The following is a 61,339-nucleotide window of genomic DNA, read 5'->3' as shown; positions in this document are numbered from 1 at the left end:
CTTTAGTATAAAAATAGAAGCAGTAAAAAGGTGATTGTCTTTTCGATTCCTCGCTCAGTTTGTTCCAGAGGAAACCAGGAATAAATGAAATAACTTTCCCTCCAGACTGTAGAAACAGCTCAATAAAACAGTAGCAGCAGGAACTGACAGCGTCTCGTTACGGCCAGTTTAAGAGGACAAAGCAGGAGTTTATTTCTGCCAAAAACAGAGAAATATTTAGACTGAGGTCTGAAATGTTCTAGAAAAAAAAGGTGGAGATTTTTGAGTTTCAAAAGTGAAAAAAAAAACTTTTGGAAGTTTTCAGAGTTTGAAAAGAAGAAAGTTTTCATGTTTTTTCAAGAAAATTACCAAAATTTATGAATTTTTTTTTCAACTTTTTGACCTTCAGATCTCAGAAATTTTCTTATTTTCTATAAATTTTCTAAAAATTCTCAAAATTTCAGGCAGACATTTACTTCCTTTTTCTTTCCATCTAGAACGGCCGTAAAACGGCTTCGCAGGAATGACGTCTGCTTAAAAGTTTTAGTTTTTAACAGGAAACCCAAAATGCTTCCATGTTTTCCGTCCAGCCTCTGAATTTGACAGCAGCTTCGTTTCCCAGCCAGAATCAGGAGTCGAAAGGCACCGCAGCAGTTTCTGCTACCCAGAATGCAACTTTCTCCTCCAGCAAATCGGGTTTTATTCTGGAAATCAAGAAGCTGCTGCAGAAGTGAAGCCAAAAAAAAACTACTTTACAGCTTTTCCTCTGATCGTTATTAAACTCTTTTTAGGGGAATGATTTCTTCTTCAATTGTGACACGAGACGGTAAATATTTTATCAGTTTACTTATTCTTCGACACTTAAATATGCTGAAATTACATAAATAATTCTGTACAAAAGTCTCTAGTTTTTCCTCATTTCTTTCAAGGCATCCAGATTTTCTAAACTGAATAATTTAATCAATAATTCGCACAATTTCTGAAGGTGAAGTGTTTCTTTGGACTCTTTTTTCCAGATTAACGGACAGAAAATGGTTCTAGCAGCAAAAACATGATTATTTTATTCACCCTGACAGCAGCTGAGGTCAAAGTGCGAATAAAAACTGAAGTCAAACTCCTTGCAGCTCAGTTCCACAGCAGTTATGGTTCACAAGCAAAGCAAAGTCATTCAAATTTTGTGGACGTATCAAACAAGATTTTAAGTCATCTGCAGAAACCTGGAAAAAAGCCACAACTGCAAAAATAAGATTTGTGATTTTCAGCAATAAAATTAAAACAGCGGTTATTCTTTGTAACATAGGTAAAGTCACTCCATGCTAAACTGTAACCAAAACAATAGTTTCATCGCTTTGTTTGGTTTCCAGGACTCAATTGGACCAGTTCTGTTTCAGTTTTTAGAATCTGGGTTCAATTATTTCATGTTTATTGCTGAAAAAAACAAAAAAGATTCATTTGGTGAGTAATAATAATTAGTTTAAGGATCAATAACAATTGGTTGTTTTGTTTTTTTCTGTTTGGATATTTAGATAGAAATAAAACTTTCTTATTGGTGGAACATGGTTTTTAAATCTCTCACCTTGCAGGACCAGGTAGCAGCTCTGGTGAAAATTGACTGGAAGGAAAACATTCCAGGAACTTTTCTGGTTCCTGCAGCTTTTAAAGACCTTCAGAAACTCTGGATGAATATTAACCAAACCAGCAGAAAATCTGCTGCTTGGAGGAAAAAAAAAGAATTAAAGTTAGGACTTCTGCTTGATATTTGTGATGGATCGGATTCAGAAACTCTGGACTCGCCAGTGAAACACCGGAGGCTGTTAAACCCAAACCAAACATTTCGTCTCTGGAAATCAGGACCAACATTTCTTCCTCTGTGGCGGTTAACGGCGCCGCCGCCAGCTTGAAGAGAGTCTGGACTCAGAGCCAAGATGTGAGAAAGAAGAAGTTCAGAGAGCGACAGAAGCTGGTGAACGACCTCACTTCCTGTTCGGAGCCTCACAGCTCGGTGTCCTTGTACTTCTGAGGGTTGTAGTATCCCCTCCGGGTCTGCTCCGCCAGCTGGCGGCGGTACTCCGCCTCGGTGTCCTCGTTTCCTCTCGTCTCCGAGTACGTGGGCCGGGACATCGTCTGCGGCTCGGCGTTCGAGCTGAAAACACAGAAACAAGTCGGATCGGGAGGAAAAGGGAAACTGATACGATTTCAGCAGCACATGATTAACGGCAGTGAGATTATAAAATGTGAAAAAGTCTCTGCAGCTCAAATTCACAGCAGTTATGGTTTACAAGCGAAGTAATCTGAACCTTTGTGGACGTCTCCAACTGAAACAGATTTTAAATCATCAGCAAGTAAACAGGAAAAAGTTCAACTGGTACAGCGGTTACACTTTAAACTAAAGCTCAGACTAGCTAGAAAGCTAACGTCTTTCCTCTGCCTACATTTCCCAGAATGCTGAGCGGTTCTGGATCAGAACTCAGTGAGTATTCTATAAGATGTATCATCTATTGGTATTGATCTATCGATTTATTGATTTATTGTCCAGCCCTCGTTGGAGATGTTTTATAAAGGAGATTCTGCTGCTTTGATTTTGATTCATGGAAACAAAGAGACGGTTTAATCAGTTTGTGCTTCTTGTATTCTTGCTATTGACAGGAATTTAAATTGTTTCCATTTGTGTGGAAAACGAGAGAGAAAAGGCTCTGACCCGATTGGCTGGGGCCGGTTCTGGTTGGTCTTTGGCAGCTTCACTGGGACGGCGTAGATGTCTGGATGCTTCTGGGCGATTTCCAACTGGAACAGACCCAGAAACGTCAGAGTGAATCGCAGCAAAACTACAGAGGAGCCTTTCAGGAAGCTATTGTTCTGAAGGCCGGACCCGGACCCAACGGGTCCGAACGCAGACTAAACGAGCGGCGGGTTTTCACTGACTCGAGCTTTTTCCGCCTCCTGCAGCTCCAGAAGACGCTGCGCTCGGGCCAGATGGTCCATCTTCTCAAAAGCTTTGATCTGGAAGAAAACGAGCCTCAATTAGTGGAAGGAAAACAGGAAGAAGGAAAGATGGCCGACATGATGAGGCTGGTTGGGACTGATGGACACGGAGTTCCTACACATCTATGATTTATTTATTCATTCTGGTATTCGCTCGGCTCATTTCATTCATTTAATTACCAATACATTCATCTCATTTTGATTATTTTATTTTCTGTCTAACTTTGCCAACATGAAATTAATCAAAACCCTCAAAAGCAAATAAAAAGTAAAAATGTGATTTTCTATAAAGCTAATTAAACCTCTTCACCAATATTTAGGGGAAAAAACGACATTAAAATGAAAATAAAACCTTAAAATCCACTCAGAATTCAGTTCTTTCTAAAGATATTTCAGCAGTTTAAACCATTTTGTAAATTAAATTATCAAAGTATTCAAAATTAAATCAAAAACATTAAATTCTCCCCATAAAACATTGTGCAAGTTCGTTTTGTGTAAAATAAACTAATTCACATTCATTTGTTTACAGGCAGCATAAATGCCACATTATTTTCTCAAATATTTACTTAAAGGTTTATATTTAATGTTGAATTTACAGTTTTTTAATCACAGCTGCATCATTTACAAAAGAAGCTTAAAGTGTGTTGAGCTCAGATCTGGTGAAGTTCAGAAAACGGTCAAGTTTTGTGCAGGAACCCTGAAACAGGAAGTGGACATGTGCAGTTACCTGATTGGCCATTCTCTATTTCATAACAGGAAGAGAGAAAAAGCAAAGGAGGAAGAAAAGGAGACAAGTTTATTAAGCGAAGCGTGAAGGAAGAAAGAAGAGAGACTTTAAGGAGTCTTGAGGCAATCGGGTTGGTTTTTGTTCCCACCTTTCCCAGGAAGGACTTGTTGGCGGGGTCTTCCTCCTCCTGCTGGTTCGCCGGCGCCTGCTCCTCTGAGGTTTGGTGGAGGCGGGCGACGTTGGGCTTCGAGGCCACGGCGGGGGGGAGCCGGCCTGCTGGCGGCCGCCGCGTCGATGCTGCTGATGGTGCTGCTGGACTGGGACTCGTAGCTGCGCACCGAGTCGGTCCGGGCCTGAGCGCGGACCTGCTGCGGACCGGCAGAGCAACGCCGGGTTAGAGGAGGAGGACGGGAATTCATTCACCAAGATGGGACCTTCTCCTGATCCAACAAAACTTGTGCAGCTAAAATGTCATTTTACAGATATTTATAAATGTTTCCAGAGGTCATGAGACGAAAAATAAACATTTTGCAGCGATTCTGCTGCGACGCCACCTTGGACATTTTTATCCAAAATAGGACAAAACAATATTCTAACCCCCAGGAGTCACAGCCAGGCGTTTGAGATCTTCCTGCTCACCTTGGGTGGTTCTGGAACAAACGAAGGCGGCGGGCTGGGGTCCCGGTTCAGAACCTCGCGGCTCCCGTGCCTCTTGGCGCGGCGCGGCTCCTCCGGCAGGACGGGCTCCGACGACCTGCTGATGGCGGAGACGGGCGTCGGGTCGTCCAGCGTCTCGTCCAGCTCGTTGTCGGTGTAAGCCCCGCCCTCGTCCGCCGTGTCGTCGTAGTCGCTGGTGAGGCGGCTGTCCATGCTCAGGTAGTCGGCGCTCATGGCCGACAGGTAGGACATGCGGTCGTCCTGCAGGTCCAGGTCCTCCTCCGACCCGTCCATCTGCAGGGACGGAAAACAGAATCAGAAACTTATTTATTCCAAAATCCTGGTGGAATTTAACTTTAATCATTTCATTAATTTACAATATTTTCACCTCATTTCAGAAACTGCTACTTTAATGTTGTTGAAGTGTTTTGCTTCCTAAAATATTTAACTTTTTCTAGTTTAAAACTGAAATAAAATCCTAGTTTTCATTACAGCTGAACTACTTCAGCACCTTAAACCATTTAATCACAGATATTTTCAGCTCATGTTAATTTTCTATACTTTAGTCTCATTTTATACATGGTTGTTGGATAAAAACAGATGATGTTGAACCAGTAAAATGTCATTTTCACTGTTAATTTCAACAGAAATTTAGAGTTTTTAAACATTTTTGTTAATTTATTTACCAATATATTCATCTAATTTTAGATAACTAATCTGAATTTTGTTGTTGTGTTTTAATTTCCAATATATTTAACTTTTTCTCTTAAATCAAAAAGATCAAAATCCAACAAAAAGTTTATTTTTTTCTTCTTCAGCTATTGAAACAATTTATAGACCAATAATTAAAGCAATTTTATACTTTGCTGGTTTGTAATTTCTGCAGTTAACTTTTTCCTTCCACTAAACCTTCTTGGATTCAGTGTTAGCTGTACTATATGTTTTTGTGCACATGGATCATTTTATCTTTTATTCTGATTCGGTCAGACTCACCTTCCCCTCCGACACCCACACCGCTTTCTGCTGCTGCTCCCGGATCGACTCTTTCACGCTGCCGTACCAGGCGTCATTCGACGAGTTCAGGTCGATGGTGGCTGGATTCCCAACACACAGGAAGATCCAATCGGTGAGCGGATGGGACTAAAAGCTTTACGGGACTCGCCGTGAGGCGCCACTGACCGGTGAAGAGGTGGGAGCAGGTCTTCTTCAGCCGGACCGCCTGTTCGTAGAGTTTCCGCGCGCTGCGGTTGGATCCGGGGATCAGGCGGCTCCTCATGGTTTTCACGCCCTGCTTGCTGTCCGGGTTCAGGAACACCACGATGGGATACCACTGGGTGTAGTTCAGCGTGTCCACGGCTTTGGGAGTGACGTCCAGCAGTGCGTGCAGGTCCTACGTGACGCCGCGTTTTTAGGATTTTATTCCCACCAGAAAAAGACTTTCAGGTAAAAGTAACAAAAAATAAACCAGCTACCTGCTCGATGATTTGTCTGATGGTGTTCAGTCTCACCACTCCAGACGATTTCTCACTTCCAGCATCTTTGGGCTCGGTTTCTGAAACACAGACGTTTTTAAGTTTGTTTTAAACTTTGGGACAAACCAAAGAGTTAATTTTAATTCTATAAAAATAGAGTTTTTACAGTGTAAATTTCAGCAGTTGATTCAAAGCAAGAGAGAAAAATGTCCAGCTGATAACAGGAAGGCTCAACAGAAAACAGCAAAATAAAGTTTTAATTTCCTTTCAGTTTTAATTCATAGTTAAATCTTTTTACTTTTTTTTAACGATTTAAAAAAAACATTTTAGTCCCAATTCAAATTCTTGTAGCAAAGTTGAAAATTTCTGTTTAAAAACTATGATACAAACATGTGAATTAAATTTTTTTTAAAGTAACTAAAAAAATAAGTTTGAAACAAAAAAAAAAAAAAAAAGAATTGATTTTTTTTCAGGTTAAAATTGTTCAGATTTTAGTTATTTTTTTATTTTATGGCCCCAATTTAGCTCCATATTTTAGCATCTTTCCAAAGCAGAAACTGTAATCAGCCTGAATCAGTAGCAGTAAGTGAAATATTATAGAGATATATTAATAAGACGTCGAAGGTCTTTGAGGATTCCTGACTAAACCGAAGTTGCTGCTGGAGATAATAAATAATAAATGCTAAAATGTGCTTCATTCATTTTGATGAATCCAAAATGTATTTCTATTTGAACAAATGTATTTCATTTGAACAAAATGTATTTCTATTTGAACAAAATGTATTTCTATTTGAACAAAATGTATTTCTATTTGAACAAAGTATTTCTATTTGAACAAGTAAACCAGTTGTTACTCTAAACAGTTTCCAGCACAAGCAGAAAAAGTTTAGACGATACTTACTGGCAATAATAAACTCGTTGGGAAGGTCGTTGGCCAGTTTCTCGTTCACGACGTCGGAAATCGGGCCGAATATCACCACCGGCCTCCTGAAACCAGCTGGAAACACAAACCGGACGTCAGGATTCACCGTCATCAGCAGACAAGACGGGAGGAAAGGTTTCCGCTACCTTCTCGCAGCACCACTCTCTCGTAGGCGGGGAACTTGGTGGCGACTGGCGGTGCTCAGGTCCTCTGGCTCTTCCGCAGGTCTTTCTTCTTCCCCGCCCTTTGACCTCTGAGCCTCCAGAAGTCTCCTCTGTCGTTGCCTGACGCCGCTCTGGCAGCGTTCTGCACGTTGGCCATTTGATCAGCTCTGAGACACAAAACAAGCCCACCTCAGAGGTTTCAGCACTGGAAGGTTCACGTCTCGGACGCGTTTCTCTGACCGCCCACCTGCTCTTGTTGGGGATGATTCCCTTTTTCACTTCGGGCGCCTGGCTGTCCTGGTCCATGCGGATGGCCAGCCAGTGGCCCAGCTTGCCGTCGTACAGCGTGTCGATGACCTTGAAGATCTCCCCCCTGCCGAACGGGAGGCTCTGCGGCGCCTCCTTCTCGTACTCAAAGTGGGTTCTGATGTAGAACGAGTCGCCGCGTCCGGATGCCAGAACATCTTCATACACTGAAACCAGGAAATCATGTCGGATCCAGGTTCACAGATACTTTATATTGTACTTCTCAGTGTTCTTGTGTTGGTACCTTCGGGTTTGCTTTGAGCCAGGATGGTCACGTCTTCTCCTTTTGGAACGTCCAGCAGGTAGAGCACGGCGTCTTCGCGCACCATCCCTCTGAAGTCAACGTTGTTCACCTGAAACAGAGACCAGAAAGTCACTGGAAGGGTTTTCGTTTAGATGCCATGCTAACGAACGTTGGAGTACGAGGACCTAAAGGCGGCACCTTAACGATCTGATCTCCGGTCCGAAGACCCTCCTGCTCAGCCGGACTGTCCTCCTGAACGCCGGCGATGAAGATGCCGACGTCGTTCCCTCCGGCTAGCCGCAGCCCGACGCTGTCGCCCTTCTTGAAGCGCACCATGATGGTGTTCGGGCTTTTGTTACGAAAACAGACAAATTCTCCTTTAATTACTCATATAGACCAATTTGGCTGGAGGACGAAAAGCTGCTGGCTGAAGAACACTACCATTGGCTTTAGCTGTTAGCATAACGTGCTAAATCTAAAATGTACGCTTGCTTGTTATATAAAAGAAAAGGAGACAAAGTGCTTTTCTGCTGATTTTTAACACTACAACAAGATTACAAGGTCAGGAAAAAGTTTTAAGTAAGAGAAAAAATAGCAAGGAAGACAGAAGCAGGTCAGATGCTAGCCTGACTAGGACAACCTGACATGTAGATGTGCTGTGGAATTTGCCGTTTTAGTTCAGTTACAATATAAATTGCAACAATTCTGCCTGTAACACAGCCGACATGAGAGCGAGAAAAAATGATCTTAGTTGTTCAACTTTTTCTGCATTAATTTAGTGAACGAAGTTGTTCTACTATGTTAAAGAATCGTCTGTTTACCCTCCAGCGCTGTAAACAATAACATGCATGTGGCAGATTAACCTACTGACCCGTAGACTTCCTGGTCCTCCAAGCTCGGCTTCAGTGGGACTTTTGGAGGAACCCGAACTCTTGGGGCGACTGCTGCTGCTGCTGCAAATGAAAACGGTAAAACAATCAGCTCAGCCATAATCAGCTTGTTTTTCTTCAGAGGCAGAAAGACGTTTACCAGGCGGCGACGCAGATCGAGTTTCGTCCCTCTCTGGCGGCAAAGGGGAGGAATCTTCACGCCTCTCCAGACTTTTGAGAGGCGTCGGCATCGCACCCATTTTTGTCATCCTGCTAGAAGGATCGTCTCTGAAAGTAAAAATAAAAGTTAGCAGGAAATGCTACAAATAAGTACAAGTCATGTTATGAGAATAAAATCTTAAGTGTTGTAACAATGGGAATAAACTTGAAATACCAAAAATAATGTCATAAAATGAGAAAAATATTTTAGAACTCGAATATCTTTAGGAGTACCACAAGGTTGTGTTCTCGGACCCACGAGAACACTAAGTGATTTAATTCATGGGAGCAAAAAATAAAATCTGAAACAAGAAAATCAAAGTGGAAAATGAGAATTAAAAGGTGTTTTAATGTAACTTAAAACCAGAAGTTTTTTTTACGCTGCCACTTTAGCTGTTGCCACCAACATTGAGTAATTAATTTTGCTAATGCTGACTGACCTGAAATAGATAAAGTTTTACTGGCAAACAGAGAGAATACAGGACCTTTTTACAGCTGTACACAGTAGCTTATTCTTTGCTTTGAATACCTGAATCAAAGCTCAACTGTGTTATTTTAAGATGCTGAAAATAGATCAAAGCGAGCCGCGTTGGGCTGCATGAAAGCGTACCTGGGTTTGTCTCGAAGCCTCTCATTGGACGAGTGTGAGGAAAGGTCGGAGGGATGACCTCGCTCCTGTGGAGAGTAAGAGCGGTACGACTCGATCTCTGAGATATCTGCAAAAAAAAGCACGACAGACGAAGTGAAAATTGTCTCTTTCCTGCAACGAGAAACCGAAACAGACGCAGAACAGATTCACCTGTTTTGAAATCGAACGTCTCCGACTAAATTACGAGAATAAGCAGATCTGTGGATCTTAAACTGAAAAGCATCAGAAAATGACAGCAGCACACTGCATAAACACAGTTTTACAAAGTATTTTTAGTCTAGTTTCTATTGTAAATATATTAATGCACTTGAAATAAGAGAAACCAGCTAACAAGTCATTGTTCAATGATATAGGAGTTTAAGTGAATAATTCCTTAAAAGTGACAAAAATTTACTAGTTACATTGGCATTTTATTTCACCCAGAGGAAAAAAAAAATTTGACCGTTACCTAGCAACCCCAGCAGAGTTCCGCCCGTTACCCAGCAACCTCAGTGGAATTCCACGGTCACCTAGCAACAAAAACCTGGTCTACACAAATATGGTCATTGCATTTTTATTTTTTGCACAAAATCATCTGTGGATAATAAGATTTTACTCTGGTTGTTTCAGTTATAACATGGGAAAAATTTTAAATAAAATAATCAATGAAACACATTTAAGGAATTATTCACTTTAAACGAGCTGCTATAACTTAAGTTAAACTTTTAAGTTAGATTAGCCTTATTTCAAGTGTATTAAAGTATCTACACAAGAAACTAAGCAAAAAATACTTTTGTGTTTTTGCAGTGCAGGGAACAAAATGAAGTGGATGGACGATGTTTGGGAGCTAAAAAACCCCCAAAACAATCCTTGTATTGTGAAAATCCAACAGCAGGATTATAATCTGGGATGAGATCACCCTGCTGGAGGGGAATGAACACTTTCACACATGAAAACACAAACCAGACAAAGTGGGTCACGCTGGACCAATCAGAGTCCTCCGACTGAGTCATGTGACCCTAAAAAACCAGGTATAAAAGAGGAGCTGCTGCTGCATGGAGTGAATATTTAAATATTTAAATACGACTAAAAGCGGATGAGAGTAAAGGTAAAAGCTTTTATTTAATGAGCGTAAAACAAGTTACAGCAACATTATTGGCAACAATTTTCTTCACAAATGGAAGTTCACATGCGGTAGGTTATTTTTTTCTCTTTTAAACGTTTAAAAAGTATGTTTATGACGATGGCGGTGATGATGATGGCGGCGGCGGCGGAGACGAGCATTCACACTGGGTAGGTCCTGCTGGTTTTCAGTTTGGAGGGTCTCTCACCATCGAGCTCCGAGTCGCTGTCCACCATCGGCGGGATGCGGATCAGGATCTGGCGGCGGTCGCGCTGAACCACCAGCTGCAGCCGGCCGCGAGACTTCTCTATCAGCTTCCCGGCGTCGCTGAGGGAGAGGTTCTCCGTCACCGTGCCGTTGATCTGAGGCAGCAGAGGGAGGTCAGAGGTCAGAGAGAAGGAGGGACCGGTTGTGTTGACAGATGGAAAAATAAATACGAGTTAGAAAGAGAAATCGATGGAAAGAAAGAGGAAGATCGGAACGAAGGGATGAGAGAGAGCGGGATTCAGAGGGAGAAACAAGAAGGAGGGAAGAAAACCCAGATAAAGAATGAAGAGTAATCTCTCTCTCTCTCTGTGTTTATTCTAAGTGATTCTGTTTTCAGCTGTATAAACTCTGACTGAGTGAATTTGGCTCCCACCTTCAGGATGATGTCTCCCTCCTGCAGGTTCCCGTCTCTGCCGGCCAGGCCGCTGCTCGTCATCTCCTTGATGAAGAGCTGGCTGCCCAGGCGCAGGCCGTACTCTGCAGGAGAAGATCACAGACATTTCAGATTCACCGTCAAACCTGGACAAGGCTAAACAAATATGTCACATTTTAAAGACAAATCTAGTTTGAATCTGAAAGAAAAACAACAATTTTTTGGAAAAGTTTTGTTCACCCTGAAAATTCATCCTTTGATTTGAACATATTTAATGAGGAAGGAAAATAATCGTAATTTTTAGAGCAGTAAATGTTGAATATTTTCAGCCTCTATAGAAAGATGTAAAGCTTCTCATATTTTTGGCCTGTTTGTCCAAGATTAATAATTTGATTAATAATTATGATACATCAAATTTAATAAATCAGAGTTAATTTCACACTTCAAATGAGAAGATTTACATTTTTTTAAGATTTAAAAGTTGAGGAAGTCACATTTAAACTCAGTAAAGTGTTCATAAATGACGATTTCTGCATAAATCCCTCCTGGTTTAAGCTAGAAAAACTTATATTTTCCTTTATTACTTCAGTAAACTCATTACTTGCATAAGAAAAATCACCACTGGATTCTGGTGAAACTGTTAATATGTTGCAAAAACTACATTAAACCTAATCCTTAGTTATACTGTAATAATCTCGTTTTATGAGCTTAGCTTTAATCAAACATCTGAGCTGCTGCTCTGCTAATCTGTCAGCAACTAAATCAGACTCAAAGAAGAGATGAAGGCCATTAATTAACCTCTCAGGTTTCATGTTAACGAGCAAATTCATCTCCATCCTGCTGTTTAAGATCTGAATTAAAATTATAAAGTCAAATCTGATCAACGTATTTTATCACCAAACTGTGCTGCACATAAATTGAACCACGCTTTAAGGACTACTACGATTTCTAATCGATTAATCACAAATCATCCAATTAGTCACAATTAATTGATTAAAAATAATTAACGTTAATTTGAATAATTGTAATTTCAGCAATTGATTAATCATTTCAGCAAATTAGCCACACATTGAGGACTACTGTTACTATATCAATAATCAATGAATCAATTATTTAAATACATTATTTGGATTGTGATTTCAATAACTGATTTATTATGACTAATTCAATTAATTATGGTTAATCAAGCATTTTGATCATTAAAAATAGATTAATCACAATCAATTATTAAAATCTTGATTAATTGTGACTAAGTAATTAAACATGTTACAGACAATCACTGATTATTAATCTGCTGAATTCAGTAACTGATCAACTGTGATTAATCTAATTAGTAGCGATGAATCGTTTAGTCCTGAAGCGGTCCAAAGCTGAGTCCAATAGAACCGCAGACAGAACAACAGTTTGGGCCGCTCACCTTCGTTGGGATGGTTCTTGAGCAGCAGCACGTTGACGGGTTTCTCCAGCGGCTCCTGGTCGCGGCCCGGTCGGGGCAGCGGGATGGGAACAGCAGGGGGCGACGGCGACCGGTCCAGGCGGTCTCTGCTCGCCGTCCGCCGGACCGGCTCGTTGTACCTCTGGTCTCGGTCGCGTTCGTAGCTCGGGTCGCGCCTGTGGCCTCTGGCGGGGCTGTAGCTGTCCCGGCCGTAGCGCGGCTCCGGGCTCGGGACGCGATCGCTGCGGTAGCGCCGATCGGGGCTGTAGTCCCGGTCGAGGGCGCGATCGCTGCGGTAGCGGCGGTCTGGGCGGTCCGGGCTGTACTCCCGGTCAAGGGCGCGATCGCTGCGGTAGCGGCGGTCCGGCCGATCGGGGCTGTACTCCCGGTCCAGCGTGCGGCCCCTGCTGCCGTCGCGCCGGTAGCCGCGGTCGGGGCTCAGGTCGCGCTCGGCGCTCCTACCGCGGGTCTGGTAGCCAGAGTCGCCGTAGCCGCGGCGCTCCAGGCTGTTGTCGCGGCCGCTGATCATGCTGTGGCGGTCGGCGTCGTAGTTGTAGTCGCTGTAGTTGTCATTGCTGAAGACTTCGGGCGAGACGGCGCCGGGCATCACACTGACCGGGACCTTCTTGGGGCGCTTGACCGTCTGCAGAAGACGGAGAGAAGAAATGGTGAGAGAAACCTCGCAGTCTGGGTTCCTTTAAGTCACGGGTCCAACAGAACTTCCCAGGTTTCTTTGAGAGCAGGACTAGAAAAACACAACAAGCCGTCCAAACAGAGATCTACGCGACGCAGTTCTGTTTTTCCTCATGTAACAAAACCAACTGTCGATGTTAACATGGCAGTAACACAATGATAGTATCATGAAATACTTCATTTAGTGGCCAGGAGGAGAAATATACATTTTAACAACAAAGGAAAGAAACAAGAGCAAAGGACAGAGCAAGGAAAGAAGGAAACAAGGACAAAGAAAGGAAGGAAATAAGCATAGTATGAAAGGAAACATGAAGAAGGCAGGAAGGACACAAGAGCAAGGTAAGGAAACAATAGCAAAGGAAAGAAGAAAATAAAAGCAAAGGAGGAAAAGAAAGAAGGACAAGAACAAGTAAGTAAATAAGGAAACATGAAGGAAAGAAGGAAACGAGGACAGATGGATGAATCCAGTGTAACTGAGTTTTGATGTCAATCTTACGATTTTGGCCATTTTGCCACATTTTCTGAGGGTCTGAACGGCGAAGGAGTGCAGCGCTCCCTCCATGGGCGTGTTGTTCACCAGAACCACGCGGTCCTTCTCACTGAAACACACACACACACACACACACACACACACACACACACACACACATGGGTCAGCGCTCTGACACACACACAGGTCCGTCCCCGACCCGCTGAGATGAAACTCACAACAGCATCCCATCTGCCGGGCCGCCCTGCAGGACGTCCGACACCACGATGGACGTCTCGCCCGTTTCCTCGTTCGGGTTGTCCCGTCCTCCTGAAACCGCGATCCCAAAACCCATTTTGGGATCCTGGAAAAAACAAAAAACAACTTTAAACATTTAAAATCATTTCTAGGAGAAGAGTGTTTTTCCACTAACGACCCGATTTAATCTGGTTTTTATTCCACCTGGTGATGAACCGGTTTTCCCACCAGATGAGATTAAGTTGGAGATTTGATGACCTCGGCTCTTTATCCCTCCCTTCAATCTGAACCATTTATAAAAACAATTCACCGTTTTGCTAGCAGATGGCCGATCGAGCAGAGGGAGGGAGAGAGAGCGCAGAGACAGAAGACGAGCCGCCATTTTGGTTTTGAACTATGTAATAATAAATTATTTTCCAATAAGAAAAACTTGCTTAGTCATGTCTTGCATCTTGACAGAATCCAAACTGTTTATAGATTTATTTATATCTGGAGAGAATAAATATTTTATCTATAAAAATATCAGCCATTCTCTCATCTTCAATTTAAGCCATATTTTACAGAAATCAGGGTGAGAAATAATCTGGTTTTGTGGATGTGACTCAATGACTCTCAGTAATGGCCGCCTGCAGGAGCGTCGCTAGCTTTAGCGGCTAACAGGCGATGTCCAAACCAATCATTTATATCAATGGAGAAATCCTATAATCGTTCAAATCTAATGCTACTCCATTTCTGTTTACATTTGGTGAAGCAGGAAGTTGATCCCTGTGTCTGAGATTTTGTGTTGTTTCCTTCAGTGGTTCTTGGTGCAGCGCCACCCGCAGGCCAGGAGGGGAACAGGTTTTTCAATTAGTTTGGATTGTTTTACTCGGTGCAAAGTGAAAGAACGGCAGCAGCTGAAGAATTGTACAAACGTAGCGTTTTGGTCCCCAATCAAACCGAATCAACCGAACCATCAGGAAAACAACCAAATTGTGTTTAATGTGTTGAATCTGAAATAGTTTGAGAGAAAGTATTTCAGATCCGGTGAAGCTGCCCGCCTCACCTGATGACTCTAATCCAACAAATATCACGCAGCGTTGAGGCATTAGCAGCAGCATCAGATAATGAACGGCAGCAGAGCGACAGCTGGCTGCCGGAGGGGCGGGGGCAGAAAGAAAACCTCTTCCTGCATTAAATCAGCTTCGTTTGCCCTGCACTGCACGTGTTCACAGTCCAACACCATCAAAACACGCAGAGACCTGATACAATTATCAATAATCAAATGACAAACTAAAACGAGCTCAATAATTTCCATTTTCATGATTTATCGTCTTTTTTTTCTCTAAAACTGGATGATAAAAGTCTTCAGTTTGGTGCCAACTAGGCCTTTTTTTTAAAGGATAATTTTGTTTACAGAAACTTCTAATTCACTTTATTTTTATTTGTTTATTTATTTACTTTGGATATTTATAATGGACACAACAGTTCAGATTTAGAGAAGCAAGATACTTTAAAAATGCACAAAATGGTTCAGATTTGGAGCTTTATATACTTTTAAAATTAATTTAGAGCGTTGAAGATTCTCCAAAATGTCCTTCAGGTCCAGTGTTTAATGTTTATTAAAATTTAAATTAAATGTTAAAGTTTGTTGATCTTTGAGATTAATTTCATCCACTATTATTTTTTTATTTCCATTATATTAGTTGAAAATGGTCTCAAAACAATCTCATCGTTTATCACGGTGACTAATGGGACCATTTATGGTCCAGTAAACTTTGTTGTGTTTGTTGGCCTGAACATGCATCAGTTTCTGCTTTTACAAGAAAAGTGAGAGTGTGTCCATCTTTAGCCGTTACTCAGCAATAATTCATCAGCACTCGGAGCAAAGCGCTCCCGGCGTCGTCGTCTTTGTGGTGAATAATGTAAAGATGGTGGCGCCTGAGACTCACCCTCTGCAGGGTCACGGTGTACTGCTCCCACACCGTCTGCTCCATGACCGGGTTCTGGGGAACAACACAAACATTTCCATTTCAGACTCAGATTAATAATGCATTCTGTGATGTAACCAACAAAGCCGCTCCACTGGGCCCGTCGTTACACAAGCAGAGGAACGGCGGCAGCGACGGCCGGCCGCTTCCAGCTGGAGACGCACCGATCGACCGGCCAGAGACCGGAACCAGACGATTTTTCACTCCGGCATATGAGCCGATATGTCATGCAACACTCGGCTGGAAACTCAAAGGACTTTTAAGAAGAGAAATATTGGTTCAGATCAGCGAGAAAAAATCTGATTGGTGCGTCTGAATGAAGTTGCTAACAGTAAATCAACTTTAGTAACATTTTAAAACTATTAAAATACTTTACAAAGGTGCAGAAATCTGAACAACTAAAGCTTCTTTCTTTACAGGACAAAATAAAAATTAATTACGCATTCTTATGTAAAGTGAAGAAAATGTTTAAATATTTTCATTTTGTGTCAATTTAAGCAAAAGATTTTAAACATTAGCATAAAAACCAGGCTTGGTGTGAATCAGCCTTTTGTAGCAACAAAAGAAAAACTTCTGTCTGAATAAATCAAGTTCTCAAAGGGAAATGATGTCACATTTTTAAAAGTAGAATAAATGGGAAAAAAACTGAATTGAAAAAAAAATAATTTGAAGGAAGACATAAAATAAAAATTGGATTTTTGCCCCAAGCAAAAATAAAAATAAGAGTTTTTCTCTTTAACAAAATACAGAAACTGATTAAAAATTTTTTAAAAGTATTAATGAATAAAAATACAGAATTTGTCTAAGTTCTTTTCCCCCATTTAAAATAAAATTAAAAAGGGTTTCCCTTAAAAAAATTGCAGCTATGTGTTAAAAAAATAAAAGAAACAAAACAATATGTTTTTCTTCGTAAAAGAAAATTAAATTCCACTTATTGCCCTCCAAAATATATATATATATAGTCTGACTCAAAACAAGCAGCAGACCAAACACCTGAGGAGCAGGAAGAAAACCTGTGAAAACAGAACTAGAAACTAGAAACTCAAGTTTTCAAGATTCTCCCTAAATGTGTGAAAGACACCAGGCAGTGAAATCACCACAGAGACAAATCTGTAGTTTGGCTTTAAGTTTCTGACTTAAAACCTCCAGAAACCAGAACAGAACATAGAAACCCCGACCAGTTAATCTGTATGAAAGATTTTTTAAAAACCTGCAGATTAAGATTAAACTTGTTCAGGATACAGAGAGAAATTAGAGGCAAAATTCATGTCAGGATTAAATTAAATCAAAACTTTCAATGCAGAAACCTTAAAAACACTAAATCTAAATCCCTTCATTCTCCATCAAATCCATCACACAGCCTCCATGACGAGCCGGGTCCAGCGGCGCGACTCGGACCCAAACCGGGTCGCCGCCGCGGCGGAGCGGCACTCACGAGTCCCTGCAGGATGCGGATGGTCTTGACGGCGTGCGCCCATTTCCTGTGCAGGCTGAGGACGGTCTTCATGGTGGCTTCCTATCCGCGCGTTTCCTGGTTCAGCGGCGGATCGATGTGCGCCACAGCCTCCATGACCACATCTGCACACATCTGCAGCTGCAGCAGCAGCAGCAGCTCTCTCCCTGCCTAACCGCCTTTGACGTAAGCGGGATTCTGCTGGCCTACATTCAGCACAAATCCCACCGTCTGCAGGAAGAGGAAGCAGAGACGCTCCGACTTCTGGGCTGCGTTGAAACGCTCCGCCAGGAAAACTCCAGCACTTCCCCACCGCTTCAGAGGGAAGTTTGGAAACTTTCGCAGCACCGCAATTCAGAGATAAAAATAAATAAACGTGATGTTATTTATTAATGGTGTTACTAAGGTATTGTTACGATGTTCTGCACTCCACTGCAGCTAAAATATAAACGCAGTTAGTGTTAAGAAATGTTTGATTGCTCCAAAAACACAAATTTAACAAAAATTAATTAAAAAATACTATTTTTATTTTGTTAAATACACCAGATTTTTTTTCTTTAAAATAGTTTTTTTTAAATTGACAGATTTTATTGTCTTTTCAAAGAAAATACATTATTTATGTATAACTTAATATTTCTAAAGGAATAACTGTTTTTAAAAATACAGTGAGAAAATGCCCAAATGTTTATGATTCCATTTACTTAAATAAATAAATCATGATTCATTCTTGTTGTTTTCTTGTAATATTTCTTTAAATTACAGAAATTCATTCTGTTACCAACCGATGGGGTCGGGGACCACTTAAAATCCATCTAGGGGCCTCAAATGGCCCGCGGACCACACTTTGGACACCCTGATATAAACCAACCTTTAATCTGATTTAACTTCAGACACTGAGAAAAGAATAGTTTGTTTTATCTGGTTTCAACTGTAAATAATTTCCAAATTTAGGCTTTTAGATTATATTCCAAAACTGTTGAGTTTAGATGCGTGTGAAGACAGATGAAAAATGCAGAGAACAGAAGATGAATAATTGAGAATAAATCAGCGAAAGCTTTTTCTCTGAATGTCGGGATCATGTGATAAACGTTTCCTCTGATGAGGATCAGAATCACAGGATGTGACTTGAACTAATTATTTACAGCAAGAAGAAGAAGAAGGAAAAAAAAATCTACTCTGGGTTTATTCTTAGTCGCCACATAAAGACGTGGATAAAAACCTCTAGATTAGAAACAGGATAAACTATTTGGGTAATTAATCGCATGACGGATTAAAATGAGATCCATAACAGAGACATTATAATAGAGTTTATTTATGGTTTTTATTTATGTTTTATTGTTGGTTTTATTTGATATCTAAAATATCTTCCATTTCTAGTGCTAAACAAATATATAAAAAAATTTCATTGTGTTTTTGATAGGATTCACTTTCATTATTATGTCTTTGATATATTACTTAAAAATAATCTTAAGACAAGAATCGCAACAATAACTGGTACAATTATCATCCAGGAAAATGTGTTATTGTAACAGATCTATGAATAAATGTGCTGAGTTACATTTAAATGATTTCTTTAGAGCCAGAGGTTAAAAGGTTAACATCTGGTTGTTTTTGCGAAGCTTAGCACTGATTTCCAGGCTAAAATCCTTTTGCAGGGTTTCCTCCAGTGTATTATAAGCCTGGCGGGCCACCAGGCTTTACTTGTGCCCCACCAGGCTAAGCATTGCTTACATTTTAAAGACTTTGCATTTTTTAGGACTTTATAGTTGATGTTCAGGTATTAATCTTCCAATATTTAAAGAAATAATTTCTTTAAATATTTCATGTCAACTTTAAACATATTTAACTCAAAAAGACGACGCGTCGCTGGATGAATGACTGCCGAGCGCCCCAACCACCGGGTCAGCAGGTTTTCTGGGGGAAACTTTGCTAGTAGGTCAGAAGACTTGTGCCCCTAGTTGGGTCTGACCCGCCAAGGAGAACGGCAGCGTCATTTCAAGAAACTTTCCTCTGAAGCAAACAGACAGAAAATGCTAACGATCTCCAATGCTAGCTGCGCTAATGCTACAAACTACAACACGGATGTCTAAAAGAAACTTAAATGGGTAAATAAAGCACAAAAATTATTAAAAAGATCACAATTGATAGAAAAAATTTGATGTAAGCCTTAAAAGTAAGACTTAACTACAGCTTAGATTCTACCTGCATAAAAATGGTATTTTCAGAGATAAGAGTAAAAAAAAAAAATCTAAATTAAAACAGGGAATTTAAGACTCAGTTAAGAAAAGCGAGTGGCTACTGTACAGAATCAGAAACCCCCAGTTATGATCCCAGGCTTTTCCACTTATTTAACAATGAAAACAATTTTCACAAAAAGGAGGAACATTTCATATTACATGATACAACAGTAATCAGTCAGATTCAGCTAAAATAAGGAGCCATGTCTTCCTGCAGGAGGCGCTAAAAGCACTAAAACCAAACAGTGGATGCTTCAGAGCGCTGACTCACTGTTACAGGAAATTATGAAACAAAAGTCAAATTTTATCCACAAAACAGATAAAACTTTAACAAGTCAGCAGCCTAAACTCAGCATAAAAAGAAAGAAAAACATTTCTGTGTCACAAAGAAATCAGATCCATTTTGTTCAAACTGTAACCAACAAGAGTAGTTTTTGTAACAAACTCAGGGTCAAAGGTCAGATTAGACGATTCGACTAGACAATACAATCTGCAAGGAATGTGAAAAACTAAATTAGTCTTTTTTAAAATACTTTGACTTCTTTCCAGAAAAATCTCAAACTCAAATCTAAAGAGGATGCTGGGGAAACGTTGTACAGTGGCGCCCTCTGCTGGGAACAAAGCGGCATTACACCATCAATTTTAAAATGAACAAACAAAATAATGGACAAAAAACTAAATTTAATTACAGAAAAAACTCTTCTTACCAAAAACAGATGGAATTTACAAAGGTAAAGAATTGAAAGAAAAAAAATATTTTTTTGACCATAAGAAAAAAAAGCTACAGCATAAATTAGATACCAACAATATTCATCTTTTAGTGAGAAAAAAAAAAGATTTCACAACTTTTAATATCAGATGACTCTGACATTAGCATCTAACATGAGATATTTCACTGCTTTTAAAGAAACAGCAACTATAGCCATCAATTTTTTGACTCATAGGAAAAATAAATAGAAATTTTAATGCTTTAATTGCCATTTTATGATGATATTTTACATGGTATCTCTTATGCATGCATTTACCCAGATAAATTCTACTCTTCCTAGGAAATCCTTAAAAGTCTCTTATGAGGTTTAAAACATTTAATCTATTTGTAAAAACTGGAAAAAGACAATTTGGATTGAAATATCCTACACCAATCAAAATTTTTTATTATTTAATCCACCATTTCAAACCCAATAAAGAAATTCCAGTTGCTGCTACTATGGTCAATTTTTAGTTTTTATTGATAGAAATGTGATTTTAGCAGAAAATGTGCCAGTTTTTCATTTTAAAGCACAGTTTTGCACATGTTGCTGCAGACAGTCAGCCAGCTGGCTGAAAAACCTCCATGTTTTTTTCTCATACTGACAAGAAAAGACTAATTTGTCGCTTTTGAAATGCATCTAGTCACACAAAACAATCAATTTGAAATATTTGCATGTAAATACAACAATATTTTAACAGCCTGGTAAATGTATACTCTAATTTTTGCAGGGATTATCAAACTTTCTTCCCACGGATGATTAAAAGTCATATTTGTGACAAAGTTATGTGGTTTCTAATAACAGAAAGGTGCAGTTTTATTCATTTAAAATGGGTCTTAATTTCAAAATGCCAGCCTAGATGAGGTCAAGTTGTAAAAAAGTGGAATCAATCTAACTTGATTATTAGTTGATTGATACACAGTTTGTCATAAACGCCAACATGATGTTCATAATAAGTTTTTATTTTATAGGTTTGAGTGAAAAAGTTCCAGAGGATCACCGACTGTGTTTTAATGAATGTTAAATTTTCAGTAACTGGGTTCAGGTTCTGGTTCTGGCCTGGAGCTGCTTAATTATCCATTTAAAAACTGTGGAATAGCCCTTTACAGGAGCATCCAAACGGACGCCAACTTCGGCGCCGTCCTATCAGCAGGTGCGGCAGGATGCAACAGGCTTCAGTTGGATCCTTAGGGGGAAAAAAACCCAAACATTCCCGGTTTTCCCCCTAAAAACGGCCACACGAACCTCTATGAGCGCCCCAGTGTCACTTCTACTCCCGGTGGAGGTTTATAAGTCCGGTTTGTTTGAAAAACGGAAGATACTCACGGTTAAATTGCGGGGCGGATATCTTCTCAGAGGGAGCAGGGCCCCTCTGTTCTGGCATCACGCACTTTGTACCGTCCCGGACTGGTACCACTGTTTCCAACCGAACTCCCAGACTGGACGAACGTTTCCGGGTGGCACGTCGGCCGAAGCGACGGATAAAAGTTGGAAAATACACAAGTTTAAAGATTTAGAGCCACTTCGGCTTGACTTTAAATCACGAACTTCGCTCCCTAAAAAAAAACATTAAAAAAAACTAGCGCCGAGGGCTGTGAGCTCGAGCCGGACTGAACCAACGCAGGCAGCGGCGGGGGGGAGACGCCTTCACAAATAGTCAGGATAAATCCACTCCGATGTGAAAACCTCCTTATCACCACACTACTAAACCACTTCTCTCAAATTTAAACGTTTCATAGCCATTAAAATCAAACCGGAAGAATAAAGATACATTTACACAAAAGATGTCAGGTTTTTAACCCTTGTCGGATGGACTAGTCCGAATTTCCCATTGATTTTTAAAGCTATGAAGCTCCCAGGCGGACAGAACAAAATATGACACAGGAAAACGAGATCTGAGCGTTATTTATCTATTTTTAAACGGGCTAAAAATAAATCTGCATCACAGACAACGCAATGACTTATTACACTCCCACATAAAAACAAATTTTAAAAAATCCCTAACTGCAACATCTAGCATTCAAAGCATTCACAGCTTTAAAACTTTTTCCACATTTTGTTCCATTACAACCGAACCTTTAGTTTATTTTATTAGGATTTTATGTAGCAAACAAAAGGAAAAGTTTTTATATGTTAATGAATAAAAATCTGAAGAATGTGGTATGCACACATGTTCTTTAGCCAATCTGAGTTGGAGCTATTTTGCAAAGAGTACTGGCATAAATGCTGGACTTTGTGTTGGTTTATCACATAAAAACTAAACAAAATGCATCCAAATTAGTGGTTTTGAAAGTTAAAAGTTAAGTTTAAGATATATTAATATTTTATGAAACTATGCTATAAATAATTTCTCCCTAAACAATCCATTTAGAATACTTTAAAAATAAAATGTAGTTACTAAACTATGAATTGTCTCTAACAGGTTAAAACAAATTTAATTTTATGTATGTTGCATTCTAAATATAGTTGCTTTTATGACTACTTTTGTCAATAATTGTACAAAATTGTTGGTATTATCCAGGTGGAGAAGTCAGTTAATTTGATCTTTTGGGTGTTTTGTTGTCCTAAATAAATATTACCTCGTCATAATCTTCTAATAAGACCAAACCAAATTGTTTCCATACTCTGCCGAACTATAAAAGGAGACTATAAGTCGAATTATCCAGGCAGATAAAGCAGGGATTATCCCAATTATAAAATCAAGGATTAGTCCATGAAAAGAGGTTCCCAATTAAAACAAAAAATGAATCCAAAGTCTAGCAGATGAATCATGGCTGCAATTATTTCAATTTGAAAATGAAGGATATTTCTGACTCATAACAAGCAGATTGTTTTCATTGATTTTTAAACCTTTATCCCATATAAATGTGATTTTTGTCATTTCATTTCTTACTCATTGTAGCTGTATTTCTCATACAAATTGTTTTTATATATGTTTAATTTTTTTCTATTATTGTGCCTCCTTTTTACTCCTTTATGAAAATTTTTACCATTTATTTTATATCATATTTTCACTTTCGTTGTATAGTTAATTTTGCTCCTCTTTATTTGAATTTTTATTGTATATTTTACTTGAATTGAATGCAGTATTTTGTTTTCTTTTAGCAGTTAGCTCCTAATATTCACCCGGTTATCGATCCCAGCCGGCCAAAAATAGCTAAAACCCTTAAAAACTCCTTCAAAACGTTTATAGCTGTTTATTTTAATCGCACAAACCTCAAATATAATAAATATACATTAATTCACAGAGTGGAGATCATTAGCTAGCTAGCGCTGCCGCAGAAGCTAACAAGTCTTCCTTTGGCGTATTAGCCAATCAGCGCAGAGCAAAATAAAGGCGCTCCTGGATTGGCTCTTATAAAAACGGCAGCCAATAGCGTGTCACGTAGCATTGTACCTAAGCTTTCTAGCTTCCAGTCACATAAAAATCTGAATACAAAACCGCAAATAAGCGCATATTCACTGTTTGAGTAATAATACTGATAAATTATTTTATTTTTAGCCTGTTTTGGAAACATCAATCAAGTTAAAGAAGTTTTTAATCTCAGCAGTTTAACTTCCTGGATGAGTAAACATCTGTTTCAGGTTATAGCTACAGTGAAACACAAATAAGTTAATTTCAAAACAAATGCAGCTCCTCTGCACTGTGGACACACCTCTGACTTTTTTCTGGAAGAGGAGTCAGTGTAGTAGAAATAAACACATTCCAGGGCTGCTGAAAAATGTCAGGCACAGCTCAAAATAGGCCAACCTTATGCAAAGCAGCCTCCCTGACCTGAATTATTTGTAAGACTGAGCCATTAAAAACAATGAAGCTTTCTGCATTCTGACATGTCTCCCTGGTTAATCATCATCCTGGGTGGGGGAGAGCAGCAGGGGGGATCTCTGCAGGAGAGGAGTGTTCAAAAACCATGATAAAAAGGAAAGAAGCAGCAGACTGGGAAACACTGAGTCACTGATTCTTTTAATCCATGTCAGCACACTGACTCTGCTTTCTGAATCATCCGTTACAGGATTACAAAGCGGCTTCATTAGAAGGTAAAAAACTGCGATTTCCATTTGGACAGAAGCTCAAAAATGAAACCAAAGACAGAAAGACTGACGCTAATCTTCCAGAAGAGAATTAGCAACATCCATAAGATATGATCAGACCTAAACTAAACAAACAGAGGGAAGTTTACTGGATTTCAACGGCTTGCATCCATTTTAAACCAGATTTCTATCTAACATTTCCCTAAAGGAAGCTTCAACAACAACAATCTATGAAGTTAAACTCAAATACATAAGGATGAAAGTAAACACTGCATTTTAGTCGAACCCATTACATACAAACTAATGGCACACAAAGTGATTCCAGGCACTATTTCTTGTTAGTTTTTCCAGGTAAGGCCTTTAATAATACAAAAGTTTAGTGGAAGGAAAATCTCTCCAACCTGATATGTAAACGACATTATTCACAAGGACAACAAGCCACACTAGGTTATTGCTAACAATGCTGGTTTCAATACAGCACTGTATGCAAATGGAAAGTTTAGTGGAAGGATAAAGTATAGTAGAAAAACCTGATAGTTGTTATCCAGAGCATAAATGACATCGTTCACAAGATAGATAAGCCACAAATGTCCTTCCCAACAATCACAGAACGCTCTACCACTATATAAATGGAAAGTTTAGTGGAAGAAAAAATGACAGTTGAAAATAAATAAATAAATAAAGACTCCAGAATGTAAAGGACATTCTTCATGAGGAGAATTACACAAAAAGCCATTGTAAATAATATTTTCTGATCACAAAATGCTTTGTTTACAGAGAGAAAGTTTAGTGGAAGGAAGAAGTGTTGTAGAAGAAACCTCTCACCTTCCAGAGAATAAATTATTTATCCTCCATTGCAAGAAGAATAAATCAGAAAACATTTCCAACAATGCTGAATGTTCACAGAGTGCTGTATCTTATTGTGAAAGTTTGGTGGAAGGTAAAAGTGTGTCAGAAAAAAAAAAGCTGTGATATGACCTGAAATGACATTCTTCACACAAAGCATAAGCCATCAAACACCATTATGAAATGCTTTATCTGTTACTAATAACTTTACAGAAATTAGGATTGAGCATTTCAAAAATGTAAAAAAATATATTTTTAAAAACAGAGGAAAAAAAGAAAAAATATACAAGACAAAAATGGAAAAAGAGGAAAAAACCAACCCATTCAGATCTACAAACTGAATTTGACAAACATCTCAACTGCAACCATAACCGCTGTTCATTTGGTGACATTTTAAACTCTGGGTAATAAATAAAATCCCTTTCACAGCAGCTGCAGCGTCATAGCAAAGCTTCCTGACCCCAAGCGCTGACCCCATGTTAACCCCTAAACATGGCGGACGCTCCGTCTCCCACTGTCAGCTTGTGCAACGTACCATGGTGATGGCGGAGAAGCTCCTCGACGACAGGCGGCGAAGATACAAGTACTGGGCTTCTCTGGACCAGCAGAACTTACGGCTGGACTTGAGCAGGTCAGTACTGGTCTGGTCAGAGCAACTCTGGTCCCTGAGCAGAAGAAAAACTCAGATCAGGGGCGTGTCAGAGGGTAAAGGATTTATGAAGTTATAAAAACTGATCCCAACATGACCAGCTGGGTAAAACTAATCAATTATCTGGATCATGACAAATTTATTATCTCATTAAACTGAATATAATGAATGAAAAGCTTGGAAATCAATAGAAGTGTGCTAAAAAGGGTTGTACGGAATCATATTCCTGCCAAAAGTGCTGAGGAGCATGTTAAGCAAATTAAAACTGCAGATTTAAAACTGATCGCAGGCATTTTTATTTATTCATTCTGATCATTTTTGTTGGAAAACTTGTGCTCTTAATGTTTACTGAATATTTGTCAGACAGGGGAGAATAAGGTTCTCATTCTCATTTTCAGCACAAGTACAGTGACAGCCAACATTAACGCCAATACAAGAGGAGGATGATGACAAAGAAGATACGAAGGTAAAGAACAGGAATAGTTGTAATTTTTTTTCCACTTAATTGTACCGTGAAGATTTTTAGCATCAATGTGACGCCGTATAAAAGGACCCAAATTTATCCCGTCACCATTGAAAATTATGCAGATCCCAAATGAGACTAAATAAATTTAGAAAACTGCTGCGAAGACATAAATGATGGTTATTTAATAAATTACTTCCTGTACACTTAATTATTGCAGCACAGAGGTTCTCAAAATGGGGTCGGGGACCTCTGAAGGGTCGCAAGACACCAAGAAAATGCATTTTTCCAGATTTAATTTAAAAGTTGGTTTATTAAAACTTTTGCTTCTAAAGTAAGAGATTAAGCTATAGCAATAAATTTCATCATCTTTGTGCCAATAAAAACCACAAACACCATTTTCAGTTTTTTAGCTTAAAATGTAATAAAAATCAGAGAAAACCCAACATTGCACAGTCATTGTCAGCAATACTAAAAACAGAATCTGATTGTATTTCTGGAAGCTGATGAGCCGTTGAGACGCTGTGGCCCCAAGGTTTAAATTTTTAACGAGGCTTCTGAAATATTTAGAGGGAAAGTCTCAGCGGCCGAACTGTCAAACTGTCAACTCTTCAGTCTGAATCACCAAACCCTTCAGACTCTCAGGATCCGCCTTTAGCAAGCCCAAAACGCACTCCGACCTCTAAAACCTGCAACCAGACCAACGTTTGGGTCAGAACATCATTATCCATCCTTTTATTTCACCAATAATAAAACTCATCTAGTGAACATCAGCTGTGATTGGATGACGGACGAAGCTACAGACGATGAAAACAAAGATGTTTCTCGCTCTTTCTCAGCCTGACTAACCGTCAGCGACATGATCAGGCCTCTGCCAACATGGCTCTCGCTTCCCTCGCCACGGTTCCCATGGTAACCGGTCCCCGAACAATGGCTGATGCTGCCAGCGACGCGCCCGCAGCGACGCGCCCGCAGCGACGCGCCCGCAGCGACCACAGCGACGCGCCCGCAGCGACGCGCCCGCAGCGACGCGCCCGCAGCGACGCGCCCGCAGCGACGCGCCCGCAGCGGGGAGGATGTGGGAGACGGTGGGAGGGTTTCTGATGGCGACGTTTCAGGAAATCAGCTGCTGAGACGATCCAGGGAAACATTTTCCTCCATCTTTGTCGCACCGACTAGCTTCTTAAAGTTTTTATCATAAAGTCACGAATTTATCCCCGTAACCAACATCACAACTGTGTGCTGGTAATATTTTATTGAGGTACGTCTTTTTTGTACAACTTTATCCGACTTCAGTTTTACAACTTTATTCTGAAAAATATTAAAACTTTTCATAATATTATGACTGTTGTACAACTATTCTCTACTAAATATTACGTTTAATTTGTAATACGTCTATTGTCATTTAATATAACAACTGTCATTAAACTACTGTTGTATTTTTATAATATTCTTGAACGAGTTAATTGGTAACATGCATCCTCATGTAATCTTACTATTATCTTTAATGTCTTGCTCCTGTTTCTACGACTTTATTCTCATTGTGTATATTTGCGACTTTGCAACGTTTTATTCCACTTTATACTTCAGCCGACTGTTTTCTGAAGTGCATTCACACCTAAAGGACCAATAGGGGAAACGAACCAAAGGTCTCAGGTGTGAATATGGGAAACCAGACCACTGTTCTCCGGGAACGGCTGACGGAAAGTCAGGAGTTTGTTGTGTTTTCTGGATGCAGAAAACGCTTTAATCAGACATTCTTAAGGAGCATCTTGTCCTCTAATACCAAAAGTGAGCGCCGTCTCAACCAGATATTTTCTCAGTAATTCCTCTTGCAGTTGAAGTTTCTTATTAAATTCCTTTCATGTGTGTCGGTGCACAAAAAGGCCGATTCAGACAAAGATTTTCCCTCCGAGAATAAAACAGAAAACAAAAGGTCAGTCGTCCTGACATTTCGTCTCTGTTTGCTCCACTCAAAAAACCTGAAGCAAAAGTATATTAGATTAAAAACAAAGATCAAATCAAGCCAAAGGACTGGAAGAAAACTGAACGTCCTCTCATGACTCAACAGCTGCAACATTTAAAGCAACCCTCATTTCTAAAGCAACAACATTTCCATTCTGGTTCTGCTCAGTCGGGAAACTGGACAAAAAGACCTTGAAAGTTTAAAGAGCTGATCTATGAATGCAACAACGTCTCCTTTTGTTTCTGTTTCAATATATTCTGTCGTGACGCAGGGAGGTCAAAACCACCAGATATTCAGCTCTTCCTCCTCCTCCTCTTCCTCCTGCTGCTGCTTTCAGTTCACTGGAGCAACAAAGTCTGGACTCTCATCCAAAATATCAACAAAAGGCTCCAGTTTTCACCAAAAATAAAACACCCTTTAAAACAGATTTCAGAGTTTTTTGGGGTATTTTCCAAGTTATTAATCAAGGGTGTTCAAAATAGGGTCCGTGGGCCGTTTGTGGCCCTTCAGTACATTTTCTGCGGCCGACCCAATCAAAATTAAAAAACAAATTAAATTAGGAGAAAAACAACAATTTGGAGTTGGAATTTGTTAGATGAGACACAAAGTGATCAGCTTTTCCAAGTTTCTTGCTTTCCTTACATTGTCATGATAACCGATACACAATCCACACGACGACTTGTAATCCAAGTCACAGATCAATGTATCCAAATCGGTTCTGAATTCCTGTATTGAAACTACAGGAAGGGAATTAAAATAAATTAGATCCTGTTTTTATTTATGAGAAAAGACAAAATTTTGAAAATTGAGCCCAAAATACATGCAATTTTAATTAAATATTAAATTAAAATAGTCCTTTTTAGTTTATTGTTTTAAAAAAAACTGGATCTGTTTTAACCATGAACTATCTCATTTTTGTTGTTGGTTTTTGTTTTAGTTAAATTATTTCAACCCATAAATACTTTTGAGCTGTTGATGTTGGCTCTTGTGAAAGTATTTTTAATTTAAAGCATTTTTTCCTTTCATTTTTTGACAATATGGCTGCAGAATTGCTTAAAATGACTGAATTACTCTAAAATCAAAGAGCCAGATTTAGGCTGGATCCCATCCATACAATCAGCATAAATATGATTGCAGTGAACAAATTATTACAAAAATAGAGAATAATGGTGATAAATATTTTTTGTTCTAGATTTTTGGTGCTGATGTTATTTTTAAAAGCTGAAATCTTAAAGGTACAGAATCCACCTGTTCCTTCCCTGATTCAGACACTGTTGTTTCCTGTATTTGTGGGAATTGGACGGAGACGTCCATCTCACCCCGGGGGTCTCCACAGCTTCCTGCCGGGCGGCATCAGCTCCCGTTTGTTGAGGGGAACGACCCCGATGGCCGCCTGCATGATGGTGATGAACTTCTTAAACTTCATCTTTTCTCTTTTTTTTTTAAATCTCTAACATCCATCAGACCGCCGCTGCCGCGTCCGTCTCGCGTCCTCTCGTCTCGTCTCGTCTGACTCATCAGATGCTCCGTCTCCGCTCCTCACAGCATCCGCTTCTCCATGGCAACGAGGCTGGGATCCAGAGCGGAGGTCGGCGACATCACCGCCGCCGCCGCCGCCGCCGCTGCTGACGGACCGACGTCCCTTTGGCTTCTCAGAGCGGGAGGCGAGCCGCCACGCCGTCGCTGGGAGCTGGGATGGCGTCACGCATACATAATAACAGCGAGCGTCTCTGGGCATTACACTAATGAAAACGCTGCTTCTGCCTCCGCCACCATCATCATCATCATCATCATCATCATCATCATCGTCGCTGCTGCTGTCAGAGCCGCTGGGATAATTGTGTTACTAAGCTCTGACAGATCATGGAGGCTCCCCGCCCCCATAATCCCCCCATGGAGGCTTAGTCTTCTCGCCACTTAAACAGCGACCCGTCTACTTCAGCCGACACACCCCCCCTCCATCAGCACAGCTACGGAACACCAGAAATGTCCAAACTACTCAGACACATCTTCACATTGGTCTCATTTACTCGTTACTTTTCTGAGAGAAATTTACTTTTTACTAATTTTATTATGAAGTATTTCTGCTCTTTAGTAAATTTCTGGATTTTCTACTCACTGAAGGAAAAACAAACACGTTTCAGCCAGAAATTCAAACACAGTCAACACCTGCAATTTTTGTTAAAGTTTCATAAGTTTTTATATTGAAAGAAACTGATTTGGAAACATTTTGCCTGAGTTGAGTTTACATTACAAATGTGACCAAATTAGTTTATAATATTGTGCGTTTTATTTCACAATTAAATTAAAAACAGTTAAAAATAATGTGTTAATGTTTTGATAATTAAAAATCATGCCGTGGTTTTTCTTTCTTAAAACTAGATATGGAAACCTTTTGTCAACTACTTTAATTTCTTGATTAGCGAACAGTTTGGATCTTTTAATCCAAACTGTAATAAAAGATCAACAGAGCTAAAATGTGCAAAGTTGTTTCGTCAAAACCAGCTCAAATATATAAAGATCAGTTAAAATAAGATAATCGGCTTAAGTTAAGGTTATCTAAGCCAAAGTAAACCGAGATAAGCTAAATATGAAAATAATGCTAAAATATGCAATAATAAAGTATATTATGATCAAATAAAGTAAATTAAATTGTTTCCATGCTGGTTATTTGCATTTTGTCATGAATTATGACTTTGCTTCATGCCAGGATTTTACTTGCTCAGTATTCAGAAGCAGCCTGAAGTCAAACTGGAGCCGTTTCATCAGCCAAGAATGTGCTGAGGTTTGCTACACCGTTTGGCCCCGACTTGCTCAAACGTCCACCAGGCTCAAAAAATACACATTTATGATGTTTTCCTGCATGTTTTTCCCATCTTCGTTTCTAGATTATTAAGTTTTTAAAAATAAACTTCTGTATCGTCTCCTGATGTAAAGTCAGCAGAGCCAGATTAATAATCCACCATCCAGTCTCCAGATGACAGCAGATATGCGTGTCCTGGGGGGTTCAGATAATAAATATTAATCTATGTGCCCTCCCGATGAGATGCCAGCTAATGCTCCGAATGGGATTTGTGCTCGACCAGCCTGGGCCTCTGGATTACGGCTTTGGATGGTCGAGCCACGAGAGCTGCTGCAGATTTCAGAGCAGGAAAAATAACAACAAGGAAGAAAACCACCAGGGGGAATAAACTGAGAAAGTTATCATTGTTGTGCTGACGTTTTAGTCATAAGCTTTCCCACCATATTTGGTTCAACTGCAGAGAAAAATTGCAATATTAGTTACATTTTCAGCTGCTGTTCTTTCCCACTGCACTGAGTCAAATGAACCAAACCGATGAAAAACCTGTTCCCCTCCTGGCCTGTGGGGGCGCTGCACCAAGAACCACTAAAGGAAACGACATGAAAACCTTTGAAGACAAATGTAAACCAATATGGAATCAGATCTTAGCAATTTTGTTTTCCTTTGGATAAATCCCACATACCATTTCTGCTACTAGCGCTAGGCTAATGCGATTGTTTCAGTTGCATTTTTCCCAGACTGCCCGGCGCTGTCGTCCACTTCCTGCTTTTGGAACGGTCTCAGTCCGCTTGGCGTTCACATATACAGTCGAACCGAATCAGAGTTCGATCGTAAATCCGCCTCTCCTCAAACAAATCAAACTTTCTAAGCAAATGAAATGAAGCTGAATTAAAGCGGATTAAACAGAACTAGTGTCAAAACATCCAGAAAAAAAAAACAAACGATATTAAATTGTCTGAAATTTCATGTCTTAATTACTACTCTGGATATTTTGTCTTTTAAGCAAATGGCTTTTGTTCAAGTCTAAATATATTCCAATTAATTAAATTATTAAACTAGTTGATGCTTCAATCATTGATTAATCAAAGCTAATCCGATCGTTTCTGCCCACAGGCATCAAAATGAATTGTGAAGCTAAAATCACCCCGAAATGATATTTAAATGCGTTTTGAACCGATTTCATCTCCAAAATATGTTGCAGATGACTTTAATCATGCATTAAGGACTAAAAGCGTCTGAGGTTCCCATGATTAATTATAGAAGACGGCGGAGGCGACTCAGCCCTGCAGCTAACTCCTTTGTTGCTGCACGTTTTCTGTTTCTCACCAACTTTCTATTTTTACTTCCTCAACCGGGTGAGCGAATGTGGCGGGAGTTGCTTGGTCGTCTTAATGCCTTTACATAAGCAGGTTGTTTCTCCGGTCCTTGTCACTTCCCCACGTGTGGCGTAGTGGCACGGTGGCGCCGCGTTCCCCCGGCCCGAGGCCATTACGCAACGTCCAAATGCAGTGCATGTGCGCGCCAGATGGAGGGACACATGCCAGCCGCCACTCTGTGGCGAGAGCGTGCGGAGGGAGCGAGGGAGGAAGTGGACGAGAGAGATTGACAGGCGGCGAGCACATGCTCTGCACAGGTGGAGTCGGGATCATCAGGGATGAGAGACGGGAAAAAATGTCTGATTTTTCAATCTGCAGGGACTGAAAAGTTGTTTCTCTTTCCTGCGGCGGCGGCAAGGAGATTAAATAAGCAACTTATCTGATACTGTATCTGATGTTTCCAACAAATGGAGGAGAAAAACCCTGGCGTTGTTCATATGAACGAGAAAAATCAGACTTTCTAACATCCTATTAAGATTAACGATTATTTTAATAATTGATTATTCTGGCAATTAATCAAAAACAAAAGACTTTTCATTTAAGCCTTTTTCTACCATATCATAAATATATTAAAATATATATTTACATTGCTTTTTAAATAAGAAAATAAACATTTTATTGCCTAAAATGCAGCACAGTAGCATTACTATAGTGACAATTTGTAGTAAAGGAAGAATCTGTTGGATTTAATCTGATGGTTATTCTATGGATTAATTGCTGTTTTGAGACGATTTAAGTAATTTAATGGCATAATAATAAAGAACACATTCGCAAAGACCAATAAACTTGAAATGCTATTGAACATTTAAGACATTTTAAATACCCAAAGTAAATAAAACATAAAATCAATTCTCTCTGTAAATATAAAATAAAATCCAATCTGAAGTTGGAATGTATGAGATTGTTTTCAAAGCGTGTGAAATCAGTTTATCTGATTCTTACATCAATAAATTGATTTCAGCTTGTAGACTTAATAGTCTGACCAGTTTCTCCAGTTAAAGTCTCTTTAAATTGTCTATTTTGTCAACTGGGGGACGTAAACAACTCAGACTGTATTTAAAACTGAGTAAAGTTGTTGCATAATCTCAATTTTCTTTGTGTTATTAATACCAGTAAAAGCTGGTCAGGACTGCACAGCGTTTCTTTTCAAAGCAATGCTTGGCAAACGCAGCCGGTTGAGCAGATAAAACGCCTCCCTGCTGCGCTGATCCATAACAAACACAGAGGGAGGATCAAATATTTTAACCAGCAGGCCTCACTGCCTCTTCTTAACCCGTTTAAAAAAACATTTCTCCTTCCTCGGCTCAATGGAAAACTGCAGCCAGCCCACTTCTCCCTGAAATGTTCAGTTTTAGTAACCAGGAGAAAAGAAATTTGACTCATTAAGCAGGTTCTCCAACCGGTTCCACGGATCAGCATCTATATGCCTCCATTACGTCAGAAAAGGTCATTATGTTTGACAAAAGCCCAATAAAAGCAACAAGAACTGAACGCCAACAGATCGGGAACAATGAAGAGGAAATGGAATTAAAACTGAAGAAGTTCCAGTGATTAGAAATGATTAACTGACCATAAACCTAAAAATAAACGACTAAATATCAGGAATTTAAAGACTAACGGGAAGGTTTTCCTCATATTATCACATTTTCCTGTGTTATTTAAAGGAAATACAATTATTTGAGTCAAACAGGATTATGGCTTGGAAAGTTATAAATGCTAATCACTGACCAGTTTTAAAAGATGTTTTTGTTTCTTATTTCTTCCATAGTATAAAAATCTATTTTGTAATTTTAAAAATGCAGTTAAATATTTTATAAATTCTGAAGAAAATTTCTAATTCTTCATCTTTTTAACTAACTTCTTACAAACCTAAAAACTTAAAATTCTTTTTTTAAAAAAAATCCAATTATTTAAATATTTTGCAATTAAAATAAACACTTTTTTTAACTTCAAAACTTTCAAAATCTAAACATTAAACTGGTTTTGCAAAATAAAAAAAAAATGAGGAAAAAGTTTAGTAAAAAACAGAAAGATGAAAAAATATCAGATTTCTATTATGATCATAAACTGCAAATTATTTTACTAAAAGTATTAAAAGCTAGACTACCAAAGGAAGCCTAAACAATTTATAGTTCAGGAAAGGCAAATAATTTTTGTAAATAATGTGTTTTACGCTGTTCAGACTTTTATTCCAATACAAAATAATCTACATCTGCAGCGTCTTTCAAATCTAAAAGCCATAAAATCAAATTATATATTTGTATTGATCCTATTTAAAACTATTTTACACCAAATCAGAGAATTTTGAATAACTGCCACATATTGAAACTCCATGTCTGAAACATTTTCTGTCATTTTTACCGCGAAAAGAGAAAAAGTATCAAAACTGAATTTATGCTTGAGGCCTAAAAGTTGAGAAGAAATTAAATTATTTCTGTGAAAATCCATTTTTCTCTTGAAAAGGTCATTTGAAAATGTGAAAGTGAATTAAATATGTTCCATAAACCCCATTAGAGGTTAAAGGCAGTGGAGAACTGTTTGGTCATGCATGACACACCTGAGGCTCCCTGAAGGCCACACAGACAGACACGCCGTTTGTTCCTGGATGAACGCCAACAGAACCGGCCTGGACTCGAACTGGGTCAAATTACCATAAACTAACCCTTTAATTCCACCTTAAAAGCGCACTAAAGGTGGTTATTCCACCTTAAACCGCCTCAGTAAGTCATTATTTCTCGGTCCGTGTCGCTTTCTGATCCAACATGGCTGAGAAACACGGAGAGAAAAACAACAGAGGCGACATTTGAGCGCGCAGAACAGGGCGGACTCACCTGGCGAAACCGCGACTTTCTCCCGGTTCTCCCGGTCCAACGCAGGTTTTATCCCGAGCTACCGGCCCGGGCGGGGAGGAGGTGGGCTGGAAGGGGTCTTCAGCGGGGAAAGGTATCGGTGGACGTTCGGGAGAAGTCCATATATAATCGCTCTTCCTGGTTGTGGCAGGTATGTGGGCGTGGCTTAGTGATTTCAGGTGTGCAGTTGAAACCGCGGTGGGTGCGGCTGATGGTATCGCTGCTCTGACTCATCACTGATTTACTGAGTGGATTCAGACCCAGCTGCTCTGCAGAGGGAAATACATTCAGTCACACTGAACACGGATTCATGAATTAAACAAAATAAAATCTATTTATTTAAATAACATGTTGAAACTGGTGAACTGAGTCCAGGTTCTTATTCTGAACTTTGAATAAAAACCACAGGAAGTCCGTGATGTTTCTATGTCTGTCTGATTATATGCAGCATATTAATAATTGATCCTCAATAAAGAAAAAAAACAACAAAGTTTTGTTTGACTTTGTCCTCGTAGTATTTATTTTATTATTTAACAAATTAAATAACAGATACAGCAACAAAACGGATGGATGAGTGGATGGATGGATGAGTGGATGGTTAGGGCTGTTTAATGGATGAAGTTTGTTTCCCTCTGTGACCTTTGACCCCTCCCTGCGGTGCTTCTCCAGTGGTTGGCTCAGATCTTCCTGCTGGGGTCGGACCTGGTTCCGCTGAGCATCAACCGAACCTCCCTGGTCCCTGTGGGGGTCCGGTGGAGGCGCCGCGCCTCGTTCCCTCGACCACGAGATCCAGGATCAGATACTGGACACAAACACTGGGAACTCACTGGGACAGGAAGCCGGACTGGAGCAGGAAGGAGCAGAGCCGCCTCCTTTTCCTGTCAACGGGTTCTTCAGCATCCGACGGCGTTTTGTCTTCTGCCTTTCACACACACACTTCTGTCAGCTGACAACAACAAGGCGGAAAGTCACTGGAAAAACACACTGGAAAAACAAACTGGAAAAACAAACTGGAAAAACTCAAAGTTTTACCAAGTATGTTACAGTTTCTGATCCAAACACTTTAGTTCACTTCAAATAAAACTAAACTAACTTGTAGTAACTTTTCAGTGGGGAAAAAAATCTATAATTCCTAATATTTCTTAGAAAGCAACATGTCCTCAGGCAGTTTATGTCATTCATAACGAGGAGGAAAATATCTCGTTATAGTGACATAATCTGCCCATTTCCCAGCAACCCCAGCAGAAACCCCTGTCACCTAGCAACTAAAACCTAGCTTAAAACATGTTACAATTTTTTACACAAAAATCTTCATAGATAATAAATAATGGCTATTTTTACAACATGTGACAAAATCTGCCAGGGGAAATAATAATTTATCAATATTAAGGAATTATTTCCTTCAAGTTACATTTTAGTTTTGTCTTATTTAGAGAAAACTAAGATATTTGCATGAGAGACAAAAACTTATTTAGTAGGATCTGCTGGATGTTTTTCATTTATGAAAAAAAGAAAAGAAAAAAATGTTAGAGAGCCAAATTTTTTGTGCAATTCTTGAATTGTGGTCAGGGCCACACAAAACTTATCCGAGGGCCACAGATGGGCCCCAGGCTACACTTTGGACACCCCTGGTTAGCTTTCATAGCTTGTTTTATCACTGCATTAATCAAAGAGGCTCCAAATGTCCTATGACTGAATAATCTATATAAAAATGAATAAAAACAGGGGTTATCAGTAATTTATAAACTCATTTTTAAAATAAATAACCCTTAGCATAATGCTAAGTACTCAGGATTAAAGTCAAATCAGAATAATTATGTATACATATTTATATATAAAAGATGAATTTCTCTGATTATGAGTGAACATAAAACAAAAGATCACAGATAAACTTTAGGACTGTAAATAATTTATTTCCAGAAATTTACAAATTTATTCTTAAACACCACAGAGAAACAAATTTGGTTTAAACACAATATGTGAACTAAAGCCAAACAAAGACAAAAAAAAAAGCCTTTTCACATAAAATCAGAATTTGTTTAAGGTATTTTAAACAATCACCTTTTATTGGATAATCAAAACATTTTTGACAATGTAGCTAAAACGAGACAGTGGCTGTAAGTGTTACTATGACAACACAGTTTGAAAATTGAATAGTTAAAAACAAAGTTAAAGGCTGAGATGCTCCGTCTTGACAGTTTGCATAACATGTTGCAGGAAGTTTAAAACTAATATTTCTACTACTGTATCTATCTATAGCATTTGTAGCTGAGAAATTAGCATGTCATGCTAACATGCTAATGTTCGCCTGTTTCTTCAAAGCAGTTTTCGTGCATATGGGTTGCTATGGAGACTTACTGATTAGTTCATGTCACAAAAATGTACAGCTGTGTCCAGATGCTACTAGGCTCACACAGTAACTACAAAACAGCTATGCTAATCTTTAGCATGCTAACAGACTAAGATCTTCAAATTAAGAAAGCTAATGTTTGGTATTATTTATTCATCCCTGAATTTTTATGTTTAACTTCCAAGCACTTAGACAATCTTAAATTGTCTTAAATTGTCCTGATTGTCCATCTGCTGGCCAATCAAGCAAAGTAATATTGTCACTGAAATAGATTTTGGTGTCTTTGACAGGCTTTGCAGGTTCCAAGTCCTGCTGGAAAATATCTGCATGTCCATAAGCTCTAGAAGGACCACAAATAATGTTAGACTGCTGGTCTTTAGAAAACCCAGTAGACCAAACCAGCAGTTGACATGGCGACCCAGACAGTCGCTGACTGGAAACTTAACGCTGGACTTCCACCTGGACTCTGAGACATGAGCCATGTTCAGGGATGGTCTCTCATAAGGTTCAGGAAATTAAATGTTGCATCCCAGGAAAGTACCTGATAGTTTTCAGGAATGTGGCTGGTAAGCTCTGGGAAAGGTTTCAGAAAGTCTAAGGTCAGCAACCGGTAAATTACAGGCAAAGGTGTCTGGTAGGTCCAGGGAAAGGTGCTGAGAATATTCCAGCATAGTTACAGAAAATTGCATGATAGTTTCCAGGATAGTACATGATAAGCTACAGAGAAGTATTACGCCAGTAACTAAGTTACTAGAAAGCACCACTGGATTTCAAGAAAGTGTGTTGTAAGTTCTTGGGAAGTGCCTAGTAGATTCCATGAAAATACCAGGATAGCACCTGGAAAGTTTCAGTACACTACCTGGAAGTTTCCAGGAACGTCCCTGGTAAATTCTAGGAACAGTTCCAGGAAAGCATCTGGTACGTTCTGATGATGTTCTAGGTTGGAACCTGATAAGTTCCAGCAAAGTCTCAGCCCAATAACTGGTAAGTTACAGGAAAGAACCTGACAGTTTCTAGAAATGTTTCTGTTAAGTTGTGAGAAATCTTCTACGAACGTTCCAGGACAATCCCTCACAAGTTTCAGAAAAGACTTAGAACATACCAGCTACATTTCTGAAAAATGCCAGATACTTGCCTGAAACTTACCAGTGATTAGCCTGAGAACATTCCTGGTTGGTACCTGGTCCATTCTCAAGCCAATAACTGGCAGGTTACAAGAAAAGTACCTGTAGTTTCCAGGGATGTGCCCATCAAGGTCCATGGAAGGTTCCTGGAAAGTACCGGGAACCTATTATGATTCCAGGATCAGAATAGGTTCCAGAAATATTTTAAGCCAATAACTGATAGGTTTCAGGACATGATCTGATGGGTATCTGGGAAAAGTCTCAGGAAGGCACCCAGTACAGGAAGCAGTAAGTTCAAGGAAAGTTTAATCTGTATTATTTAGTGCTATCAGATGTTTTGCATGATACTGTAAATATAGGAGAGCACAACCCTTCATTGAAATACGTTTTGTAAGTACACAGCAGTCCAAGCTGCACTGTGATGCTACAGGTAACAGAATCACCTCTGAACATCATTTCTGGGAAAGTAATCTCCGTCCTCAGGGATCCAGCCGCTGAGAAAGTTCCATATTTACATTAAAACAAAGACTAACAAGCAAAAGAGAACAAAGTGAAATTAAATATTTACTGCCAGCACAGTGAACAACAAAATGGAAGAGGGAGAAGCAGTGGCAGCTTAGTGTTTTGTTTTTGTCAGAACAGTGGATCTCAAACCACAAACATCTTCTATTAATAGAATGAAAATGGATCTACAGTGATTTGCCTCATTGATGATGACACAGAAAATGACGATGATGGAGGCGGCAACCAGCATGCTCCTGCTTGTAGTCTTAAAAGTTTGCTCATAGGTTCTTCCTCACTGGAAAAGAAAAATAAAACATAATTCCTATTTAATACCTTTCAGGAAAAACACAAATGACTATTATTCCTCCTACCTGACCCTTTGTGTCTCATAACTGAACTTTTTATATTTATTTAGCATTTATTAATGTCATTTGTTACATGTAAGTTCTTAGTTTTTGTATGTTCTGTTAAAAATTGTTGCAAAAATCCTACATTTATTATCTTTATAAAATAAAATCAGTTTTTAAAAACGTGCGTTGTCGCCCCCTGGTGGCTCATATTTGTTTCTCCACATATTTCTGCTTTTGAACGTTTTCAACTTAACTTGTCAATTCCAGGTATTTGTGTTATTTTATACTACAAGATGGCTGTTTTAAAATAAAAAGCTTCTTTATTGCATCTTAAAACTAAGCGGATTAACTGTTGCAAAGTATTTTCACTGTTTATATGCAATTTTCTATTATTTAATTTGACATTTTTAGTCAGATAAAATTTCTTATGGGTTATAAGATTGTTTATAATCCGCAGAAAGATTTATTTTGGTTCCAAATAGATTCAAAAATGGAGGAAAATAAACAAATAGGGTAAATGTTTTGCCCAAACTGGTAGAAGGACAGCATATAGAGAAGTTCATGCGAACTAAATTTCTTATTTGTGTCTGTGTTCCAGTTGTTGAATTTCTCTGTGCTCCGCCTGAGCCACTGAGATCAGATTAACTCGGACGTCTGCTCAACACAGGCTGGAAAACAGCGCCATATAAGCCCGAATGAGGATTTGATGGTTATGTAAGCAAATTCACTGAGGTTTTCCCAGGCTGGAAAGCAAAAAGGGAAAAAGTCTGAGTCACTCAGGTTGGACGATGACAGCGGGAACTTTTGACCCCTCGAAACCGCAACCATCAAGCGAGAAAGTATTTTAACGATGAGACAAATTGCATGAGCGTGACAAACAGGAAGATGAAGTCGTGTCATTAACAGTAACATCTCATGGCTGCAGGGGAGTTCACTTATCATGAGTCACTGAGTATAATCTACGGGTTTCTATTTTTGTCCCAGAACGTCTGATGAAGGGAAAACCGAAAGCCCAGAAGACCCTCAGCGTCTTTAAAGAAGAAAGAAACAAGTGAATGGAAATGTTTGTAGATGTAATTTAATGCTTACATTTTTATGGATGTTGCAACACAAACACGTGATCAGCTCCAGCTGGGTCGCCTGGGCGAGTCTGTGTGAGGCTGAAAATGTATTAAGGCCACATTTTGTAAAGAAATGTTGAATGTTATTTTTTTAAAAAGCTGGTAGCTTTAAAGGTGTATGTGATAATCTGTCAAAGAAAGGAAATATTAGAAGCTACACCGCCTACAAAAACAAAAGTATCTTAGAACTAAAATGTTGGCATCTGTTTATAAAAATATGAGTTTTTCCTCCTCTGTGTAACAATAAACTTAATATTTTAATAATATAGATAATAAGGCAGTGGTGGGCACACTTTTGCTAATATGCTAATAGTGAAGCTAACTTTTTGTTTTGCTTTTTCTTCCAAAACGTTTAGCACTTAGCTTCCAGGAAATTAATTTTTCCAGATATTTTCTCTGCTGTTTTGTAAACGAAGTTGAAAAAAGTTCGCCATCTGCGTTTAAATTTCGATTATCGACGATTAACATTTATATTCAAGCTCTTATTGTGAAGGAGGTAAATGCTGTTTCCGTTTCCTCTCCTCACGTTTTGTCCGTTTTTTCCACAATAACTTTATTTGAAATATGAAAAGTACAAGAACAAAATAAAAAACGGACACAATGAGATAAACATGCAATTATAGGGCATATTAGTTGCTACATAAAAATTAAATGGTTGCTCAAGGGTTGTAGTGTTACGAGGACAAATATAATTTAAAGATAGCGGGTTAGCATTAGCTTCTTCTAAATACTGTGTTAGCATCCCAGCACTAGCAATCAAGCATTAGCTTATGCTATTTGTTTATGATTAGAGCTTTCTGATTAGCATAGCTAACTTTTTCATCATCACTGCACATAACAAAAAAAAAATCTAGATTTTATTTATGTTTTATTGACTGCGGGGCACTTTTCATAATGTTTTCATGTGAAACATTATGAAAACCACCTGTCATTTTTTATTTTCTTCATTAATAATTAACAAGATGGATGGATTTTTATTTAAAAAAAAAAAAAAAAACCAGCCTGATGAATTATGAGTCTAAATCTTCTTTCTTCCATCAAGCACAAGTGATAATAAATTAGATTATCTCAATTTTTATTCTAGCTGGTCAGCAGTGTTGCATTTAGCAGAAAGGACCAACGCAGATCTCATAAAAATATATTGTTTATGATCAGTAACTTGTGGATAAAAACATTTCATACCAAGTAAACATCCAACTCAGAGTCTGACTGGCTCCTGCTGAGCGACGGCAGCGGATCATCCAGAGCTAAAGTGGAGCTGGAGTCCCGGCGATCTTCACTGGACAGAAGAAAAAACACATTTTAGATTTTTATGTACTGAAGGTTTTCAGAGTATTCATGTAATGTAATAAGTACATTACCTCAATTACAGCAACTTTTGTGGAAAAATTATGCACTTTTATATGTAAATTTACTTTAGGTACTTTTAGTAATTTTATTATTAAGTATTTCCAGTCTTACTTGAGTAAAATTTCTGGGTATTTTTCCCATTGAATGAAAAACAAACATGTTTTCCATGTCATTTGTTTTAATGATGCAATTTTAAAATATTAAATAATTGATAATTTGATCAGTTAGTACTTTTTACCAAATACTTTTTCACTTCTGAGTAATTTCTTGGATGAGAACTTTTTGATTCTTTTCTTAAAAACACAAATTGTTGTCACTTCAGATGCAAGACGTCTTAATGAAAATGACTCCAAAATTATTTTTACGTCAAAATCAGGTGAACCGAGTTCAGTATTTGCGGGTTTTCATATCAGGAAACAAAAGTTTTTTTTTCCTGTTATTGTTGAAAACAACAGGATGTGAGGCAAGATGGTTGCCAGGGAGACAAAGTACCTGTTTTCAGTTTCCTCGTCGTCGTTTCGGATGGATTCAGTCAGAGCAGATTTGGGGAGAAGATCCGGTTGTTTGGAGGAACTGTAAACTGTTGAAACACCAGAAAGGGAATCAGAAAGGATAAAAAGATATTTAGTTTTTAAAAAATGGGGGTAAAGTTTATGTTACAGTTTCCATCCAGGTTGTCCATGCTCTGTGCCTTCTTCTCCTCCTTCTCCTTCTGTATGGACAGAAACTCCTGAGACGCCGATTTCCCTGCATGGAGGGAACTCCTCTTCCTCTTCGAAGACGCCCCTCTTAAAGCTGACGTCACAGAAACAGAAAAGACAAACTCATCAAACACAAACCGACTAGAAATACATAAATAAATAAAGCAGAAAGTTAAACGTACGATGAAGCTTTCTGAAAACAGTCGTTCCCATGAATTTCAGAAACCTGTCTGCGTAAAAACCGGGCCTGTGGACCGATACGGTGTCCTGCAAGCAGAGAAAGGGTCAAATAAAATGTTTTTATGAATCTGTGGGTGAAATGGAAGCGCAGGTCGACAAACTGACCCCGTCGTGCACGAGAGCCTTCCAGGAGTGCTCAACTTTCTTAATGAACCTGGAAAAAAACAATAAAATGAGCAAAGATACAGCAAATGTCAACAGAAAACAATGGAAAGTGCCACAAGACCCATAAAAAAAAAATTACATTTCAGGTTATTGTCAAATTCTTTTTTTTCAAAGAAAGCAAAGAGAAATTTCTAAGTTTCTTTCTTGAAAATTTCAGAGATTAATCTAAAAAAAACCTCAAATGTTTGGCAGAAATTCACTCCTGTCTCTCCATCCACCAAGGCCTTAAAATGCTACCTGTGTTTTTTGTTACCTGTACGACTGAAGAATATCAATGATTCCTAAAAAGATGAGCAGGTTTTCATCTTTGTGTTTTGCAGGAATCCCACCCAACCTGTAGAGAAAGTGATGATTGTTTTGATACATTTAAACATATTTAGTGTGATTGGAGAATAATCCGGGTTTGTTTGTAACAAAACTCACGTGTCGTCGTCTGCGACCGGTTCTGGGTCCTTCACCGTCCCCTGGATGGACTCCAGGGCGGTGGAGTAGAGGACTTTCTGTCCTCTCCTGCTGTCGCAGCGGTTCCCTCGGCTCAGCGGCTTCCTGTCCAGCACATGGATGCCCAGCAGCAAACTGTAGTCCATGATCTTGAAGCTTTCCAGGACCTGAAGAGCCAGAAGTCAGGAGGAGCGTCGAATACCAGCTAGAAGACTGTTTGGAGCATCAATGAGGAATTCTCATGAGCTACGCTAGCTAATGCTAACAGTCATCCTACATCGACCAAAATATGCAAGATTTAAAGCTTTTATTTCAGTTTCTATATGATTTCTCTGTTTCAATGAGTATTTTCTATTTTCTCAAATGTTTGCTATGCTAATTCTGAATTTAAAAAGTTTAAAATGTTCAATTTTTTCAACTCAGGCAATTGAAAATTTGACTTTTCAAATTCAGAAATTTCTCAGATTAATAAAAAAATTTTTTCCAAAGTAAATTTTTGACTTTTCAAACTGAAATTTCTTTTTTTTTCACTGACCAACAATTAGCCATTAGCTTGACACTAAAGTTTTGATTAGTGCTTTTTAGCTTAACAGCAAATAGTTGTTAGTTTGACTCTGATTAGCCCTTAGCTTGACTCTGATTAGCACTTAGCTTGATTTCTGATTAGCCCTTAGCTTGACTCTGATTAGCCCTTAGCTTGATTCTGATTAGCCCTTAGCTTGACTCTTATTAGCCGTTAGCTTGGTCAGAATCTAGTTTATTAGCCAAGTTTGTAGCTATTAGCTTCTGCATTAGTGCTAAGATAGTTTCCATTGCATATATCGGTGCATGTTAAGTTAATATTTGGTGTTTGAATTTAAAAATAGGCAATTATAACATTATTTAGAGCGAATTTGCAGAATTCAGCTATTACTAGGTGGTTGTGAAGATCCACTGTAGGAGTATGCATTGAACATTACATCATATAGTTTGGAAAAAAAAATCTGAACAGGGATAAAGAGTGAAAATCCTTTACAATTGTTGAAATGTGACTTTTTAGAGTATTGTTTGAAGCATTTCTAGCTTAAAAAGACAGAAAATGAACTTTGGGATTCATGTAAGCTGGTATTAAAGTTTAAAAAGGTTAAACCAGAAAGTACAGAACGTTCTAAGCCTCTGAACACAAACAAAGAGACTCTTAATACCCCCAGTTACCCAACACACAGACTGATGTTACACACAGCCGACCGGTTAGAGCTGCTCAGGTGCTAATTCTTAATCAAGTGGCCATTGTTGCTTCTGTTTAATAAAACAACAGACAGAGAAGCAGGGATGTTGTTGCGGCGCAGCCTGCTGCTCTGTTGTGTTGCGTAACGTCATCAAAGTGGAGAATTGTGGGGTGATCATAGGCTTAGTGAGGAGCAAAGAGCGAAACCCGCTGTGGACTGAAGCGATAAGTTGATTGAGTCTCAGTTTCTCTGAGTGTTTGGTCCGGGGAATTTGATGGAACAACAAGCAAGTAAAACGAGCTGATAGTGGGAATCAGCTCCAGCTGCTGAGTCTCTCACCACTAATGAATATTTCTGTGTAAGCTCAGATTTGTTTCTATTAGAGATCAGCCGTTTAATCAGTTCTCTTCGCTCCCTTTGTGTTCACAAACCTTCATTTCTGTATTTTAGAACCACATGATCTTCAGTTACGTGGAAACATGAAGTTAAATGTAGATTCTGGAAACTTCTGCAGTTTTTCCTACAGCAATACGATGCAAACGCAACCACTTTTGTGACTTTGACTAGGCCTTTCTATCTAAAACCACTCTGGCTGTTGGCTTAGAGTTGTTGTCCTTTTACATGTTACAATCAGTAACCATCAATTTTACTCAAGAGTAGAAATACTTCCTAATAAAATTACTAAAGTAATAGTAAAAATACACATACAATACACTTATTTTTCCAAAATTAAGGAATTATGTATTCATAACAAGCTCCTACATTTTGCTGAATAGTTACTTGCAAGTTTTGTTTTATTTAAAATGTACAATAAAGATATTTGAATAGAAACTAGACTAAAAAACCACTTGGTAAGATTTTTTTTTTTTTGCAGAGTTGAATTCAGACCAGGAGTTTTCCCTTTGCTCATACAAACACGATGCTGTGTTGGAAAAACCCTTGAGCAACAGTGGAAGTGATATTTATGATTAGCGCTTTCCGGTTAGCAGCACTGCTAACGTTTAGTCTGCGGTTCCCACCAGACAACACTAATAAAAGCTGCTGTCTTACCAAGTATTTTAGTCTAGTTTGTAGTATAAATATCTTAGTTCACTTAAAATAAAAATCCTAAAGTGGGATGAAGAGATAAAATCCTTCAGAATTATTGAAATCTGACATTTTAAAATTTTGTTTGAAGCATTTCTAGCTTAAAAGACAGAAAATTAACTTTGGGAGACATTAAAGTTTAAAAAGGTTCAACAAAAAAACTTTGTATTAACTTAAAATATTTTTTCAGCAAAAAATATGAGCCTGTAGTAGTTAATAATTCCTTAATATTGATGAACAAAGTTCCTGTTGTAAGAGAAATTATCAACCAGTGGAACATTTTACCATATAAGGAAAAGTTTTGTTCCACTGAAAGATTATTTTACTAACAACTATTTAGGGATTATTTATTTAAAACAACTAAAATGTTCATTTTAAGTTAGTTTTGCATCAAATATGCCAAGATATTTGGAGTAAAAATTTGAATAGAAATACTTTCTAAGATTCATTCAGACTGAAAAGTTAAATTTGGTCGTCATGCTTTACCAACATGATGCTATATTTGTGTTGCATTTTAACATTTGTGGAGTTAATATTCATGATTAATGCTTTACTAATAGAAAACTGCAAAAAGAAAATGTTATTCTTTCTATTTCATAAATATTATCCATGTTAAAAGCCAAAATGTCTTGTTCCTCTGGCAGATTTGCTTATAACTAGAAGTTTTTCATCAATATTATTGACTTAAAACAAGCTGAAAAGTTACTTGTAAGTTAGTGTTGTCTTATTTTAAATAAACCGAGTTACTTCCACTAAAACCTTGAGGAATGCTTGGTGATATTTAGTGTTTTTGCAGTGCGTTCCTGCTCACCCTGCAGTCCCTCTGCAGCGTCTTCATCAGGGCGCTGTAGGTGTCCGGGTCGAAGAAAAGCCCGTCCTGGTGCATCTCCTGGAAGTCCAGGTCTTTGAACGTCGGCGAGTTCTTCACGCGCTCCTTGCGTGAAGCGCGGCGTTTGTAGGACGAGCCTTTCAGGTCGTATTTGAAGTGCATCTTCATGGCTCGAGGCAGAACGTTGTTCATCACCACCACGCGCACCGTCACGCCGCCGCACTGGATGCAGTAAAGGCCGTAAAATTTGGGCAGCAGCGTCCGCGGGTTCTGGTTCAGATTCTGAAATGAGAACAGAGCAGGGAAGACGACATGAAGACAAGGTGGAGTTTAATTGTTGACTTGGCGTGCAGAAACTATTGCTGGTTGTGCAGGAGGCTCCACTTCTGCTTGTTAAATATGTTATCCATCTGTTTGCATCCGTTTTATGTTGAGTTTATGTTGCTGTTAATTTTAAGTTCAGGGGTTTGATGCCCTAAAACAGCTAAAATCTCATTATCCATGATAGATGTTGTGCAAATAATGTAAAGAACATGTTTTGTATAGGCCATGCATTAATCCTAACCTGTTCAGAGAAGCTTAATAGGTGAATTTAAAAGTATATTTCTCAGTATATTTTTTCCTTATTAAATAAAATTTTGATTTGAAAACAGCCTTTAGTTTTTATCCTGGTTATATACGTGATCTAGAAGATTTAAGTGTCAGAAAACTGATAAGCGCTTTGTGGGAAGCCGAGCGTCTTGTGAAGTCACTGTTGGGAAACGTTTGACTGAGCAACCCACCATGTAGTAACCAGGAAGCAGCTTCTGCAGAAACTCCGCCTCTTTGTGCTGCACCGTCTTGATGATGAACTCGTCGTCGCTGGTGAGGTAGAACCAGGAGCTGCTGGCGCCGGGGTTGGACAGCTCGATCAGCGGCTCCTTACAGATGGAGTACTGAGACGGAGAGACGCAACATTTCGCAACCAGTTACAAGGAAACTCACATCAGCGCAGTGATGAGTCAGTTTGACGTTGTGGTTTCAGCTCACCAGATAGTCGTCAGGCTTGATGCCAAACAGCTCCCTGAAGTAGCGGAAGGCCAGCGGCGCGTACGTTTTCAGACGGAAATCTGGGAAATGATGCGCCGGAGTCAGGTTGCTGCCATCACTGGAGATAATAGTAATAAAATATGGTAGTTAGTTAACTGGTGAGGCAGTTTGACCAGTCAGAGGGTAAACCAAACATTGCTAAAGCGTTTTCCTGCAGCGTCACGTTTCCAGATAATGTCTGACCAAGCGTGACGGCTTGTGAAATTAAACCAACACCAATTTGTTCTGTATCAAAGCCTTTAAGCTACTAGAAATGTTCAAAAATATTTCATACAAAGTAAATTGTGCCACAATCACTGGAACACATGTTGGTAATATTTGTACAACTGGAAACTAGCAGGACAAAATCTATTACATTTCGTTAGGTTGGAGTTGAACCTTTAACTTTCTTCTCTCAGAATCACCTAGCAGGTTTTTTTGTCATTAGATCTGGTCAAATACTTTATTTGGACGAATAAAGTTGATTTTCCACATGGTGAATCATTTCCACCATAAATTGTTATTCAATTTATTTCATTTTTCTAACAGATCAAACTAGATTTCTTTCCAACATATCCTGGTATTTCATATTATCACACTAACAATTCATGCCAGACACAATTATAGTGCATCTGTAAGGTAAGTCCCTGCAGCATTTAGCAAATTATACATTTATGTTTGTGATGGTAGAACAGAAAGTCTTAGTTATACCTCAGAGAAACAGAAAGTTCAATCATTTATCGGCTTTAACTTATTTGGTTGAAAATAATTATAATGTATTTTTCTCTCTATTTAATGAATAAAACAAATTAACGGTTTGTCTTTAATTTGATATTGTGCAACAGAAACCATTAATTCAGTCCATGTTTGACCAGTTTGTATGTTCATCCATTCTGCATCCATTTAAGAAGTAATAGAAAATGTCTTCGGCGTGCAGCCGCCCCCACAGGACGTGCGGCCATGGGTGGTGAGCCATTTCACCCTTAATAAAAACCCACCAGTGGGTAACTGACAGTTGATCTTGATTTACCTCTATTTGTACTGCATGTAAATGTTTACCTGGGTAGGAAGACGGTTTCTACCATGGAGAAGTCCTGCATCAGAACATCTCTGTCTGGTTTGGAGCTCAGGTTTCCAACAGCATAGCCGATTCCCAGCTGGATGGCTCCTTTCAGGGCCTCTGCTGTGGGCTGACAGACACATTTATAAATAATAAAAAGAATCTAATTACTTCTTTCCTGTCTGAACGCATAACTTTTACATTTCCCCCTCACGAACAGGCTATATTTAGCATCTGTAACATTTGGTCTAGTAGAAAGTGTCGGGGTTAGCACGTTCCCCTCGGGATGAATCATGTTAATGACTGTTGACTCCCTCAGCTGTACTTGGCTTTGTGTTAATTAGCTTGTAAACATGTTCAGTGGTGGCGGTGACCTCATAAACAAACAAATACTTAACACTTTCAGGCTCACACAGAGGCTGTGTTGTTGTTTGGGATTATGCTAACATGTAGCCGCTAACGGTTTGCACCACTTGCTAACTGAACGTTAGTGTAAATAGCCTAGATCCATTTTGGGAAAAACACAATATCATGTTCCTCTTCATATATACTGGTCTAGTTCAGCATGTAATCTGATCTTATCCGTGTCAATTTGTTTGTATTTTTAAAGTGACACCTACCTATAGCCTGCAGCTTCTTAAAGCTAACAGCTTCTTAAAGCTAGCAGCCTTTTAAAGCTAGCAGCTTCATAAAGCTAACAGCTTCTGAAAGCTAACAGCTTCTTAAAGCTAGCAACTTCTTAAAGCTAGCAACTTCTTAAAGCTAGCAACTTCTTAAAGCTAACAGCCTTATAAAGCTAGCAGCCTTATAAAGCTAGCAGCCTTTTAAAGCTAGCAGCCTTTTAAAGCTAGCAGCCTTATAGAGCTAGCTTGCGCAAACAAGAAGGAAATTTAAAAAAAACAAAATTTATTGACAATATTTTATATTTGGCAACATATACACATCAAACTATACAAAATTATTAGCTTTTACTGTGGAGGACAACTGAACTTGTTCATTTAATCAAGACAGAATAAAGAAAACATCTATATTTCTAAGTGCTAACAAATAATGAAATGTAACATTTAGCATTGTATGATAAGATTTAAGTCTCAAAATAATTACGGGATACTACATTTGATTTAGAACAGTTCATAGATTCATCAAAGTTAGGAAAATACTGCTTTTGATGGTTACAGTTAGCCTAAAGATAACTCCTACATTTTAAAACTGGCTTAGGAATCCCCAGAAATGTTTATTTGAAAAGTTTAATATTGACCTAAAATAAAAAAAAAAAAAAAAAAAACATAAATCACCAGAATACTATGAAATTAGGAGTTAAGATTCAAAACTGACCAGTTTACACAAAGATCTACAGTTGTCTGGAAAAAGTTATTTACATTCTTTCCCCTTCAAAACCGATTTTAACGAGATATTATGAGGTTGCTCGAGATTAATTTTGAAAACCATGATGACATCAGTACCAGTCATTGTAAAAATCGTCCCAAATTGCAGGTCAATTATTATATACAACCAGCAGCAGGAAATGACCTAATTCTTTATATTATGGATTCAACACAGATTTGTAAAAATATTTCAGACATTTTAATAATCTTGCAACTGCTGCAGATTACACCAAACTAGAATATATTGAAAGGTTCATATTTAAATGTCTAGTTTAGCTAGTTTGGTGTTTTTCTGCACTGCCCTGTGTTTTCATTTTTGTAAATCTTTTGTTCTGTCTCACTTTATGCCGTAGCGGCTTAAATTTCTCACTTGTGGGACTAATAATGGATTATTTTATCTAATAAAACTATTGAAATCTTGTAACTAGAGTAAAGTGAACTCATTGTCATGGCTAAACCTTTTAAATATTTTGGCCTGATACCAAAACATTTGCATTGATAAACGACTCTCACATGAAGCTTAGGGAGAAAGTTGCACCTAACATTTCAACATTAGAAATGCTGATGATAATTAAATATTTCTGAGATAGTAGTTTAAAAATCCACTAGAAAGTCAGAACTAATTTGACAAATGATGGATTTTGTTTTACCTTTTTGTGATCCTTTGACGTTTTAGAGGTTTTGGTTCCTCTTCCTTCCTTGTCGACGGTCTCCGTTGACATCTTAGATTTAGAGAACTTATTCAAAGGGAAGCTCGGCTGTTCTTCCTCCAACTTTCACTGACTTCCTGTTTTATTGAGCTCACTAATGAATGAACCAATGATGCACAGCTTCACGATTGATGGGCTTCATGGAAACTTCATTTCCCCAGCTGGCAGCTCCTGTAGAGAGAAGACATTTGCATGAATATAATCATATCAGTTTGGTTTGTAGAAACCAAAAGAAGATGTTCATTATTTTCCTTGCATGGAGCCTGACCTGTACAGGCTGTTCTGTCTGAGCTACTTCATAACTCTGAGGTACTTTTCAGTTTTTGTAAGCCTGTAGCTCCAGAATCCTCCACAATAACCCTTGGTCCCAATTAATAAGGATTGTTAAACCTGTTACACACACACAATAAAAAAATCTCCCATTTTTAGAACAATGAGCAGCAATCAGGGCTTACAGCTTAGATCCCGAGTTTCCCAAAATGCAACCCGGGACAAAACAAAGGATTGTTCACGACTGAGAAGGTTTCCTCATCTCTGTGATCTTGGCTCTGAAGGTTCTGGGTTCAAATCCAGATCCTGGATGAGGTTAGCATGTTGGAGAAAAGAAGCTCTGTTCAACTGAGCGAGCAGAAAAACAAACTACGTATTACAGAAGTAAAGGAGAGAAGTGGTGAAATTTCAAAGGAACTGACTATTCAGGGCATCATAATTTGTGAAAATCAGTTTAAAGTTTAATATCTTGTCATGCACATATTTTACTCTTTATTATTTAACATTTTTCATCGTTTTAGCATAATGGTAAAGGAGCATAAGGAGCCTGTGAGACAGGAAATGCTAACATCTACTAGCTAACATCTGTTTTATCTGAATCTTAACTTGTTTACAGACCTGAAAGTTAAATCAGCAATAAATACATTTATTGTTGATTTAACCTTCTGGCATCATATTTGATTTTATTTACTAAATTCACACATAGCCATTGTAATTATGTATCAGCCCAGCTTAGCTAACTAGCATTAGCTAAGCCAGTTGTTTTCTGGTAAGTAGATTAAACCTGAAATTATCATTGAAGCTGTTTGTTTTATTCTAAAAACTCAGTTTTGTTTTTCATCTGGAGCAAAATAATGAGTTTTATTCACCTGACAGTTGTTCTTAATCACATTTATGCTCCAGACATTGATTACAGTTTGTTTTATCTGGAGCAGATATAGTGATGTGCTTCATAAAATGGTGGATCTACACTCGTGTGAGATTATTTATATAGTTATTCAACTGGGTAAAGTTAACACTCTTCTCATATGTTACTGAACCCAGATTATATCTGGTAAAGGTTATTGTTTGTAGTGATATGTAATTTTTTCCCCCAATTATTTCCAAAACAAACATGTTTCTGTATTTGAACCAAGTGTTTTTAATGAAAGTGACATGAATTTCTATCATTTTTCACTGTATTTTAATCCTCATTTAACTCATTTCTTTCCAGATGTTTTTTTTAATCGGCTACAAACTCATTCAGTTAAAACCAGAACATACTTCTATAACAAACCACCAGAAATTATGAAACTAACATTTTTTTTCTACCCATTTTTTGTTTCTTTTGGTTTCTGATGCAAGAGGCACTTTCATACTCAACACATTTAATCTTGTTTTAAAGATATCTTTCAGATTAAATGTTTTTGGAGCGATGAGTAAACTTGCAGAAAGCGGCACAGACAACCAGCTCTGTTTATTTTAAGGTTCTGCTTCAGGATGTGGTTTCGTGGTTTTGACTCGAGGAGAGGCGAACTGGGTCGAGAAGGGTCGTCAAGATAAAGAGAAACGTTTTTCAGGGATCTGCTCTCACAGCTTGACGTTAGTTTCCATATTGATATTCAAGGCAGAAAAACCTGAAGGGAAGAATAAACCTTTCATAAAAACGTGACCCAGTGAGAGTTTTTGGTTTCTGGCTGATGATTTGGTTTGTAGATGGTGTTGCAGATTAAGAGGCGAGTAAAAGTGAATTTAATGATAAATAAACATCAACTTACATATGAGGAGAAATATGTGCAACAGCCGGTAAACAAACAGGAAGCGTAAATAACAGAGAGCGAAAGAGAGGAGGTTAAATACTGGGAGAGACTCTGGAGCTGATTGGCTAACAGGATGCAGGTGTGAAAATAGAGAGAGAACATAATCCAAGTAAAACAGAACGAGGTGGAGCAAATCAAAATAATAACTTAGGCAAACACATAAATAATAAAAAAGACACTAATTATTTTTGAAGTTTCTAGTCCAAACATCTGAGAACACTTGAAATAAAAACTTTTCCATAACAAGTAACTTTCCAGCAAGATATAGGAGTTTATTTTAAGTCAATAATCCTTTATATTTATGAAAAATTAATACTTTCACTTTACAACACTGGAAAAATGTCTTGTTATAAGTGAAACAATTTTTTAAAATCAAAACTAAGGAATTGTTTACTTAAAATGAACTTCTCTATCTTATTGAAAAGTTACTTGTAAGTTAGTTTTGTTAGTTTTGCACTAAGATAAAATAAAATACTTGTTAAGATTTGGTGTTTTTGCAGTGTTCCTCTACAATGACAATAACATTCTCCCTCCACAATGTAGATAAAAATAAAAAAAATACAGTGAAGTGGAATTTTAACCAAATTTGTAGTCATCATACAATCTTTTCATGCAATAAAATATATTTGAACTGTGGGAGAGCTGATCTTAAAATCAATATCTGATGTTAAACATTTTGGTCGTTTTTATCTTTCTATTTTTGCCACTGCTGCTTCTAAAAACAGCCAAGTGCTAAAATAAAATGATACATCTGTTTTTAAGTTCATGGTTTTGGTGTCAAAATCCTTCAGCATGTCGAATCACAAATCAGCAGGCACTAGCAACCCCAGGTGAGCTCACCTGTTACCTGGTGACCCAACTGAAGCTCCAGCATGTTTGGTTCTACTGCTGCAAAATGGCAGTAGTAGAAAAACTAAAGTAAGGAAAACATAAAAGTTATTTTTAGTTATTTCCCCTCATGGTGAAATGCTAATGACAAACAAAAATCACCATGTGGAAGAAGAGACAAACTGAACAATCGACTCGATGAAGAAGTGTCAGGTCTGGGTTCTGAAAGTGAGGAAGTTAGCGCTGATGTGCCCTTTGCCTCAACATCAGGTTGTATAATGTAACAACAACCATTACACAATCTGTCTACTGTCTGTTGGAGCAATGATTCTTAATTTAACTTGTTTCTTTGAGTTAATTCAAAAACGACCAACTTGATGTTTGAAGACTGTTCTCATAGAGGCAGACTGGACTCTAATGATGGTCGTTCACTGGTTTGATCCACTCAGACTGGAGGATTTGAATGGTTTAAAGTTTATAGTTGTTGAGTTTTGCTAGCTCTGATGCTAATTCAATTTATTCCACCACAATAGGGATTCGGTAAGAAAACCTGTAGGCTTACAAGACAGCAAATTAGTGCTTTAGAGTTCAGGGGAAGCTAAGTGTGCTAAAAAGTTTTCAAAATTAGCAAAAGCACTAAATGTGCTAATTAGTAGATTATCAGAAAGGTGTCCCTCCCATCTCTCTGTCATGAACCGTAACAGAGGCAGTGTCGCCTCCAGTACATGTTGATCTCGATTCTTTGAGACATTTTTGATTTTTTGATGAGGCAAACACTTCCTGGTTTCCCCATTTCTTCATGCTGGTTCTCTGGAATCCTGAAACTTTAAAATGACTTTGTGTTTCATCTATTCTTGTATTTCCGTAGATTGGAGTGTGATGTGTACACTGCATCTCCACTAGAACTGATCCAAAACATTTGTTTAATCTTTAAGTTGTTTTCCCATCTCACAGCTTGATATATTCGGTTCCATTTGGGACCAAAATTGCAACATTTGATACATTTTCAGCCTCTGTGGGTCACCTTCAAACTGCACCCAGTCAAACTGACCAAATCTTTTGAACCTCTGTTCCCTCCCAGCCTGTGGTGGCGCTGCACCAAGAACTACTGAAGGAAACAAAACAAAAATCTCTGAAGAAGACACAGTGTGAAACTTCCTTCTTCACAAAATGCAATCAAATATAGAGTAGCGTCAGATATTAGTGGTTGTAGAATTTTATTTTGTTTGTGGTAAAAGACCATGAGACATTTTTCCTGTTAGCTTTAGACTCACATGTTTGTTTTGGTTTAAATTACCCAGAATGCTCTGTGTTGTAGTCCACTATCTGCTTCTAGAGCAGCCTCCGATCCGCTTGGTGTTCACATATGCTTTGAATCCGAACCAGAGTTCATTTCAACTGAACCCAGCCTGAGGTTTGTTGGTGGACCAGAGTTCGGGTTTATGGTCCAGTTGTGCGTTCACACCTCCCCAAATGAACTGGACTTTCTAAACAAACGGACTGGATTTGGATTAAAGCTGACTAAGGAGTTAAATCAATTTGTGTGATGAGACAAAACAGTATAGTAATACATTTCTCATTGATCTCTGTTTGAGGAACTGTAACTTTTATTTCATAAACCTGTTTTCAGTTTTGACTTTGCATTTTTAACAGTTACACCCGGCGTTAAACCAACAGCTCCTGGAGTATCTGTGATGAAGAGGCCTCCATTAGAGCTGGGTGTAAACCGCAAACAGGCCTGTGTTTAACTAGACGCTCAGGTGAGGGAAAGCAAATATTTAAACCTGCCTGCTGCCTTTACATGTATGTAAATGTCACAAAGTGCTCCTTACAAGCCGGTCGCAGATATTTTACTTTTTTAGTGTCTGACTGAGGAAGTGGAGCTGATTTCCTCTTGTGATACAATTTTCATGTTCTCACAGTGGGACGCCCAGCCGACGGGCCGGACGGCGGCTGAGTGGAACCGGCTGGGGAAACGTCAACCTGTCAGCCGGCAGGTAGAGGCTGGATGTGTGAGGAGAAGCAGAAGTCTTACCTGAAGCGTCAGGATGCTGAGTTGTGGTGTGAGGAAAGTCCAGCAGCAGGTTGACGTGAGCTGAGCTGCTGAGAGACGAAGAGCCGACTGCTGCTGCTGCTGTAAGGCATCCTCACCACTTCCCCTCCGTCTTCCTCTGTTCGCGCCTCTCTCCGCCCACCTGGTGTGATCATCCTCATCCGAGCTGGAGTTTTGTTCTGCTGCGAATGTTGAATTTAAAAACACACCAGAACCTCCTGAACAGGTTCTGCAGAACCAGGTTCTAGAGGAAAACAAGTCCAAACTACATGACCCAACAGGTTGTAGACACACTTTCAGCAGCAATGACTCTGACCACCACAGAGTGGTGACAGCATTTCAGTCAGGTTGAGGTCTGGTCTTTGACTAGACCATTTCTGCATCTTGACTCTTGCGTCCAGCATTTGGTTTTCCTGTTGAGGACACAGTTTGATGAAAGTTTCACAGATCTGTTAAAACCCAAACGATGATGTGAAAGTTTGCTGAATTTAGAGCTCAATTTACTGGAATATGCCAGAAAACATCCATGAGTTTATAAAGTCATTTCCAGGTTGGGGGCACCGCTAATTAAAAACCCTAAAGAACTAATCAGAAACATGAATTGCACTAACACTAAAGTGATACACCAACCCATTATTTAGCACTAGCTAATGCTAAAGCACTACTCTAACATGACATTTAGCTGTAGCTAATGCTAATTCCCTACACCAACCCAGTATTTAGCACTAGCTAACGCTAGCGAACAATATCAACATGGTACTGATTAGCAACTAATGCTAAAGCACTACACTAACATGATATTTAGCAAAACCAAATGCTAACATGCTACACCAAGATGGTATTTAACAGTAGCTAACACTAAAATGCTAAACTTAGAAGGCATTTAGCTAAAACTAATGCTAAAGTGCTACACCAGGCCTCAATAGTAGCTCATGGAGGAGGTGGAGAAGTTCGATCTGTTCACAGATTATCTTTATCATGTCTTTCTGTCATGACATGGCGACGTTTTTCACAAATATGTCACACTCTGCAGATATAAATGCCTGAATTTGTTCAGTGAAAGTGCAAATTTTGCACTGAAGTCCACAAATTATTCTGAGGCAATAGGAAAAGTGTCATCTTTTAATTTTACAAAAAATGTTTCTTATGATTGGAAGTGATGTTAGTGTTCAAGTCCTGACTTGAATCTGATGTATTCAGCTAAAGTTTAGACTGACCTCAAAGATCTGAAGCTTGTCATTAAAGATAAAGATTCAAAATATCAACAACATGCAAAAGGCCGAAAAGCTACTATAAGAAAGGCTTGACTGCTTTCATACAAAGGAAAGCAGTATACTGCGATTACTGAGAATAGTGTAAAAAAATTGTCAACATACCTTTTTAATAAAACCTAAATAAAATCCACTAATCTTGTTTTAATTTAACTGATACTCTCTAAAGCACTCCAGTGTCTTCCATATTTCAGGAACGGTTGGGATTTTTTTACTGGTATTTTGGTTCTTCTTTAAAATTTAAAAAAATATTGAATTTTAACTTTAACCTCAGGACTTTATCATCAGATGTGTTCACTGTACTGAACTGAATTTTAATCATGCATGTTTTCTGTCTTCCTGAAATGTTTCACCATCTTTAACCACAATATTGTGAATCTTTGAGCCAAAACATGAAAACTCAAGGCAAGAAAAGTGTCATTTTTTCTTGTTTTTAAAAACCAACAGCATATCCCATTATGGACTCGAACCTTTCCTAACAGATTTTAGCTGAATATTGTGAAGATAATGGGCTGCATGTTAGTTTGGATTAGCAGAGGGAAGACATCCACATCAAAACCAGACCATTCAAAGATTTTAGTAAAGAAATTAACTTGAATTTTGGTGTTTCTCCAGATGAAAGCCAGACATTGAGGCTGGCGAGCCCTCTGAACTGGTTATCAACAAGAATCTAAAACATAGTAACAAACACAGCATTAACTATTATGCAAAAGAAGATTTTTATTCTTTATTTTAGTGTTCCTGTCACAAAACATCTCACATATAATTTTTTATGTCATTTTTTAACAAAGTAATTCACAAATAATGAAACTTTTAGCTAGTGTCTTGTCACTTTAAATCTAAAAAAGCAGCTGCTGCCCACGCCTCCCCAACTCAACTTTTACACTTGCATGTAAAAATAGCTGCAAACAGACCTGCTCATTTTGACAATCAGAAGTGGAGCCTCCTGCACAACCAACAAAAATACAGCAAACGGCTTTTGGACGGTAAGGGAACAACAAAACTCTTATCTTTTCCAGAAGCCATTCTACACGACACACAAGTGTAAAACCAGTTGACCAAACATGTTGGAAGTCAGCTACGGTTGCTTGGTAACGGGGCAATGCCCATTGATTGTGACTCAACATAGAGGCTTTTGAAACAGCTCATTTTCCAGACACCAAAAAGCACAAGCTCATAGTCAAAAAATGGCTCAGTTGGTTCTTAATCAGTTGGATTGTTTATAGGAGCAGTTGAGATACAAATGGAAGAATAAAAGTGCCCAAAATGTGAAATTTGCATTATATGTAGTGCTCACCATTTCCTAAAAGTTCAGATTAACAGAAAATCCTCGAGAGGGCGCCACATGTGAGCCTCAAGACAATGAAAAAAAGGAAGAAGTTAAAAGAGAAACGAATCGAGAAGAGACTCAAGGTCACCTTCATCACCGACTCAGGAAACACTGAAGGAGAACGGAGAGAAAACCGAGGAACCAGACGCTGGAACACAGACTGCTGCAGGAGGAACAACAAGCAGATCAAAGTCAAAGTAAGTTCAGAAAGTTTCTACAGGAGAGAAACTGACTTCCTGGTTTAACCTTCTATCTGCTGTGGTTTCAGCTCCACTCTGAGACAAAATGGCTTCCAGATCAGACGATGATCTCTGCTGTCCGGTCTGTCTGGAGATATTTAAGGATCCGGTTATTCTGTCATGCAGCCACAGCTACTGTAAGGAGTGTCTGCAAAAGTGGTGGAGAGATAAACCAGTAAGAGAGTGTCCAGTTTGTAATACAATATCATTCATCAAAGTTCCACCACGTAATCTGGCTCTGAAGAATCTGTGTGAGACTTTCTTACAGCGGAGAGAGAAGAGAGCTTCAGAGGATCTCTGCAGTCTGCACTCTGAGAAACTCAAACTCTTCTGTCTGGACCATCAGCAGCCAGTGTGTCACATCTGCAGAGACTCAGAAAACTACACCAGTCACAGATTCAGACCCGTTGATGAAGCTGCTCAGCAACACAAGAAGAAGCTTCATAAAACTCTGGAGCCTTTAAAGAAGAAGCTGGAGCTCAGGAAGAAAGTTCAGGAGGAGTTTGATCAGACAGCAGAACACCTGAAGGTCCAGGCCCGACACACAGAGAGGCAGATTAGGGAGCAGTTTAAGCAGCTTCATCAGTTTCTAGCAGAGGAAGAGGAGGCCAGGCTGGCTGCACTGAGGGAGGAAGAGGAGCAGAAGAGAGGGATGATGAAGGAGAAGATGGAGGCTCTGAGCAGAGAGATAGCAGCTCTTTCAGAAACAGTCAGAGCCACAGAGGAGGAGCTGAGAGCTGAAGACGTCTCATTCCTGCACAACTACAAGGCTGCAGTGGAAAGAGTCCAGCGCTGCCCCCTGCTGGAGGATCCACAGCTGCCCTCAGGAGCTCTGATAGACCAGGCCAAACATCTGGGCAACCTGGCCTTCAACATCTGGAGCAACATGGAGACCATGGTGACCTACACTCCTCTGGTTCTGGACCCAAACACGGCTCATCCATACCTCCATCTGTCTGAAGATCTGACCAGTTTGACTGTAGGAAAGAAACTGCAGCTTCCTGATAATCCAGAGAGATTTAATTGCTGGTCTGTTCTGAGTTCTGATGGTTTTAACTCAGGGAACCACAGCTGGGATGTTGATGTTGGAGACAGTAAAGACTGGATGCTTGGTGTGATAGAAGAGTCTGTTGAGAGGAAAGGAGACATAGAGTCTGGATTGTTGTATATACAGTTCTATAAAGGTAAATACTCAGCAGATTCTCCATCAGCTCCTTCCACTCGTCTCTCCATCCAGAAGAATCTCCAGAGGATCAGAGTGAATCTGGACTGGGACAGAGGAAAGCTGTCCTTCTCTGATCTGGATACTAACACACACATACACACCTTCACACACACCTTCACTCACAAGATGTTTCCATACTTCGACAGTATTGATAAAACCGTAAAGATTCTACCGATGAAGATCTCAGTGATCAAACAGCAGCTCTGATGATCTCAACATGAAGAACAAAAAGTCCAAATGAAACATTCATCAGATGATTGATTTTTTTTTGTAAGTGATTGCATAGTTTGTTGGTTTGGTGATTTTTTTTTAATATAATTTTCAAACTCTGTATTTAATCAGGATCAGATTTGATCATCTGGGGACTTTTTATAGCTTTCTGTTTTCCACTGTAATGTCTTGAACATTGTGTTTATTATATTCAACAACTTGATGTAAATAAATCACCAGCAGATGACTGACCCTGGAGAGACTCGTCTTGGAGCTGCTCCAGAATCTGAAGCAGCTGAGGTCCTTCAACATCTGCCGGACTTTGATCAGGATGTTCTATGAGTCCATGATTGCCAGTACCATCCTGTATGCTGTGGTGCTGGAGCAGCAGGCTGAAGGTGGAGGACACCAACGGACTGAACCAACTGACCCGGAAAGCCTTTGGCATAGTTGGTGTGGAGCTGGACTCTCTGACAGTGGAGTCAGAGAAAAGGATCCTGTCCAACATGGAGGACATGTTGGACAACGGGTCTCATCCACTTCATGACGTGCTGAATGGACACAGGAGCAGCTTCAGCCAGAAACTCATTTTACCAAAGTGAACCACAGAGAGAATCAGGAAATCATTTCTGCCTGTGAACATTGGACTTTACAATGTCCACGTCTGGCTTACTTCAATCTAATTTTCGCTGCATTCATTTATAAATTATTATTTAATTTATAAATATGACTTGCTAATTATTTGTTTTATATTTAGTGATACTCATCACTGTTAGGAATATATATATTTTGTAAACTTTGTCTCATGGTTATATTTGTATTATTGATATTGAAAACCTCAGATGAAGTAGCTTTTCAATGGCTTCAAAATCACATTCAGAAATGAAAAGCAAAATATTAGCAAAATAAGACATTAAGAAAGGCAGAAAATTTGAGCTACTTGCCATCTTATGTATCTGATTTCCCATTAGAAAAGTAAATATAAAACAAAGAAACCAACTACAGGCTTAAGAATAATAAGATTTTTGCAACAGCTTCAGTTCATTTGACTTTACTCCAAAGCCCAAATTTTAAATGAATTAAACTTTTAGATGAAGGCAGTAAAATATACTTATTAGTGTTGAAAGTTTATCAGGGACCTAGAGTGTTTTAGAGAGAGAAACACAATGTTCAGAATAAAATCAGATTTCCTTCTATTGTTTTAAAGAACTATGTAATCTTTGTCATAAAGAAAGATAATTT

General features: G+C 38.7%; 3 protein-coding genes across 4 annotated transcripts; 1 reads left to right on the top strand and 2 right to left on the bottom strand.

Annotated features, from left to right (window-relative positions):
* Positions 1-1,467: 1,467 nt before the first annotated feature.
* LOC129379623 (tight junction protein ZO-2-like) lies at positions 1,468-29,572 on the bottom strand. The gene is given in 25 exon segments (XM_055060435.1): positions 1,468-2,122; positions 2,678-2,763; positions 2,902-2,979; positions 3,837-3,956; positions 3,958-4,053; positions 4,328-4,639; positions 5,339-5,439; positions 5,525-5,735; positions 5,818-5,897; positions 6,719-6,814; positions 6,886-7,070; positions 7,151-7,376; positions 7,454-7,562; positions 7,652-7,802; positions 8,325-8,406; positions 8,483-8,610; positions 9,152-9,257; positions 10,501-10,654; positions 10,933-11,036; positions 12,350-13,010; positions 13,557-13,659; positions 13,769-13,893; positions 15,719-15,772; positions 25,610-25,739; positions 29,472-29,572. Coding segments are annotated over 25 exon segments (3,729 nt in total). The 5' UTR covers positions 29,552-29,572; the 3' UTR covers positions 1,468-1,971.
* A 7,936-nt stretch (positions 29,573-37,508) lies between these two features.
* Positions 37,509-50,996, bottom strand: LOC129379649 (phosphatidylinositol 4-phosphate 5-kinase type-1 beta-like). 2 transcript variants are annotated; one of them, XM_055060446.1, is made up of 14 exons: positions 50,813-50,996; positions 48,777-48,907; positions 47,679-47,796; positions 47,432-47,584; positions 46,632-46,931; positions 43,509-43,693; positions 43,339-43,419; positions 43,026-43,074; positions 42,863-42,947; positions 42,640-42,774; positions 42,472-42,559; positions 41,812-41,908; positions 40,598-40,668; positions 37,509-39,453 (listed from the first exon to the last, which is right to left on the bottom strand). In XM_055060446.1, the coding sequence occupies exons 1-13, from the start codon at positions 50,882-50,884 to the stop codon at positions 40,630-40,632; spliced, it is 1,533 nt and encodes a 510-aa protein (XP_054916421.1). In that variant the 5' UTR covers positions 50,885-50,996; the 3' UTR covers positions 37,509-39,453; positions 40,598-40,629. The 2 variants fall into 2 exon arrangements, with proteins under 2 accessions (XP_054916421.1, XP_054916420.1); XM_055060445.1 differs by having other exon boundaries at positions 40,598-40,658.
* Positions 50,997-58,704: 7,708 nt separating this feature from the next.
* Positions 58,705-60,094, top strand: LOC129379556 (nuclear factor 7, brain-like). Its single transcript, XM_055060388.1, has one exon. It carries the CDS (start codon positions 58,709-58,711, stop codon positions 60,092-60,094), a length of 1,386 nt encoding a protein of 461 aa, XP_054916363.1. The 5' UTR covers positions 58,705-58,708.
* Positions 60,095-61,339: the final 1,245 nt, after the last annotated feature.

The sequence above is a fragment of the Poeciliopsis prolifica genome, unplaced genomic scaffold (assembly GCF_027474105.1).
Source record: "Poeciliopsis prolifica strain line A6 unplaced genomic scaffold, Auburn_PproV2 SCAFFOLD059, whole genome shotgun sequence".
NCBI classification, from domain to species: domain Eukaryota; kingdom Metazoa; phylum Chordata; class Actinopteri; order Cyprinodontiformes; family Poeciliidae; genus Poeciliopsis; species Poeciliopsis prolifica.
This window is presented reverse-complemented; position numbering and strand designations above follow the sequence as displayed.

Excerpts from the sequence above, each read along its gene's own strand:
- LOC129379649 (XM_055060445.1), bottom strand. The coding sequence starts at position 50,884 with ATGTCAACGGAGACCGTCGACAAGGAAGGAAGAGGAACCAAAACCTCT. Across the intron at positions 42,948-43,025 it reads AGGCTCTCGTGCACGACGGG|GACACCGTATCGGTCCACAG; the intron begins GTCAGTTTGTCG and ends CTCTGCTTGCAG. Across the intron at positions 42,775-42,862 it reads TGTTTTCAGAAAGCTTCATC|CTTTAAGAGGGGCGTCTTCG; the intron begins GTACGTTTAACT and ends CTGTGACGTCAG.
- LOC129379556 (XM_055060388.1), top strand. The coding sequence starts at position 58,709 with ATGGCTTCCAGATCAGACGATGATCTCTGCTGTCCGGTCTGTCTGGAG.